The sequence below is a fragment of the Manis javanica genome, chromosome 10 (assembly GCF_040802235.1).
Source record: "Manis javanica isolate MJ-LG chromosome 10, MJ_LKY, whole genome shotgun sequence".
Lineage (NCBI taxonomy): Eukaryota > Metazoa > Chordata > Mammalia > Pholidota > Manidae > Manis > Manis javanica.
Window position 1 is genome coordinate 37,736,431 of NC_133165.1, and position 72,089 is coordinate 37,808,519.

Genomic DNA, 72,089 nt, shown 5'->3' on the forward strand with positions numbered 1-72,089 from the left:
AAGATGTTTAACCCTATTAATAGTAAAATAGATATAATTTGAAACAAACAAACAAAAATTATCACATGAAATAGTTTGTCTGACGCTTGAACTAAGTAGCAAGGCTCCTTCATGTCCCTTCTTTTCTGGAGCTGGCCAGAAACCTTCCTGTCCTCTTTCCTGCTTCCCAGTCGACACCTCCAGTGGAATGATGTGTCAAAGAAAAAGGATGTTTACATGGATGCTCCCTGTTGTTCAGACTTTTGGTAGAGACCACAGACTGAGCATAAGTGCCAAATACACAAACAGCCTTAATTAAGGTCCCAGACCATGTGCAGGACATGCAAAGAGATGGCGAAATGGTTTCAGCCAGCAGGAGTCCCGCAACCCAGACGGCCTATGCAGGGGTTGATTAAGGAAGATATGGAGGATTTCTCTGGAGAGAGTTGTCAGTGTGTCCCACCTCCCCTCCCCATGGGGGCCTGAGATCAGGAGAAGGGGCTGGAACAAAACTACCTGGGGACATTCCCTGTGGCTCTAGATTTGGGGATATAGCAAACCAGGTGAAGAGCCACCTGTGCTCAAGGAGCTGTAGGGAGGGCCTTGAACCCTCACTGCCTGGCTTCAAAGCAAAGACAAGACTGTACTGGAATGACTTGGATGTTCCAAATGGGCAGGACAAAGTCTGAGGAGGTCTCTGGGTGCCATGTACACACCTGCTCAGGGGATCCTTCCCAACAAGGGCAAGGTGACCCCAATGGTGGGCTGCAGACCAGTAGTGTGGGGTGTGGGGTGGGGGGTGGGGGGCAGGCATTGCCCACGTAAGGGCAGGATTCCCAGACCACGGGGATTCCTGATGATGCAGAAGGGGTCTCCAAAGAACAATCACAAATCCTCCATGAAAAAGAGAACTGCCACAATGTCCGGTGACAAGCACAAGGCATTAGCCAAGTAAGGACTTTCCTGCCTTGCCTCTTCTCCCTAATTCTTCCCAAGCCTAGAGGGACCCATTGTGTACCCAGGGCCACTTGACCTCACTGGTCAAGTGAGGGCTGACTTGGGGGAAGGAAGAAATTTTAAGTGAATGACAGTTTAGAATTAGGACATGATTGTGGACTGGATTTAAAAAAAAATAGGTAGAAAATGACACACTCTATTATATATATATATATATATATATATACTCTTTTGCCTGAAAATAATTAAGGTGTGTTTTGTTACCCTAGTCTGACCTGAAAAGCTGAAGAATCTAACTGAAATTTCGTGTAGACAGTGGGGACAGGGGACAAGAGGGAGCATCTAAATTTGAAGTTCAGTGGCAGATAAAATAATGTTGCTTTCTGTCTACACCCAAGTTCAGTTTAATTATTAAACCTATTGCATAGAGTCCTCCTACAAGGTAGGAGACTTGAGAATAAAAAATAAATAAATAAGTGCATCAACAGTCAAAATGCTATATTAATCATATAATTGCAACAGTAGGCATGCAGTTTTTATATATGTGAAAAATTGTTACCATAGGCTCATCCCTCCCTCCCTCCTGCTTCCTGAGTCATCATGTAGATGAAGTATTCTAAGTGAACATTTAGGCCACCCCAGTGAGCATCTAACAATGTCCCTATTCTACTCTTCTAATGCTAAATACAACTGGAAAAGTTCGGGTCCCGGTCGGGTGTTACATTCCATACCCTGTCATTCACGTCTCCAAGAAATATAAGGTTTTATGTGGAACAGAGCTTATCAAAACATTGGTGTGTGTGAAAACATACAACAGACATATTTTTTCTCTTTGTAGCCTAGAATTTCTAGAGAAATTTAGTCTTTCTATTTCATAAGAAATGCAGAATTCACCCCATTTGGTTGAAATAAGCCACTTTTTCATGTCAAGAGATTTTATGCTTCTTTGAGGTCATGGCACAAATGACAGAGAGTTGCTCCTGTAGCTTACCTACCAAACCCTTCCTTGCAATAGATGATATGTGCCTCACCTTGTCTTCTCTTGCCTATAGAGTTGGCCATTGACAACTTGTAATATCTCCATCTGGCACGTGTCTCCCCTATTTGGCCAGCTGCAACCTATACCTTTCCTAGTGTGTGGTGACTTTAGACCATGTTTCAAATGTGTTGACACGCCACCCATCAAGTTTAATTCCCTTTCACTGAATATGAGCTGGTCTCAGTGATTCACTTTCACAAAGTGAAATGCTGCAGACGTAAAGCTGTGTGACACCCAGGGTCAGGTCATAAAAAGCAATATGCCTGGATTCTGTCTTGGGACACTTGCTCTTGGAATCCAGCCACCATGCTGGATCTCAGGACACAAAGAAAAACCTCTTGTAGGTGTTCTAGCCAATAGCACGGCTGAGGCCCCAGCTTACCACCAGCTTCAACCACCAGGCATGTGAATGAGGAAGTCTGCAATCTGACTGCAGCCCCAGCCATGGTCTGACTGCCACCACGTGAGAGACCCTGAGTGAAAACCACCCAACTAACTACAGCACCACTGATAGAAAATAATATCTGAGTGCTGTTGTTTTGTGCCACCAAGTGTAGAGTAGTTTGTGCACAGCTATTGATAATCACACTATCAAAATGCATTTTCAAGCAAACCTTTAAAAATGTTTTTACCCTTTGAAAACACTGTTGCCATTCTAGGAATATACCTTGTGATTTAGAATTAAAAACATGGCAGTAACTTTTATGCAGAGTGATTTTTTCAATTTTATTTTAGAATCTAAAGCCATCAAAGGTGTCACAATAGATATTTAACATTTTATCTAATTGAAATAATAAATATGTTATGATGAAAATTCTATTACTCCTAGATTACAATGTTTTTCTTTTTTTTCACATTTCTAAAAGCTGAACCCCAACTGGTAATAGTTAATATATATCAACATAGAAGGATGTTTCAGAATTATTGACTATATTTCCCTGTGATGTACTTTCATCCCATGACTAATTTGTGTTATGACTGAGATTTTGTGCCTCTTTATCCCCTTTGCCTGTTTTACCACCCACCCCAACCCCTCCCCCAAGGCAATCACCAGTCACCTCTCAGTGTCTATGAGTCTAGTGCTGCGTTGTTTCTTTGTTTTGTTTTTAGATTCCACATATAAGTGAAATCATACAGTATTTGTCCTTTTCTGTTGGCTTATTTCACAGCTAAATACCCTCTAGATCCATCTATGTTGTCACAAATGGCAGGATTTCTTTATTTTCTATGTCTGAATAATAATAGTCCATTGTGTAAATCTACCACATTTTCTTTACTCATTCATCTATTGATGGGCACATTGGTTGCTTCCGTATCTTGGTTATTGTAAATAATGATGCAATAAGCATAGGAGTGTATATCTTTTTGAATAAGAGATTTTGTTTTCTTTGGGTAAATTCCTAGAAGTAGAGTTACTGGATTGTATGGTATTTCTACTTTTAGTTTTGTGAGAAACCTCCATACTGCTTTCATAGTGGCTGCACCAATTTACATTCCCACTAACAGTGCAGGAGGGTTCTCTTTTCTCCACTTTGCCAACACTTGTTATTTTTTGCCTTTTGGATAGGGGCCATTCTGATTGGTGTGAGTTGATACCTCATAGGTTTTTTTTGATAGAAAAATCCTTTAATCAAAACAAGTTTACATGTTGATACTTATGTTAACTAGAAAAAATCTGTCCAAATTTAAATTGTATTCAGGACCATATATAATGTAATAGCAAGAGTTCCCTCAAAACAGTGGGTGTTAGTTCCATTCTATGACTTCTCAAAAGTGAAACTATTATTGAAATAATTCACACTTTTCTTCTATAGATGAAAACAATTGTCTGAGAGGTCAACATTTCATTGTTTTGATTCGCATTTTCCCAATGATTAGTGATTCTCTTTTCATGTGCCTGTTGGCCGTCTGTATGTCTTCTTTGGAAAAGTGTCTATTCAGGTCCTCTGCCCATTTTTTAAATTGGGTTATTTGGTATTTTTGGTGCTGAGTTGTTTGAGTTCTTTATATCTTTTGGATGTTAGCCCCTTATCAGGTACCTCATTTGACAAATATATTCTTGTATACTGTAGGTTGCCTTCATTTTGTTGATGGTTTCCTTTGCTGTAACAAAAGCTTAATAGTCCCACTTGTTTGTTTTTGCTTTTGTTTTCCTTTCCCAGGATGATGTATGGAGAAAAAAAACTCATATTTATGTTCAAGAGATTCTTGCTTAAGTTTTCTTCTATGAGTTCTATGATTTCATGTCCTATATTTGTTCCTTTACTCCATTTCAAGTTTACCTTTGTGTATGGAATTGGGCAGTAATCCAGTTTCATTCTATTGCATGTAGCTATTCAGTTTTCCCAACACCATTTATTGAAAAGATTGTCTTTTCTCCACTGTATATTCTTTTCTCCTTTGTCATACATTAATTGACATATATGTGTGTTTTCTTTTGGGCTCTCTGTTCTGTTCCATTGATCTAGTGTCTGTTCTTATGCTGGTACCATACTGTTTTAATCACTGTAGCTTTGTAGTATAGCCTGAAATCAGGTAATGTAATACTCCCAGGTTTGTTCTTCTTTCTCAAGATTGCTTTGGCTATTCAGGGTGTTTTTTTTTAATTATATGGAATTTTAAAAAATTCCATATAAATTTTAGGTTTCTTTGCTCTACTTCATTAAAAATTGCCATTGGTATTTTGATGGAGATTGCGCTGAATCTGTAAATTGTTGTGGGCAGGATAGCTATTTTGACAATATTAAATCTTCCTATACATGTATATGGGATAGATTTCCATTTTTTGTGTATTTTTCTATTTCTTTCATCAATGTCTTGTAGTTTTCAGAGTACAGGTCTTTCACCCCCTTAGGTATTTTTTCCCTAGGTATTTTTTTCTTTTTGATGCAATTGTCAATGGAATTATTTTCTTGATTTTTCTTTCTGCTAGTTCATTGTTGGTATACAAGAATGCAATAGATTTCTGTATACAGATTTTGTATCCTGTGACTCTGCTGCACCCAATTATTAGTTCTAATACTATTTTGTGGAGTCTTTAGGGTTTCCCATATTTAGTATCATGTCATCTGCAAGTAGTGGCAATTTTGATTCTTCCTTACCAGTTTGGATGTCTTTTAGTTCTTTTTCTTGTCTGAATTGTTGTGGTAGAATTTCCAGTACTATGTTGAAAAAAAGTGGTGAGGGTGAACATTCTTCTTTTGTTCCTGATCTTAGAGGAAAATTTTTCATATTTTTGCCATTGAGCATTATGTTGGCTGTGGGTTTGTCATGCATGGCTTTTATTATGTTGAGGTATGTTTCCTCTATACCCACTTTGTTTAGAGTGTTTTTCATGATTGGATTTTGAATTTTGTCAAATGCTTTTCTGGCATCTATTGAGCTGATCATTGTTTTTTATCCTTTTTGATAATGTGCTATTTCCCATTGATTGATTTATGAATGTTGTATTATCTTTGCATCTCTGAAATAAATCCCACTTGGTCGAGATGGATAATCCTTTTGAGGTATTTTTGAACCAAGTTTACTTATATTTCATTGAGGATTTTTGCATCTATGTTCAACAGGGATGTTGGTCCATAATTTCTCTTTTTTTGTATTGTCGTTATCTGGTTTGGTATTAAACTGATGCTGGCCTCATAGAATGAGTTTGGAAGTATTCCCTCCTCTTCTATTTTTGTGACTTTTTAATACTAAAAAGTTCCCTATTCTCAAATACTTGGCTATGAAACTACTTCAAAGCCATACAATTAAATATTTTGAAGCCATTAAAATGTATATTTATGGTTTAGAATTTCCAGTATGGACAAGTGACATACTCCTAGCTCCTTGTTCTTCCCTGACAAATATAAATAAAAACCCTGAAAGTAATGTAAGAGTCAACCACAGGAAAACTATGAACTTTAATAAGAAGAAGGCATACTGATTTGGGACCTCAGCACTAGAGGAACAACCAGTAACAAGGTATCTTATGTCCTCCATCCAACAGAGGGCAACACAGGGCTGCTTATCTCAATTGTCAATCTAGCAACTAGCACCAGATGGCAGCCCATGTAGGCTCATTCTTTCCTAGATCAAAAGAGAGTCCTACCTATTACACCAGAAGAAAGTGGTAGAACGGTGCAATGGAAATGAATGAGTGGCCAAGGGAAGCACCCTTGTTTCCCGTGGGCCAGAGATTCCCTTCTGCTACTGAAAGATACTGGGGCAGAGAGGTGGCAGTGGTAACAGGGATCCACCACAACAAATAGTTCTGTCTAGGAAACTTCTTTGTCTTGTAGCCCTAAGATTCTGTTTGTCACCAGAGATACTAGGAGGATCACAGCACCAATTGGAGGATTCCATCACAAATGCCTCTGGTCCAGGAAGTACTTTTGGATCCCATGAGAAGGGAGGATCCTACCACAAATGCTAGGCCAGGGAGGTATCTTCATGCCCAAGGTCTGAAACTCTTATACCCATCAAGAGATAATGGATAACCTCCCTGGAGGAAAACCCTTTCCACCTTTTTAGATAGCAATAGCAGATACAAGTGGGAGCCCAAGCAGTACCCAATCAACAAGGCTGAGTTAAATACCTCAAAGGATATAAAAACCAAACTTTCATGGGAAACAGAGTCCATAAGGTAGATAGGACCCATGTCTAAACCTGAGCAGGATGTAGCCTATTAAAATAAAAGGTTGAAATTGGACCCAGGGTCTCCTAATATAATAGACAAACTGGGCTAGAATATGATAAAAACTCACCAGCCACATCAAGAACCATGAAATACACAACTTGAATGAGAAAAGACAATCAATTAACATGAACACTGATGTGAATCAGATGTTGGAATTTTTTGACAAGAATTTTAAAGCAGCTGTCATAAAAAGGCTTCAACAACCAATGAAAAATTCTCCTGAGGCAAATGTAGAAATAGGAAATCTCAGGAAAGAAATAGTAGTAATGAAAAATAATCAAATGGAAATTATAGAACTGAAAAACCCAACAGAAATGTTTTAAAAAAATTAGGAACTTTGCTCCATGGGCTTAATAGTAGAGTTGATAGAGCATAAAATCAGTGTATTTGAGGACAGGTCAATGAAATTTGCCCAGTTGAATAACAGAAAGAAAATAGATTAAAAAATTTAACAGAGCCTCAGGGACTTGTGGAACACTAACAAAAGATCCTTTATTCATATCATCAGGGTCCTGGAAGAAGAGGAGAAACAATGAGTCTAAAAAGCATTTTGAAGACATAATGGATGAAAGCTTACAAAATTTAACAAAAAGAAAAACTTATAGATTCAAGGAACTGAGCAAAACACCAAGATAAACATATTAGAAAATCTATTCCAAAAGCAATCATAACTAACTTTCTGAAAACTAAAGATAAAGAAAAAATCTTGAAAGAAGCCAGATAGAAACCGCACATTGCCTATAGGAAAACACCAATTACCATGCCAGTGGTTTCTCATCTGAAACCATGGAAACCAGAAGGAAGTAGCAGAATATTTTTTAAGAGCTGAAAGAAAAGAATTGCCAACCATAATTCCTATATCCAGCAAAACTATCCTTTAGGAATGTGGGGAAAATAACATTATCTTACAAAAGAAAACTATTAGAATTTGTAACAGCAGGCATATCCTTAAATATTGGCTAAAGGAAGTTCTTCAAACAAAAGGAGATGATAAAAGAAGGAATCTTGGAGAATTCAGATGGAAGAAGGAAAAATGGGAAGAGCAAAAATATGGTAACACAAATCAGGCTATTCATTTCCTTATGAGCTTTATAAACTATATTTGATGATTGAAATAAAAATTATAATGCCATCTAGTACTAAAGAAGGTAGAGAAGATAAAGGCTTTAAAGGGGAATAATATTCCTGTATTTCACTCAAAGTAGTGAAATACTGATACTATTAGACTGTGATAAGTACACAGAGCAGCTACTAAAACTCCACACAAAAAAATACTCAAAAACACTATAAATAAATCAAGACAGACTCCTTAAAATGTTCAAGAAGTCCACAGGAAGCCAAGATAAGAGAAATAGAAGAAACGAATGAAAAAATAAAGTCAGGCTTAGTGCTGGTATATCAATAATTAGATCAATTGCAAGTTGTCTTAATACACCAATGAAAAGACAGATATTGGAAGAGTAGATAAAAACAATGACATGACTATGCTGATTATAAATACTTCACTTCAAATTCAATGACACATGTAGGTCTTAAGTACTGGATAAACTATTCCAAGAACACATTCATTAAAAATATAAGAGTGGCTCTATGTCTGTTAAAGTAGACTTTATAGCAAAGACTATTACTGTAAAGAGGGACATTATATATAATAAACTGATCAATCCACCAGGGAGAAATGACCCCAAATATATAGAGACCAAACAACAGAGGCTCAAATACATGAAACTAAAGTTATAGAGCTGAAAGGAGAACTAGACAAATCCAAAATTACAGTTCAAGACTTCAACACTCCCCTCTAACAATTGAATTACTACACAGAAATCTGTAAGGATATAGAAGATCTGAAACATACAATCAACCAACAGGTTGTAATTGACATATATGTAACACTCCAAACAACAGAAGAATATGCATATTTTTTTCAAGTACTGTGGAACATTTGCTGAGATAGACCATATTCTGGGCCATAAAACAAACCTCAACAAATTTAAAATAATTTAAATCATACAAAGCATGTTCTCTGAGTGTGGATTCAAACTATAAATCAATAAAAGAGAGACAACAGAAAAATCTCTAAAAAGGAGAAATTAAACAGCACATTCCTAAATAATCCATAGGTCAAATAGGAAGTCTCAAAAAAAGATGCATACAAGTAAATAAAAAGAAAATAAAACTTATCAGAATATGTGGAATGAACCAAGTGGTGCTGAGGGGCAAATTTACAGCACAAAATGCTTACATTAGAAAAGAGGAAAGATCTCAGAATAATTTAAGTCCTTATCTCAGGAAACTAGAAAATAAAGATAAAAATAAACCCAAAGGGAGCAAAAGGAAGGAAATAATGAACATTAGAAGAGAAATCATTTAAATTAAGAAAAGCAAACAATAGAGAAAATAGATATAACAAAAAACTGGTTTTTCAAAATAATAAATTTGATACATTTCTAGCAAGACTGGCAAAAATGGAAAAAGAGAAGGCACAAATCACCAATATCAAGAATGTAATACATTATGTATATCACTACAGATTCTGGTATATCACTACAGATTCTTTAGCCATTAAAAACATATAGGTGAAGGGGATAAAGTAGCACAAAATCCCAATCATAATATAAATTAATCACAGGCATGAAAGTGCAGCAGAGAAAATATACAGTCAATAGTTTTTAACACTTTTTTATGTTGACAGATAGTAACTACACTAGTTGGGGTAAGCATTTAATAATATAGATAACTGTCAAATCACTATGCTGTATACTTGAAAACAACATAATATTGTACATCAACTATACTTCAGCTAGAAAAAAATGTTATAAGGGGATACTACAAATGACTTCACACTCATAAATTTAATAACTTAGAATGGATCAATTCCTTGGAAACTCCATACTACCAAACTCAAATCAAGATGAAGCAGGTCATCTCAATAGCCCTACAACCATTAAAACAGTTGAATTTGCATTAAAAAGCTACTTCAAAATAGCCACTATAAGATATCAGTACACATCCATCAGAATGAGCAAAATAAAAAATAATGACAATGCTAAATAAATGGTGGTGAGGATGTGGAGAAACTGGGTTACTGAGTCAGTGCTGGTGGTAATTTAAAATGATACAGCCACTCTGGAAAATAGCTTGGTAGTTTCTTATAAAGTTAAACACACAAGTACTACACTATCCAGCAGTTGCACTCTTGGAAATTTATCTTAGAGAAATGAAAACATTTATGCCCACAAAAATTCCTGTACATAGCAGCTTTATTAATAATAACTCCAAACTGGAAGCAGCTCAGATGTTCTACCACAGGTAAATAATTAAATAAGCTGCAGTGTGTGTGTGTGTGTGTATATATATATACACATATATATATATAATATAAATATATATACATTTATATATACATACACATATATACATACCATAAAATGGAAAAAATTTTCTTATTCATTTTATAGCTGAATGTTCATAGCTTTTTAACCAACCTCTCCCTATTTCCCCCATCCACAATCCCCTGGTAACCACTTTTCTATTCTGTGTGTCTGTGAGTTTGCCTTTTAAAAAAATTCCACATATAATGATGCCATGCATATTTGTCTTTCCCTGTCCGGCTTATTTCACTTAGCATAATGCCTTCAAGTTCCATGCATGATGTTGCAAATGGCAGGATTTCCTTCTTTCTCATGGCTGAATAATATCCCACTGTGTGTGTGTGTGTGTGTGTGTGTATAAATATGCTACATCTTCTTTATCCATTCACCCACTGATGAACACTTAGATTGTCTCTATAACTTGGCTGTTGTGAATAATGTTGCTATGAACATGGGAATGCAGATATCTCAATGGAATTGATGGATCATATGACCATTCTGTTTTTAATTTCTTGAGGAACCTCCACACTGTTTTCCATAGGAACGAATTATTGATACATGCAAAAACTTAAATGAATCTCCAGGAAAAATGTCAGCCTCAAAATGTTACATACTACGTGATTCCATTTATATAATATTGTTGGAATGACAGTTTTAGAAATGGAGAACAGTTTCAGGAATGCTAGTAGTTAGGGACTGGGATAGGGGAGGGAGGAAGGTTGTGGTTATTAAATAGCCATATGGGGGATTCTTGTGATGATGGAAATGCTTAGTATATTGATTTTGATGGGTAGAGCAATCTACATATCTGGTAAAATTGTATAAAACTGAATGCACATACACACACAAATGAGTTCTAAGTAAAACTGGGGAAATCCGAATAAGATGAGTGGACTATGTCAATTTTAATATCCTGGTGGTGATACTATACTCTAGTTTTACAAGATGCTACCATTGGGGGAAACTGGATAAAGAGTACTCTGTATTTTTTTCTTACAACTGTATGTGAATCTATAATGTTCTCAAAAAAACTTTTAATTAAAAAGTATGTTTATGAAAAGGTTATGATAGTATGGGATAAGGTTTTAACATAACCACAGACTATAAAAGAGTTAAAATATTCATACAGTTTATATATGGCATGATTCTCTCAAACAGATTCAAAGAAAGCAAAAATAAAAAGCACATAAAAGTTAAAATTACTGAACCATTTTAGGCAGAGGAGAGCCACGATCTAAAAGACATTTTTAAAAGGGTGTTCTGGCTGTTACATGAAGAGTTTAACAGAGGGGCAACCATGCAGTGAGTAAACCGGTTAAGAAGCTGTTTGTTGCAGGCAAGTAAGAGATGTTGCTATCTTGGACTAAGGTGGTGGCAGCAGAAATAGATTGGGTGGGATTGGAGATACATGTAGGAGGTAGACACTTGCAGGGCTTGCTGATGGATGGAGATGAGAATGAGGAAAAGAGCAATCAGGATCTCAGGCACGGCTTGAGATTGAACTTCTTCTGACTTGAGCATTTAGATGGGTGAAGGGGTGTCTTTTACTGAGATGCAGGTGGCCTTTTTAGAAAAAAGAAGGGAGCCATGTTGCCTGACAAAATAGGACTCCGTGGGGCAGGAGTGATTTAGGAAGCTGGGTTATTGGCTGTGCCGTCATAGGATTGGGAAATGTCAGAAGTATAAAACAGTTCACAGAATTTGGGAAGGCAAGCTACTGAAGCATGTGAAGGTCACCAGCCAGTGCTGGGAGCTCCTCTGAGCTTTGTGACCATTAATCAACTTAGGTGGAACCAGTCGATTGAGCTGTTAAGCTTGGTTGTATTTCCCTCAGGCAGATTCTGTTCTTTGTTTCCTTTTTTTCTGTTTTCTGGCTTCTAGTTATCTATTTCCATAACTTGGAAATGAATCAACATTTTTATTTTTCATTGAATATAATCCTGTTTTATTACCTTTGTAAATATAGTAAATGTTATAGTAAATTTGGTGATAAAATGAGTTGTGTATTACTGAATTGAACTGAATTTTGGATTTCTCTAAAATATCCCCCAAACTAAATTTTCACTACATGGTCTGCAAATTAATTGTCTGCTTAATAGAAAAGTAATTTTCCTTCCTCTAAACTAACTTTACACCCAGTGCCTGTTTTCCTTTTTTCTCCCTTGCCCATTTCTTCTTAGCATTTACTAGGGCTGGAAGAGCTAATCTTTACTTGTCAAGGGATGACGGGGAGAAGACCTTTTTACTTTGAAAGATGGTTGTCTGCCTTTCAAAAATTTAATGGAAACAAACCAAATGTCCGTTAATAGTTGAATGAATAAATTGCAGTGTAGACTACATTGCTAGATAGTAACTGCACCTGTGGGGATGAGGATTTAATGATATGGGTAACTGTTGAACCACTCTGTTATATTTGAAACCAATATAAAATTGTGCATCAATAATCCTTGAATTAAAAAAATATTGTGGTGTAGTCATACACTGAAATACTATATAGCTGTCAAAATAAAGTTATGTCCCACAAAAAAAGTTAAAATTAAAGAATGAATAATAAAGCCAAAGAAAAACAAAAAAATACTTGTCAAATTTTTTCCCTGAATTTTCTATAATGAACACTTCATGATATTTGTATAATAGAAGAAATGAAGTTTATTAAACTAGACAATCTTATCGATACTTAGATTTTTATTATCTACTGATGTAATTTGAGGCCTAGGTTCTCAATCAACACTAGAGGAAACTCAACATGGATGGCACATTTGTATTTTGATGGGAGAAGCAGAAGTCTTCAAACGCTGAGTTTTAATTTTAAATAGTTTCAGGCACCACTAAGTGAGTTCAAGACAGATGACAATGGGGATGATGAGGCATATTACTACTCCTTTCTGGGTCCTGGGAACTCGTGGCACATCAGGACCACCCATTTCGCTCTCGCTGAAGGCTACTTAGATGCCTTCTGGTGGATCCTGGCTTATTCCACTGCTAATGTACTTCAGACTTGACTTGAAATTATTCAATTGTGAAGATGCAGAATATCAAATTGGACTGCCTGTTTCAGGATGTAAAAATTCCTCCTCAGCAGGAGATCTCTCCTGAGAAATTTGAAAGCAGGTAGAGATGCTGAAGGAATTTGGAGAAGATGGTTTTCTGCATGGACAGTTCTGAATGCAGTTAAGCTATGCCCCAAAATTAGATAGTCTCGAAAATATTTTGGGGGTAATATGGTGCTCTCCCCAACACAAAGGCTAGGATTTCATTACTGAATGTAGGAAAACCATCACTAAGTTACAAAATCATTAGAAACAGAAGGCATCTGAAGACCAGCTACCATGCTGAACATAAGGGGGCCCATTCACATTTAGCCTACACACATGGTGGCCCTGGGAGTTGTGCAGTGCACAACTTGAATGACTGCAATTAACTGACTCTGCTAAATCCTGTCCTTACCACCACTGCCCTCTTCCCCACTGAGATACAGTCTTTTAGAGAGGAGGAAAGTGAAGCCCAGTGAAGGGGAAGAAAGTTGTCCAGAATCACCAGCTAACCGCAGAACACACAGTCTTGAATTTTGCAGCAGTATTCTTTTTTTTCTTTATTATGCTGCATGAAAGAAATGTTTTTACTCAAAAAAGCTTCATTCTTGGGAGTATTTATTTCAAATCTACATGGCTATAACCGAAGGCAGGACTATTTTCATAATGTTGTAATGAAACAAGAGACAAATTGAGTGCAAACTCTAAGTACAGTTTTCTCACCTATGAAATGGAGATAATAATAGTACTTACCTTTCAAGGTTGTTTTCAGGATAAATGAGTTAATATTTGTAGAACACTGGGACATGCCAATCATAAGAGAATACTAAAAAGTGTTAGCTATCATTAATATTGTTAGTAACACAAATTAATATAATTAATAGTAATCTTATTATTACCACATACTGGTAATAATAAATGAAATGTGGACCCTTCAGAGAACATGTACTTTTCATCTATATTTCCACAGGACTGGCATGACTTTGAGTAAGTACTCTATTAATATTGGTTGATGATGGATGGATAGGTATATGGAAGGATGGAAAGAGTGAGGGACGGATATATGGATGTATGGATAAATAGGCAGATAAATTTAAGTTCATATGATTCAACAACCTGTTAACTCCAGAGAATGAGTCTTTCTCAATGGATACTTTTTCCATGGAGAATGAAGAGATGGAGCTAGGCACAGGTGATGTTAGAGTTTTGGTATCAGTGAATTCTAGAACTGTTATGGTCTTTGACAACTCTTGTTACCCAGGTTTTGAACCAAGGCAGAAAATCGCATGATCAATTCCAAATATGCAGCTCTAATTTGAAAGCTGAGGGAAAGAGAGAGCTCATTTCCTAAAAGGCAGACAGTTCTGTGGCTATACCTTGTAATTATCAATTTCTTCTGAAGTCCATCTTATGATGTCTACTTACCTGGACCTTATGGTGACACCAAGACTGAGTCTAATTTCTCTACCACAAAGTTCTTTTGTTCACTCATTTGACAAATATTTAGTGAACATCAATGATTAAAAAATAAATATGGTTCCTCCTCTCCTGGAGATTACTTTGTCATGGAAGAGACAGAAGATGAAATTATTAGCTAAACATATAAGGACACACCGTGAAAAGTGCTGTGGAGGAAAGGTACAGGGGAAGCTGTTTTGACTGTGACACCTCTGAGTCTACCCTGAGATGCATGAGAGAGAAGCCTCTGGAAGAGGCTGCTGCTCTTCGGTGCTGCAGAGTCTGCTCATAGTGCAGACAGAGAAATTGTCAGGGCCACACATTAATTCAATGATAGCTTAATGCTCAGCTTGGTGAGATGAGGAAGACAGTGTCTGCCAGACTTCCGCTCACAGATGCTGAGATATTCTGTAAAGAAGTGCTGAAAAAATTAAACAGGCAGATGGACCATATTACAGAACAGCCAAGTTGGAAAGGCTTTTAGAGATCATCTGGGCCACTCCTCTCCTAGCACACACCCACACACCAAAACTGAGGTTCAACAAGAGAAAGGGAGTACACTTCAGGAATCTAGCTCTTGGATTTGAAGACAACACTATCTGTTGGTTCTCCTCCTATCTACCTGCCTTAGAGGGTGATCTTTTTTAGCCTCCTTTGCTAGATCCTTCTTATTTTCCTGATTTCAGAACATTGCAGTGCTCAGGGCTCAATCCTTACCTTCCTTCTCTCCTCACTCCCTCTCCAGGTGATCTCATAAGCCTTAAGCCTTTAAATGCTATGTACACATTGATAGATTCTAGATTTATGACTTCAACCCAACCCCTCCTCTAAACTCCAAGTGTTTACTCAGTATTACCAGATACACTAATGGTGTCTTATGCCAGAAATGCATTCTGGATTTTTCTTCCCAAACTTAACTCCTGCCCCAGTCTACTCCATCTCAGACAATGCCACATCCAGCCTCATAGTTGTTCAGACCAACAGCTTCACAGTCCCTGATTCCTCTATCCCACTCTGTGTAACTAATATATTAGTAAATATTGCCTATTATTTATGCAAAATATATTTAGACTCCAACCTCAACCATCCTAGACCAAGCCATCAGCATCCCACTTAATTGGCCTTCTTGCTTTAACTCTTGCCTTCCTATCATCTATCCACTTATAGCATGATTTGGCTGCAGCTGCTCTACTTTATAATCTTCTGCTAGTGCAACTGAGATAGGGAAATCAATGGGTTAGATAATGCTGGGGCTCTCTTTCTTTAGACATCAGGAGGATGACTGTGGAAGGTATCTCTAGTGGGGACTCTTCCATCATGAGATTGAGGGCTACATCACAAACAGTTCAAGTGCCTGATTTCTGTGGGCATAGAATATTATGGAAGGCTGTTTGGTCATGAAGAGCTCTGAGATGCAGTCCCTAAGGGTTGTGTGAATTTACCAGTGTGGGGAAGTTGGGGTTCCTGTGGCCAGGATCCTCACTGAACTTAAACCACCTGATGATGTAACTGGCCTGTTGCTAGGCAACCGCTTCCACACCTTTATGCAATAAGCTATTATTGTGCTATATAGAGAGCTTGGCCCAGTGCTCTGGGTGGAAGTGGAGATGCTAACACTAGTGCTTAACCTACCACTGGGAGAACAAACAGGGTAATAACCTCTTTCACCCCAAAGAACATTTTGCTGTCAATTTCTTTGGTCACATTGAATCCATAGAGAACTTGCCCGGGGCTGAAACCCATTGGCAAGACAATTGGCGAATGTCGGCAGGGTTCATTGTTGACCAAGGAAAAAGACAGGCTGCCCTTATGGGAGGGGTGCTTCAGCGGACTGCCCCTGTGAATGGGGAGACAGTGGGTCATCCCCCAATGGGTATGTGGTCTGAGGTGGCTTGCCTCCTAGAGGACTGGGCCCCATCCCAGGACTGGAGGCAAGTGGAGGGAGGTGACACCTGAGGCAGTAGGGGTGGCCCTTGGTATAGTAAGTAGGTCTTTTGAGAAACAGAGTGCTCGTGAGGCAGCAGAGACTGTGGGTTGGCTGCTTCTCACAGTCTTAAAAAGGTCTACAGAGGAGACCCAAGAAATGGCAGCATGAGAACGTGAGCTGCAGACTTCTGTGGATTCCCTGAGGAGGGAAATGATATTGATGCTGGAGGAGGCGAAACGAGAATAAGAGCTGCAAACGTCTGTGGATTCCCTGAGGAAGAAGATGGCCTTGATGTGGGAGGAGGCAGCACAAGAGCACCTGCAGCAAGGTGCCATTGGAGGTGAGACGGCAGTGCTGCCAGGTGTTCTGAAGGAGGAAGAGGCCATCAAGGAAAAGGGCGAACTCCTGCGGGAAGCACAGGTGGAGGTGGCACAAGAACATCAGTTGCGAAGCATTGAGGTGAAGGTAAGAGACCTTCTGAAGACTGAGCTAGCATTGCTGCAAGGCACTGTAGAAAAGGTAAAGGTTGTAGCAGAGGAGGCACTCGGTGGAGGGGAGAGAAAGGTGCCATCAGCCCCAGAAATGGAGGAGCTGGGGAAGGATGAAGGGGTGGTGCCCGAGGCACTGGCCCCTCCTGTATTGAAAGCACGCCCAGTGGTTGTAAAGAAAATAAGACCCAGCAGCTGGAAGTTCCCCAAAGAGAGGAGCAGCCACCTCCCCAGGTCATGGAGCACTCTATGGTCTGCCCCATCCTCAGGCTGAGCTGGTGGATTTGGGCTCCTGGTTTAGGCAGAAGCCTGCAGAGTCAATATCAGCTTGGCTACTGCATCTGTGGGACTTAGGGGTGGATAGAATTGTTCTGTCGGGATCAGAGATGGGAAAGCTGCCTTCCCTGACAGTGCAGCCTACCTTGAGGCAGTGATTACAAAATGCACATCACATCCCAGGGAGTCATTCTCTCCTCGATTGGCTAATGGTAGCACTTTGTGCTGTGTGGCCCAATTCGGGTGATCTACCATCCTCTCCTGTTAGATGGCAGACATATGCTGCACTCCAACAGGTGTTATGAGAGCTAGGCATAAGAAATGCCATCTGTAGTCCAGAGAATTATGGCCAGTGCATGCACCTCCAGTAGCACTATATATATAGACCCTTCAGTAACCCCCACAGGGAAAGGAGTAGAAGTATGGTATACTAGACCTCGAAGGGACCCCCTTCCTGCTACAGTCCTATCACAGGACCACTCTCTTGCATGCATCCTACATGACGGACAAGATTTGCCTATGTTGGTGTCATTAAAACATGTGTCTTATCACCCCTAAAGTCTTTGAGGATTGAGAACTTCCTTTGCTTTAGGATTACTATGAATTTTGTTACCTGTATCAGGATAACAACAACTTAGAGATAGTAAAAATGCTATTGTGAAATCTGGTTACAGTGCTCCAGCTTTGTGGCACAGGGACCATTGGGGAAGATTTAAAGTGTGTAGATTTTACGGTGAGAATCCTGGATGGGTGGAGTGTCAGGAATTTGGGGTTCTGATCACCAGGATCCTCACTGAACTTAAACCACCTGATCAGGTAACTGGCCTGTTGCTAGGCTACCACTTCCACACCTTTAGGCAATAAGCTAGCATTGCGCTATATAGAGAGCTCGGCCCAGTGGTCTGGGCAGAGGCAGAGATGCTAGTGCTCAACCTACTGCCCAGAGAACAAGCTGGGTAATAAACCCTTTCACCTGAAAGAATGTTTTGCTGTCAATTTCTTTGGTCACATTGAATCCATAGCAAACTTGCCTGGGGCTGAAACCCATTGGCAAGAAAACCAGACATTTTTATTTTCTGTGTTTTAGTTGCTTCTATCACCTGAGCTCTGAAACCCAATCTGGAGAGTCACTTCTTATGTTTATTCATTGTTATCATTATTTGTGAACAAACTTTATTTCGTATTTTGGATTGTGAGTATCTCAAAGCTGGACTTCGCAGCTTTAGAATCTCTTCTATTTATACCATTAAACATGACATGGGAAAGGTTCATGTTCATAGTTACCATTTATGGAGCACTTATTACGTGCTAATGTATAGGTTGTTTGCAAAAATGGCTGCACTAATTTCCCTCCTGGATGCATCACCCTTTCCAGGGTGAATTTGCAGCTCTTCCATCAAGAGACAGGGGAATTTTCCCCAACCATTGAATCTGGGCTGACCTTGTGGCTTACTTTGACCCGTAGAATGTAGCAGAAGTGACAGACATTTTTCCAGGGGCATGCCTAAGCCTTGATAGGCTTTGTAGATTTCTGCTGGGTCTCTTGGAGCCCTGCTACAACCCCAGGCTAGCCTGTTGGAGGAGGAGACCACATGGAGCAGCTGAGGCCATACTAGACCAACCAGCCCCAGCTGGCCTGGCAGCTGAATGCAGGTACATGAGTAAGCCTAGCCAAGGCCAGGAAAACTACACAACAGATCTTCATCCAAATTGTCAACCCATTGAATTGTGAGGCCAATAAATGCTTGTTGTTTTAAGCCAGGAGTTGGCAAACTATGGCCCACTGGCTAACTCTGGTCTGTCTCCTGTTTTTCTAAGTACAGTTTTATTGGAAGACAGATTGTTTATGTATTGTCTATAGCTACCTTCACATTGCAACAGCAGAATGGTGCAGTTGCACCAGTGCTTAAAATACTGTCTCTTGGTGGGTGGAGCAAGATGGTGGCATGAGTAGAGCAGTGGAAATCTCCTCCCAAAACAACATATATTTTTGAAAATACAACAAAGAAAACTCTTCCTAAAAGAGAGACCAGAAGACACAGGACAACAGCCAGACCAAATCCACACCTGCGAGAACCCAGCATCTCACGAATGGGGTAAGACACAAGCCCCGGCCCGGAAGGACCCAAGCACCCCAAACCCCAGCTCTGGGTGGGAGGAGAGGAGTCGGAGTGGGGAGGGAGAGGGAGCCCAGGACTGCTAAATAGCCAGCCCTAGCCATCCGTACCAGAGTGCAGACACAGTGCATGCGTGAGGTGCTGGAAACTAGGGAAACAGGACAGTAAGACCTGTGAGCAGGTCCCTGCAGACAGTGCACCCAGGACAAAGAAAAGTGAGTGCTTTTTGGAAGTCTTAAAAGGACAGGGACCCCACCGCTGGACGGAAGCATCCTGGGACACTTAGTCCAGCAGCAGAGAATCTGGAGAACTCTGGGCACTCTAACCTCCTGGGCAGCAGGGAGCATGGAGGCCCATCACAGAGATAAATAGCCTCCCAGCTGTTACCCCTCCAACGTGGCTCCACCATTTCGGAGCAGCAGCCCGAGGTAGGCCATGCCCACAGCAACAGTGGAGATAAACTCCATAGCAGCTGGGCAAGAATCAGAAGCCCTTTCTGCATGCAGCTGCCCAGCAGAAGCCACTAGAGGTTGCTGTTCGCCCAGGAGAGGAAGGCCACAAACCAACAAGAAGGGAAATTCTTCCAGCCATCACTCGTGCCAGTGCAGCAAACTATCTCTATCACCATGAAAAGGCAAAATTACAGGCAGACCAAGATAACAGAGACAACACCAAAGGAGACAGATCTAACCAGTCCTCCTGAAAAAGTATTGCAAATAAAAATCATAAACATGCTGATGGAGATGCAGAGAAATATACAAGAGCTAAGGGATGAAGTCCAGAGGGAGATCATAGATGCCAGGAAGGAGATTACAGAAGTGAAACAAACTCTGGAAGGATTTATAAGCAGAATGGATAAGATGCAAGAGGCCATTGATGGGATAGAAACCAGAGAACAGGAACACATAGAAGCTGACACAGAGAGAGATAAAAGGATCTCCAGGAATGAAACAATATTAAGAGAACTATGTGACTAATCCAAAAGGAACAATATCCATATTATAGGGGTACAAGAAGTAGAAGAGAGAGAAAAAGGGATAGAAAGTGTCTTTGAAGAAATAATTGCTGAAAACTTCCCCAAACTGGGGGAGGAAATAATCAAACAGACCACGGAAATACACAGAACTTCCAACAGAAAGGACCCAAGGGAACAACACTAAGACACATAATAATTAAAATGGCAAAGATCAAGGACAAGGAAAGAGTTTTAAAGGCAGCTAGAGAGAAAAAGTTACCTATAAAGGAAAACCCATCAGGCTATCATCAGACTTCTCAACAGAAACCTTACAGGCCAGAAGAGAATGACATGATATATTTAATGCAATGAAACAGAATGGCCTTGAACCAAGGATACTGTATCCAGCATGATTATCATTTAAATATGAAGGAGGGATTAAACAATTCCCAGACAAGCAAAAGTTGAGGGAATTTGCTTCCCACAAACCACCTCTACAGGGTATTTTAGAGGGACTGTTCTAGATGGGAGCACTCCTAAGATTAAACAGATGTCACCAGAGAAAATAAAATCACAGCAAAGAAGGCAGACCAACCAAATACTAACTAAAGGCAAAAAATAAAATCAATTACTCACTAACAGCAGTTAAAGGAAACACAAAAGAGCACAGAATAAAACAACCAACATATAAAGAATGGAGGAGGAGAAATAAGAAGGGAGAGAAGAAAAGAATCTCCAGACAGTGTATATAACAGTTCAATAAGCAAGCTAAGTTAGGCAGTAAGATACTAAAGAAGCTAACCTTGAACATTTGGTAACCAAGAATCTAAAGCCTGCAATGGCGATAAGTACATACCTTTCAATAGTCACCCTAAATGTAAATGGACTGAATGCACCAATCAAAAGACACAGAGTAATAGAATGGATAAAAAAGCAAGACCCATCTATATGCTGCTTACAAGAAACTCACCTCAAACCCAAAGACATGCACAGACTAAAAGTCAAGGGATGGAAAAACATATTTCAGGCAAAGAAGAGGGAGAAAAAATGCAGTACTAGTATCAGACAAAATAGACTACAAAACAAAGAAAGTAATAAGAGATAAAGAAGGATATTACATAATGATAAAGGGCTCAGTCCAACAAGAGGATATAACCATTCTAAATATATATGCACCCAACATAGGAGCACCAGCATATGTGAAGCAAATACTAACAGAACTAAAGGAGGAAATAGAATGCAATGCATTCATTTTAGGAGACTTCAACATGCCACTCACCCCAAAGGATAGATCTACTGGGCAGAAAATAAGTAAAGACACGGAGGCACTGAACAACACACTAGAAGAGATGGACCTAATAGACATTTATAGAACTCTACATCCAAAAGAAACAGGATACACATTCTTCTCAAGTGCACATGGAACATTCTCCAGAATAGACCACATACTAGGCCACAAAAAGAGCCTCAGTAAATTGCAAAATATTGAAATTCTACCAACCAACTTTTCAGACCACAAAGGTATAAAACTAGAAATAAATTCTGCAAAGAAAACAAAAGGCTCACAAACACATGGAGCTTAACAACATGCTCCTAAATAATCAATGGATCAACAAACAAATTAAAATAGAGATCAAGGAATACATGGGAACAAATAACAACAACACAAAGCCCCAACTTCTGTGGGACGCAGCGAAAGCAGTCTTAAGAGGAAAGTATATAGCGATCCAGGCACACTAACAGAAGGAAGAACAATCCCAAAGGAATAGTCTAACATCACAATTATCGAAACTGGAAAAAGAAGAACAAATGAGGCCTAAAGTAAGAAGAAGGAGGGACAGAATAAAGATTAGAGAAGAAATAAACAAAATTGAGAAGAACAAAATAATAGCAAAAATCAATCAAACCAAGAGCTGGTTCTTTGAAAAAATAAACAAAATAGATAAGCCTCTAGCCAAACTTATTAAGAGAAAAAGAGAATCAACGCACATCAACAGAATCAGAAATGAGAATGGAAAAATCATGACAGACTCCATGGAAATACAAAGAATTATTAAAGACTACTATGAAAACCTATATGCTAACAAGCTGGAAAACCTAGAAGAAATGGACAACTTCCTAGAAAAATACAACCTTGCAAGACTGACCAAGGAAGAAACACAAAAGGTAAACAAACCAATTACGAGCAAAGAAATTGAAACGCTAATCAAAAAACTGCACAAGAACAAAACCCCCAGGCCAGACGGATTTACCTCAGAATTTTATCATACATACAGAGAAGACATAATACCTATTCTCCTTAAAGTTTTCCAAAAAATGGAAGAGGAGGGAATACTTCCAAACTCATTCTATGAAGCCAACATCACCCTAATACCAAAACCAGGCGAAGACCCCACCAAAAAAGAAAATTACAGACCAATATCCCTGATGAACATAAATGCAATAATACTCAACAAAATATTTGCAAACCAAATTCAAAAATATATCAAAAGGATCATACACCATGACCAAGTGGGATTCATCCCAGGGATGCAAGGATGGTATAGCATTCGAAAATCCATCAACATCATCCACCACATCAACAAAAAGAAGGACAAAAACCACATGATCATCTCCGTAGATGGTGAAAAAGCATTCGACAAAATTCAACATCCATTCATGATAAAAACTCTCAGGAACATGGGTATAGAGGGCAAGTAGCTCAACATAATAAAGGCCATATATGAAAAACCCACAGCCAACATCATACTGAACAGCAAGAAGCTGAAAGCTTTTCCTCTGAGATGGGGAACAAGATGGGAATGCCCACTCTCCCAACTGTTATTTAACAAAGTACTGGAGGTCCTAGCCACAGAAATTAGACAAAACAAAGAAATACAAGGAATCCAGACTGGTAAATAAGAAGTTAAACTGTCACTATTTGCAGGTGACATGATATTGTACATAAAAAACCCTAAAGACTCCACCCCAAAACTACTAGAACTGATATCGGAATACAACAATGTTGCAGGATACAAAATTAACACACAGAAATCTGTGGCTTTCCTATACACTAACAATGAACCAATAGAAAGAGAAATAAGGAAAACAACTCCATTCACAACTGCATCAAAAAGAATAAAATACCTAGGAATAAACCTAACCAAAGAAGTGAAAGACCTATACCCTGAAAACTACAAGACACTCTTAAGAGAAATTAAAGGGGACACTAACAAATGGAAACTCATCCCATGCTCTTGGCTAGGAAGAATTAATATCATCAAAATGGCCATCCTGCCCAAAGCAATATACAGATTTGATGCAATCCCTATCAAATTACCAGCAACATTCTTCAATGAACTGGAACAAATAGTTCAAAAATTCATATGGAAACACCAAAGACCCCAAATAGCCAAAGCAATCCTGAGAAAGAAGAATAAAGTGGGGGAGATCTCACTCCCCAACTTCAAGCTCTACTACAAAGCCATATTAATCAAGACAATTTGGTACTGGCACAAGAACAGAGCCACAGACCAGTGGAACAGATTAGAGACTCCAGACATTAACCCAAACATATATGGTCAATTAATATTTGATAAAGGAGCCATGGGCATGCAATGGGGAAATGACAGTCTCTTCAACAGATGGTGCTGGCAAAACTGGACTGCTGCATGTATGAGAATGAAACTGGACCACTGTCTGACCCCATACACAAAAGTAAATTCGAAATGGATCAAAGACCTGAATGTAAGTCATGAAACCATAAAACTCTTAGAAATAAACATAGGCAAAAATCTCTTAGACATAAACATGAGTGACCTCTTCTTGAACGTATCTCCCCGGGCAAGGAAAACAACAGCAAAAATGAACAAGTGGGACTATATTAAGCTGAAAAGGTTCTATACAGCAAAAGACACCATCAATAGAACAAAAAGGAACTCTACAGTATGGGAGAATATATTTGTAAATGACAGATCCGATAAAGGCTTGACATCCAAAATATATAAAGAGCTCACCCACCTCAACAAACAAAAAACAAATAATCCAATAAAAAAATGGGAAGAGGAACTGCACAGACAGTTCTCCAAAAAAGAAATTCAGATGGCCAACAGACACATGAAAAGATGCTCCACATCGCTAATTATCAGAGAAATGCAAATTAAAACCACAATGAGATATCACCTCACACTAGTAAGGATGGTACCATCCAAGACAAACAACAGCAAATCTTGGCGAGGTTGTGGAGAAAGGGGAACCCTCCTACACTGTTGGTGGGAATGTACACTAGTTCAACCATTGTGGAAAGCAGTAAGGAGGTTCCTCAAAATGCTCAGAATAGACTTACTATTTGACCCAGGAATTCCACTCCTAGGAATTTACCCTAAGAATGCAGCAATTCAGTTGAAAAAGACTGATGTGCCCCTATGTTTATTTACAATAGCCAAGAATTGGAAGCAACCTACTTGTCCATCAGTAGATGAATGGATAAAGAAGATGTGGTACATATACACAATGGAAAATTATTCAGCCATAAGAAGAAAACAAATCCTACCATTTGCAACAACATGGATGGAGCTAGAGGTATTATGCTCAGAGAAATAAGCCAAGCGGAGAAAGAGAAATACAAAATGATTTCACTCATATGTGGAGTATAAGAACAAAGGAAAAACTGAAGGAACAAAACAGCAGCAGAATCACAGAACCCAAAAATGTCCTAACAGGTACCAAAGGGAAAGGAACTGGAGAAGATGGGTGGGTATGGCAGGATAAGGGCGAGGAAGAAGAAAGGGGGTATTCTGATTAGCATGCATAATGTGGGGAGTGGGAGAAAGGGGACGGCTGTGCAACACAGAGAAGACAAATAGCGATTCTACAACATTTTTCTATGCTGATGGACAGTGACTGTGAAGGGGTTTGTGGGAAGGACCTGGTATAGAGGAGAGCCTAGTAAACATAATATCTTCATGTAATTGTAGATCAATGATAACAAGAAAAAAAGAGAAAGAATAGGTGGATTACTTCCTGATAGGATAAAACTAACTGCAAATCAATGATTAATGCATGCTTTACATATCCTTAATTTTGATCTTTTAAAGGGTGTCAGATGATCAGGTATGGAAGTACATTTTTCTAATAATATTCCTTTCTCTTAAAAAAAATAAGCAGTTCCTGTGTGGTGATCTCCAATAGGTTCTTCACAATGGTATAAAGGTCATATCGAAGTGTGGGCAAAGGGTTTGTTTGTGTTTTTACAGAGGATCAAAGCCTAATTTAGCTACACAGAAAACGAATTAAGATACAATATGAAGAAGAACTTCCAACATCAACATCCTCTGGAAGAGTCATTCCAGAAGATGAACATCAAAAAACTTCAGCAAAGATCCTGGCTCTGCTGCAGTTATAGCTGCAGTCATCCCACTGGTTCCTGGACTTGCCATTGGAATGAAGAAGGAGATATCTAAGCTGGCCTGTACATACAGTAAAACAACAAATTTGACTGGATCTATACTGTCGGAACTCAACCAAGAATTAGGAGAAGTGCAAGTTGCAGGGCTCCAAAATTGTGTGACTATAGACTATCTACTGTTAAAAGAACATATGGGATGTGAACAGTTCCCAGGAATGCGTTGTTTTAATTTGTCTGATTTTTCTTGAACTATTCAAATTCAGTTAGACAATATCCATCATATCATTGATAAGTTTTCACAAATGCCTAGTGTACCTAACTGGTTTTCTTGGTTTCACTGGATATGGCTGGTAATTGTAGGTCTGCTTTTGTTATGTAGCTGTATTCCTATTATGTTACTGTATGTGTGCAATTTAATTAGTAGTTTAAGACCTATATATGCCTATGTTATTCTACAAGAAGATATGTCAAAGAAATAATCTTCCCATGTTTTCTTCCATCTGCTACTTCTATAGCTTTTCTTCTTCCTTCCTAATTACAACCCTTTAGTAGAATTCATGCCTCATATAGAAAATTACTGAGTATCATAATTCTTCCAAGTGGTAAAGATACCTCAAGACAAATGCTGGGCATAGAAGCCACAGGGCATAAATCTGCAAAGAAGTAAAAAGCTAACCTTTTCAACCAATATTCCTTCTCTCTCACTTACCAACTCTACATTTCCCTGTATGGCCCCGGAAGATGACTGGTTAGCCAGAGATGGGTAAGACTCCTCAAGGGAGGAACAACCTAAGACAGGCACAGTCACAGGGGGGCCATCAGGAGAGAAATTGGGGACCAGTAGAAGGGAGTCTTAGAACCTCACCCCCCCGTTTTGAGAGAAATCTTCTGCATTCGTGGATGTTTTGTCACCTTTGTCTAGCTTGGATTAATACTTCATCTATAGGCACAGACCTGATCATCTACATTTGCCCTCTTACAGCACTAAATTATGTTTTCTACCTTTATCTTGCATCTACCTACCACTTCAGCATTTTATTAAAATAATAGTAATAATAATAAGGGAGAAATGTGGGATACACATATAAATCAAGTATAAAAATCAAACAAATAATTATACCTGATTGTTTATAGTCCATGATGCGTGATCAAAACCGAAAGTTTCTGTGATATGACTGCCCTTGCACTGTTCACCATGTAAGAACTTATTCACTATGTAAGAACTTGTTCACCATGTAAGAACTTATTTGTTATGCTTCAGAAGATTGGAGACTGTTGAGAAAGAGGCTTGGGGTTGATTAATGACTGTTCATTAAGTCCCCTATACAGAATTTTATTGTTGTTAACAACCATTTGATCAATAAATATGAGAGATGCCCTTTCAAAAAAAAATACTGTCTCTTTACAGAAAAAGTTTGCAAGCCCTGCTTTAAGTCACAAAGTTCAGGAGTAGTTTGTTATATCTAGTAACTAATTCAAGCACTTTAAATGATTATACTTTGGAATTTTCACTTTAACCCAGAGAGAGTTTATCCTGCCCATTTTACAGATGAGGAAACTGGGGTATAGTGAAGGAGAGTAATTTGTACAAGGTGGAGGCAGGAGAAAAGCAAACAGTTTGGCCTCACAGGTAGGACATTGACATACTGACTCGGTGTATCTACAGGTCAGAGGGGGATTTCAGCTCTAGGCAAGTTCACTCTGGATTTGATGAGACTGAATAATAATGGAAGGCTGAGAATAAAAGAGTTTATACCAAGCTTTATTCTCACTGGTGGGATGAGAATCGAGTGTTAGAATAATGTCTATATCCGGCAAGTCTGCAACCGGCAATTAGACTCAGCCTTTGCCTCCAGGCAGAGCACAAGGAGAGGTCTTTATATAGTAACACTGACAATAATGGCTCATTGCCAGCGGGTGTGGAAGCATTAGCCCAGCAGTAGGGCAATTACATCATCAAGCACATTAGTGTCAGGTGAGGATCCTGGTCATAGGAACTTCCATTTTCCCTACACTCAATAAATACCATTGAAGAGATAGATGCCTCTCTGAGCGAATATATAGCTGGATAAACAGTTCAGTTTCTTTGAGGAGGGAATGTAGTAATAATAACCTTTGTGTCAGTGGTGTAATACTTCCAGGCCAACTGAATTCCTGATACAAAGGGTTAGGAATGTCCAGGACTAGACCCCTAGAGTTTCTGACAAATCTTTGACAATCTGCCCTTGATGGATGGCTCAGAAGAATCACTGAAATACAGTGTTTGTGGGAGGAAGGAAGGAAGGAATTAGGAGAGAAGGACGAGATAAAGGTGAAGGAGAGGAAGATTTAGCAAAGGAAGGAAAAGCAGCCTAAATTTTACTGAGGATAAACAGTCTTCCATTTGTCCCTCATATCCTTCTGATACCTGTTTCTGATATCTGATCTCCAGTATTGAAGTTAAAATCAATTTATCATTGGGGAGATTTATCATTGGAGAGATTTAGAGGCTCAGCTGGGGTCATTTTTGAGCAAGATAAAGAGAACCTAACCTTAGATATAAGCTTTTGTTTTTCCTGGCACTTTGTGGGTGAGGGGGCCTTATTGATAGAGACCCTCACAGTACAATGGGGCAGCCCACCAGCAAACTCATTTCTCAAGAATAGGAGCACACATGGAAAGCACTGCTCTACATCCCAGACAGAGCAGAAGTCTCCCCTAGTTTTCTCAGCATCCCTTCCCCACCCCCAACCATGCTGATACCATTCAGTAATCCACATTGACTTTGGGAGGAGAAAAAATGTAATTGTTAAAGTGTAAATCCCTTTAAATGTGAAGATCAAAAGGAAAGTTTCCATCCAATGACACATAATTAAACTTGCAGCGGTGCCCAACTTTGATTCATGAATGCTTATGCACTTCTAAATTGTTGCCAGGGAGATCAGGGCCTGAGAAAATTAAAACCATTATGCCTCAAAAGGATACATGATTTTCACAGCTTTCTAACGTGATTTCCTGTTGTGCAGAACTCTGTGTTTTCTCATTTTCTCCTCCCTGTCTGTAGCAATGTTCAGGGCTGAATGGAAGCAACATTTGCAAACATCCTTAGGGTGAGAATTCCTGCTGGTCCAGCAGAATGTGAGCACAGAGCCGGGACACAGGGCCCACCACTTCCCTATTGCTTTATGTTCAACCAGAGAGCAATTTCCCACTTTAGGCTAGGTCTCCTGGGGATGGTCTCAGAAGCTTGGGTGATAGGATGGCAACATGGTAAGTAAAGCCCTTGAACATATGGCAGGGTTCTCTAGAGAAACAAAACCAGTAGGATCTATGTCTGTGTATCTGTATCTGTACAGTCATTATTAGAGGAATTGATTCATGTGATTATGGAGGCTGACAAATTCCAGGATCTGCTGTATGCAAGCTAGAGGCCCAGGAAAATCAGTGGCACAGTTCAGTCTGAATCCAAAGACCTGAGAACTGGGGAAGCAGGTGATATAGATGCTGCTCTGTGTCTGAAGGCCTCAGGACCAGGAGTACTGAAGGCAGGAGGAGATCCATGTCCCAGCTCCAGCCCCTTCCTTCAGGCAGGAAGGGCCAAATCCTTCCTTTCTCCACCTTTTTGTTCTATTCAGGCCCTCAAAGGATGCCTGTCCACATGGAGGAGGACTAACGTTTTTACTGAGTCCACCAATTCAAGGGCTAATTTCATCCAGAAGTACTCTCACAGACTCATTCAGAAATAATGTTAGCCAAAGATCTGGGCACCCTATGACCCAGTTAAGTTGACCCATAAAATTAATCACCATATAGGGTGTCTCAGTTTACAGCAGGTTGACCTGGACAATTAAATTATCTATATTTCAATGTCTTCTGTTGGGTTCCCCCAAAAGTAGACACTGAGAGACAAGTATTTGAGAGAGAAAAAAGTGCAGGAAACATGAGCGGAGGATTGGAAAATCTGAACAGGGGATGGAAAATAGCTGTAGCAAAGGTGTGCCGTCAAGCCAGTTACCACTGTGGACATCACCAGGGAAGTCCAGGGAACAGTGGAGAATGCATGTGCTTCAGAGCTTTTTCTATCCAAGAAGCAAGAGAACTGGCTGTTTTTACAACTCTTGTTGGGCATTGGCTGAGGCTGTTTCCAAGAGATGGTGATACCTCTCTGTCTTTAAGGCAGGTAGGGAGAGCCTTCCAGGCATCAAAAATCCTTTAGGAAAAGAGATGCACTTAACAGCAGTTGAAAGTCAGCCAGAGCACTTCCAAGTGGTAAAAGCTGAGGGGTGTGGCCTGTACCCATAGTCTCTGCTACACTTAGCTTCTTAATCTCTAAAATGGAAATAATGCCATTATCTACCTCATGGTAGATTAACTGAGGCAGGGACTGCTTGAGTCACTACATATAAAAGCATCTATGTGTAAAATTGCATTGTCTTATTATCATCATTATTTCTATTCCTACTGTTATTCATGACCTCTCTGAAATGAAAGTTCTCTATCAGTGAGAAGTGTAATAGAAAAGGGATTAAGCTAGGCATAGGCCTCTAGTTCACTGGCCTCAGTTACTTCATTTGTGGTAATAGGTTAACAATGTCTAGCCAGCAGGAGTGTTTTAAAGACTGAATATGTACAAGGAAAGGTTGACTGAATAGGTCTTCCTCAAAGAGTTACTGACCCTCAAAGCCAGATGGTCACCTGTCTAGTGCTCCCACCCATGCTGGGTCCTGCACACAGCCTCTGGCTGCTATCTGCCTTGGTGCTCTCGGGCACTCTCATTCCTATCTTGACCCTCTTCTCTGTAACATCCACACTGTGGCTCTGGGTAGGTTCCCTGGAGCCATAACCCCTTCCTTGAGACAGGATACTGATTGCCATTCTAAAGATGAGAACACTGAGACTGAATCAGTTCAAGTAGTGTGTTTAAGATCAAGCTTCTCACCAGCTGGAAACAATATAAATGTCCATTTTTAGAGTAATGACTTAATAAATCAGGATAGAGCCATAGAACAGAATACCATGTAGTAGTGAGGAAGAATCAGGTATGCTGTTTCCTAGGGAAAGAACTCTAAACATAGTGTTGAGTGAGAAAAGCAAGTTGCATGATATAATAGTATTTAAATAACACACAAAAATACAGTAATTTTCTTTGTATATGAGTGTATATGCATTCCATATTATCATGATTGATTTAGATGTTAATTTGGCTAAGGCACATTTCCCAGATATTTGGTTGAATACTATTGCTAGATGTTTGTGTGAAGGTATTTTTTAGATGAGATTAACATTTAAATTCATATATTTTGAATAAAATAGATTGTTCTCCTTAATATGGGTGGGCCTCATCTAATCAGTTGAAGATATTAGGAGGAAAAACACTGATCTTTTCCAAGAAAGAAGGAATTCTGCCTTCATACTGCCTTCAGACTCCAGCTGCAACATCAACTCTTCCTTGGGCTTCAGTGGGCCAGCCCACCCTGTCCACTTACCCTTACCAGCCTCCACAATTCTATGGGCCAATTCCTTCATGTAAGTCAATCTCAGTCTCTGTCTCTGTATACATAAGTACATTATATAATGTTTACATTATATTTTATGTTATATCTAAATACATATCTGTACATACATTTTATATCTTACATCTTTATTTTACATCTTATATCTATGCACATATATGTGTGTTTATCTGTATATATATGTGCACACATAACTTATTGGCTCTATTTCTCTAGATAACTCTGACTAAAGTATATTTACATGGTAAAAAAATATATGTGCATACTATATACAGACCATATACATACATTATATATTGTATATATACATTATACATATTATATGTACATGACATACATTATGTATTATATATACAATATAGTATATATAATATATAAGGTATACATAGTATATGTGTTATATTCATAATATATAGATACATGTATATTTCCATGGCAAAAGCTCTGTAAAGATATACATAAAACTCAGAAGTAGTGAATTCTGAGCATGTTGGGAAGGGACTAGAACTGGGTGGGGGAAGGAAAGTAAGATCTAGGAACATTTTAGGCTTATCTGTAATGCTTTCATTTGTTAATAAAGAGGAGATATTCAAGTATACTTTATAATTAAAGCAAATTTAAGAATGTTGGTGTAGGCACTTGCCAACATCCCCAGAACTATGGCAGAGCGCTCTTTAGTCAGTTCCACTATTGCTTGTTCTCTCCTTTGCTAGTTTCCTGTTCCACCACTTTCGGGCTGTACACGGTTCCTCTTCAGCTAGCCCTTTGCATAGATAATTTGGTTCCTCTCCTGCTAGACCTTGGTTTCCATCTGGGACACAGAACCTAATCCCCCACAAACAGGCCTCCCTCCTCTCTGCCATGCCAAGCTAGCTCTGGACCGCCCATCTTCTTTCTTTAATGTAGGACAGTCAGGTGTGTTGGAGCCCTTTCAAAGATGGAGAGCTGAGCCAGGTGCTGAGTGCTGGATGGCCTGTCTGGGGATGAACAGGAGAAGAACCTGGAGGGCCTATCTGAAGAGGTGACATCTTCAGAAATTTTAAGAGCTGTCACAAGGAAGAATTAGACTCATTCCATATGGTGCAGGGAGTAGAACAGGATTGACTGGGTGAAAGTTCCCAGGAGGTAGATTTCAACTCTTAAGGAAGAACTTTCTGGCTTTGCAATCATGCCGTGGTGGAAGAGGATGACCGCAGAGGGAGCTTCCCGGTGCAGGAGGTGTTCAAACCGGATTGGAGGTATCATTCTGAAGCTTCTGCACTAAATGGAAACTGAAACTAGATCACCTCTAAAGGACATCCTGACACTATGATTCTCAGAAAACTCTAGTCCTATCCCTTAGATTATAGCAAGAGTTTGGTAAAATCAGGCAAAAGAAGGAAGCTGAGCTTGTGTTTGCCGGCCTGTGGGCCAGGGACCAAGACATCTGGTTTCTGCACCAGCACTTTTAGTCTCAGGGTGCTATGGAAAGTGTGTCTACCCCACACCAAAATAACTGATTATTGGATTAATTTTGGGGACATTCGGCAGACAAAGTAACTGTATATTTTCTCTTGATAGGAAAAGTGTAGATCCCAAATCATCCACGAAGAAAGAAGTGAGCTGATTTTGTAAATCTTTCAAGTGCCTTACTGATTTCCCAGGAAGACCCTTGAATTCTTGGAGCATGCGACTCATTGGAGCATCTGTGGAATTATCCTCTGCTTTGACATACATTTGTGTTGAGTTTAGAGATCTCGTATCCTGCTAGTATTAGCTTAGATCAGAGGCAAAAATAGAACTGACGGCCATAGCTGGCTGACATCAAGAAAGAGGGCTGGAATGCTCTGCGTACCCTCAGGATTGCCCACCCAACACTAATATTTTATGGATGCTGAGCTGTGTATCTGAATACAGGGACCTTGTCAACCTCATAGCTGCATCCCTCACATGTAGCCTGCTGTAGGGTAAGTGTGATCAATGCTTCTGTTTGAATGCTTCTGAGGAATATGTGATAGACAGGGTTTGGCAAGAGTTTCTCTTAGCTTATCATGCCTTTCAGTTAATTAAGTAGTGCCTAAAATGGAAAGCTTCCTGCTAATGGCAAAACACATTCTGACTCCCTGCCCATATTCTACATGAGTAGGAACCAATTCCTCTTGCCCTTCAGGGAAAGGCCCCAAACTATAGCCAGCTGTCTCATGTGATACCAAGGACTCGGCTATCTTGTCAGCCCACCTGGATGCTGCGATTACGTCTGTTTCAAGGAAAAAGTAAAATGGTGGGAAGCTGCCCCAGGGGAGAAAGGACCAGGCAGCATCAAAGTGTTCTTGGCTCACTCAGTGACTTCCAAATGTCCTTCAAGCAGGCAGCCACACTTCTCAGACAAAGCAGGGCAGAGAGGCATGGAAAACCCACTAGCTCTTACAGGAACCATGCCGGGACCCTGGGGGCTCGGGCTGGAGGAAGTCAGGACTAAGTGACCCACTTATTGCTTAGCTCTTATGTGGACAGCCAGCAGCTGCTCCAGGATCAACAAGGTCAACAAGCTCAGTTTCAGTTCAGGAAAGAATCCATGACCAGGAGAAAGACAATATTCAGGATCAGAAGGCAGCAGGATGATGATGTCACAGGTGGGCTGGGAGCAGAGTCCCCAGGAGATGAGATTAGACTGTGCACAACAGTCCTCACCAAGCAGATTGCAGTCCAGGGTGAGTGTACATCCCTGGCAGGTACCTGTAGGGCTGTGCAAGAAAGCTGAGCTCGAAGCCCAGAGGCATGTCTGGACTGGTGAGATCCAGTGAACACAGGCTGCCAGGGGCTCACACTCGTGCAACTGGGACCAGGTGACAGCAGCTTGCTTAACCTGCCTCCAGCTGCAGGGCTCAGGGATGCATTCCTCCTGCCTCACTTAGGATTGTCACAGGCACCAATCAAGGCTGAGGCTCTAGAGGAGGGACCAGGGGCTCTGGGTGGGAGGACTATGAGATACCATCCTCTCTATGGAAGTCTGGGAAAATCAGGTCATCTTCTAGCAGGGCACATCTCTGCCAAACACAGACAGCAAAGCCAACGGTGCTAATGAAATGTCATCTTAGGTGACTGCGGGCACTTCCTGTCCTGAGCCTGTGGGATAAAATATTAAATAAACACGCGGCCAAATAATGATTTTGTTTTAGCATTTTACTGATAACTAGAAAAGACTAGCTCACAGATGCTCTGTTCGATCTAGCAGACTGCCCAAATCCCCACTTCCCACAGGTAATTACCTGCTCCTAATTGGGTCTGAGAACAGCAGGTTTGTATTTAAAGGTAAGAGTACACTTTGTATTTTTCCAGAGACCACATGGATGAGAGTTTAGTGCTCAGTTCCTGTGACTTAAGGAGCCAGATGATATCTCCGCAAAATCCAGGTTCTTTGCTTAAGCTCTGCGTCCTTGGGCAAAATATATCACTTCTCAGAGGCTATGTCTCTTCATTTGTAAATGGAAAGGAGTTTTTTAAATTAGACTGGGGACACAAAAGCTGCTAGTCCTGTGCCTGACACACATGAGGTGCTCAGGCAGAGCAAATTGAATCTGAATCTTTCAATGTGGAAATAAATGGTTCTAAATCTCCACCTCTTGTTGCTTTGTTGTATGTTGCAAATATTCTCATCATTATTACTATATTTACAGCTAACACTGAATAGTTTATTATTTTTACTGAATGCATTTGATTGCCGATATAGCTCTCTCTGGTCATCAAGACAAGTGAAATTATATCTCAGTTTACAGATGGGCAAATTGAGGTTAGCAGAGGGGAAGTGACCTTTCAAGGTCATGTCCCTTAACTAGATGATGATGTCAGGGTTTGTCAGCTGAGACCAAAAGGACATTGAGCCTCAGGGACGGGGAATTTGGAGCATAACTGGCATGGATGTTGAGGAGGAATCATAGGCACAGTTCTCAGCCATTTCTTGAAGAGGCCAGGGGGAGCAGGAGCATGCTGTGGATCCCAGGGTAAGGGGTGAAGGGCACCCTGGCTGGCCAGGATACAGCACAGGGCTCCTCTTCCCAAGGGCTTGGTACTCTGGGGAAACCCAGCAAACTCAGAGACCCAACTAGAAATGGGGGCAGGTAAACTGGCCACCAGCTAACTTTAGCTTGGGTACCCTGGATGCAGTGATGAACTTCAGAGAAAGGGCTGAATCTGCCGGCATACTGCTCCAGGCTCACTGAGACAGCAGAGAAGGTTGGAGCAACAGCTCACATGAGGGCTGACCTATTTGAGTCCCTCATTCACCTGGTGCATCGTTGGGAGTTTGCTCGAGGGTGGTGGAACAAAGAGGCTGCTGCAGTGTCTGCCCTGACCCAGGGAATTCTGCCAGGCTGTCTCCTGTCTTCCTCCCTAATGTCCCTGTTCTCCTGTCCCACTTTGGTGCTATATCCTAAATCTGCCTCTCTGATGAAGTCTTACATAACACTGGGGATGGATTAAGAATAAGCGTGGCTCTGGTCCTGACCTCAGAATGGAGATGTGCTTGTTGACAATGCTTCACTTTCCAGATGAAGCTTCACTTCAGGAGCCCTGTCTTTCTCATCTTTGAATGAGATGCACCTGTAACATGGTAGTTACTTGGTGAATGAATGAATGGATAAATGGATGATTCTGACATCTTTCATGTCAGTGGAATTTAAGCTTCACAAGGACAAGGAATCACAGGTCAGGTATGTTGCTCATAGGTGAGTTCCATGGTACGTGAGGGGCATTCAATAAATATTGTTGAATAAACAAAAGATTCATCTCTGTCTTAGCCACCTTGACCTTCTCCCTTTCTACTGATTCCTATGATGTTTGAGCTGGGAGGGACTTTAGAGATGAATTGGCCCAGGTTCATTCTTTTAGAGACAGGAAGATGTGACCCAGTGGTGAGAATGAGCTTGCTCCCACACACACTGCTGTGTTGGGACCAGAATGCACAGATTCTGGCTCCCCATCCAGGGCTCCGATTCACTGCCCGTCCCTTCTTCATGAAGCGTATCACCTGGAAAGCAGATCAGACATCCAGAGTCAAATCGGCTCAGAGCCCCACCCAGCTCCGGTCAGTGAAAGTGAGTGCTCAGAGGGAGTCTGAGAACCAAACTCAGGGGGAGCCGCTCCTCTGCCAGTGGGCCACAGGCTCTGCAGCAGACGCAGAGCTGGCCACAGCGTGAGCAGGGGGTTGGCTCAGCGGCCTTTCTGTCTGAGCAGTTCTACCCTGGCAGCTGATCGCTCACACTGGAGCCTCTGGTCCCCAGGGGGCCCTGGTTCACCTGTTCTGCCCCTCAGGGGTTTTTCTGGCCTGCCCGGGCACACATCCTTCACCCTTCCCACAGGCAGCTGCTGAAGAAGCAAACACACATATATCACTTGGCTGCCTCCCGGAAGATGGGAATGTGACTCGGCAGCGTGGCCCCAGACTAACTGGCTCTTCCACTACCTAGCAATGAAGCCATGGGCAGGATATTAATCTTCTCTAGGCCTCAGTTTCTCATCTATAAAAAGGTTTAGGAGAATAAAGAGCATAAAACATGCAAAAGCACAAAGCACAGTCAGTGTCTGGAATGTGGTAAGCATCTAATAAATAAATGTCAGGTGATACTCAGATGGACAGGTGACTCAGTACAGCGCTTAGAGCCTCTGCTGTCAGACTTCCTGGGCTCAAGTCACAGCTTGGCTCCTTATCAGCTGTGCGCCTGGTGCCAGAAATGCAACCTCTCTGTGTCTCAATACCCTTACAGATAAGATGAAGGTGATAATGAGGTTATTTCATTGGGATGATGTCAGATTCAAATGAGATGATTCACAGAGAGCACTTAGGACAGATTCTGGCACACGGGAAATGCAAAATAAACATCAGCAGCCCCTCTCCTCATTTTATCTCATTTTAAAAGTGAATTTCACAGAATCCAATTCTCTGTCCTCAAAGCCTTGAGTTGGAAACATTAATGCAGGCGGTGAGACATTGATGCCAACAGTGCGCTTACTGGCTGGCGAGCTCATTTGTTTCTGCTTGCTGTTCTCAGGCGCAGCCCACAGCTAGCAGAGCCCGGCACTCGTATGGCTTGTGAGCTGGGCTTGCTGAGCAGCGACTTCTCCACTTTATGCTGTAAATGGCTGCCAGCAGAGAAATTACATTTGTATTGATCTGGAGAACATTTTACTGATCAAACACAAGGAAAGAAACCTTTGAAACATAAACCCATTATTTTAACAATTTGTGGCCAGGAATGGGCAAAGGCTGCTTTTATTTTCCATTTTTGGTGAGTTGGCCTTCCCAGGGCAGCTTCCAGTGTGTGCTGACAGTCTGGACACCTACCCCCATGAGCAGCTTATCACCAACCAGTACTTCAGCTCCCTGGTCCCCTTCTTCCCTCTCCATGTCTCTGTCCCTTGGAGCCTTTCTATGTTCAGCCCTTCTGCTGCCAAAGACCTTTTTCCTCCCTCTCGTTTGCACAGCAACTAAAATTCCCCTCCCTCCTTTATCTCACTGGCTGAACGAGAAGGTCTATTCTCAGTGTCCCTGGGCCATTCTGAAGGGTTGTGGGTGATGGTGAGGGCGCCAGATTGCCAGCACCTCCCCACACAGGGCTCACAGGCTGTCCCACCAGGTGCTGGCACAGCTCCATCTGAAGCCACTGTCCTGCACTCCCCCATGGCTGCTTCTGGATCCAACTTCAGTAAACTAAATCAACACTGGTGTGAGCTCTTCAGGAAACTTAGGACTCCAGGTAAAAAATATTTAGAACAGAGAAGTCACTGCAGTAATTTTCAGAATGAATCCATTAATTCAGAGTTTGAATAACCCTGTGCCCCACTTCATGAGGGAACCAAAGACTTGTCCTGAGATGGTGCTGTCAGTGGGCAGCTGATCCCCATATAGCCTTAGAGAGGAAAAACCCCTACAGAGAGGTGAATTTACTAGGAGCTGTAAGAGCGACACAAGAATTTAATGGGGAAAGAATAGTGTCTTCAACAAATGGTGCTAAGACAACAAGATATCCATATGCAAAAGAGTTGGATCCTTACTTCATATCATATACAAAAATTACTTCAAATGGATCAAATATCTAAGCGTAAGAGCTGAAACTATAAAACTCTTAGAAGAAAACATAGGGGTCAGTCTTCATGATCTTGGATTAGGCAATGGTTTCCTAGGACACCTAAAGCACAATGAACCAAAGGGAGCAAAAATGGACCTCATCGAAATGAAAAACTATTACTCCTCAGAGGATACCTACAGGATGGAAGAAAATGTACTCAAATCATATTTCTGCTAAGAGTCTAGCCTATGGAATATACAAAGGTACAAAGGACTCTTACAACTCAAAAATAAAAAGACAAATAACCCAGTTTAGAATAGATAAAGGACTTGAATAGACATTTCTTCAAAGAAGACATGTCAATGGCTAATGAACACATGAAAAGATGCTCAACACCATCAGTCATTAGGGAAATGCAAATCAAAACCACAATGAGAAATCATTTCCTACCCACTAGGATAGCTATAACCAAAAAAGCAGAAAGAACAAGTGTTGGTGAGAGAATGTGGAAAAATGAAAATCCTTATACATTGCTGATGGGAATTGTAAAATGGTGTGGTCACTTCGGAAAAAGTTGGGCAGTTTCTCCAAAAGTTAAACACAGAGTTGCCAGATAACATGGCAATTCCACTCTTAGATATATACCTGAGAGAACTGAAATACGTTCAAACAAGAACTTGCCACACAAATGTTCATATCAGCATTACTCAGTATACCCAAAAGGTGGGAAATACCCATTAACTGATGAATGGATAAATAAAATATGGTCTATTCATATAAGAGTATTACTTATTCACAAAAAGGAATGACATATTGATAACTTGCAATAACACAGATGAACCTTGAAAACATTATGCTAATGAAAGAAGCCAGACATAAAGGCTGCATATTATATGATCATTCATATGAAATGTCCAGAATATGCAAACCCACAGAGATAAGAAGAAGGTAAGTGGTTGTCAGCAGCTGGTGTCAGAGGGATGAGGGAGTGGCTGCTCAAGGGATACAGAGTTTCCTTTTGGGATGATGAATAAAAAAGTGAATTTTCAGTATGTGAATTATATCTCATTTTTTAAATTACTTCTCAATTATTTTTAAATGTGTGGCATAGACGCAGGGTGCTCTGGGTGATCAGGTGAAGGGAGTAGCAGTTAGGCCAGGACACAGCTAGAGAGAGTGGGCTCTGTTCCCATTCCCTGCGATTTCACCCTCAGGGCAGCAGACCCCAGGATGACCCTTGCCACTGAGGGCACAAGGAATCTGTCACTCTTGGCAAATAGGAGTCTCACTGCCCAGTTTTAAAGGGAACTTACCTTTTATTTTTGAGTTCCTATTCCTCTTGGAGAAGAGAGGCAGACACTGTTGACAAGTCTGGAAATTGGAAATGTAAATGAAAAAGGCAGTTCCCTGGGAGAGCCTGGATACGCAGCCTCCCCCACTCAATCACCTTGTGCCACACAGGCTCCCAGCTCAGGGACTCGGCAGCAAAACCAGCTGAAATGGTTTACCATCCATCTCTCAGACAAGGCAAGGGACCCTGGGTGTTATGCCAGAAGGAAGCAAAAGTGGCTGTCTCATAATGCACAACACCCAGCCGGTCAGTAAGTCTCTATTATGTCTATGGGAACAAAGCAGCAGTTTGACAATGTGTTTAAACCTGAATGGCAGGCTGTTATGGCTTAGGGTGGACACCCACTCAGGAATCAATGGGATGGGCTGCTCTGCCTATGGAGGAGTGGGGCAAACCCTGCACGTACTCTCCAGCGGCATGCAGGCTGGATGTGTCCCTGGAGACCCTGTGGGCAGGTGCCTTCATCTTACAGATGCTCAGAGAGGCTGCGTGACTTGGCTAAGGTGAGAAAGCCTGTTGCTAGCAGATCGAGGGCTGAAAGCCAGATTGTCTGTCCCTACATTTATTGTTTAAGTCCTTGGTCCACTCTTCCTCTCAAATGACAGATGCGATGATTCCATGACACCTGGTCTTTTGGCAATGGAGCTCCCTAAAATTCCTTCTCCTCCTCCACCCCTTCCTCTCCCTCCCTCCTTCCACCTCCTTCCTTCCTTTCTTCCTCTTCCCCTTTCCCTTTCCCACTGTCTCTCTGTCACTCTGTCTCTGTTTCTCTCTCTATTGCCCCATCTCTCCTCCTTTTTTTCTGACAGAACTGAGTAAAATCTGTCTGTACAGAGGCATCACATGAGGTCCCAGAAATAAAGAATGATTCTCAAACCTAAGGGAGCATGAGAATCACTTGGAGGGCTTGTTAAGACAGAGTGCAGGGCCCCCCCCTTCAGAGTTTCTGATTAATTTTTTTCCATTTTTTAATTGAAATATTGTTGGCATACAATATTATAATGGTTTCAGGTGTACAACATAGCGATTCAACAATTAAAGTCTTGCTAAATGCTCACCCAGGATAAGTGTAGTTACCATCTGTCACAAAGTTATTACAGTATTATTGGTGACTCAGTAGTTCTGGGGTGGAGCCTGAGAATTTGCATTTTTAACCAGCTGCCCTGTGAAGCTGATGCTGAGGCTCAAGGACCACACACTGAGAAACCTGCTCTGTAGTTTGAGAAGTCCACCTCCCAGCCTCTAAGGCAGGACTCTTTCTATATCATTTTATACAGATAAATGTCTCACTTGATTTCATAAATCTCCAGGAAAATTTATGGACAAATCCATATAGAATTTCTCCAGGGAGTTCCATAGACAAATCAATATTATTATGGTCATCATCTGGAATGTACCGAACATCTAAATGTCAGGTGAATAAATCCTACAGTCAGGATTCTTTTCTAATCCCCATCCCTGCATGCAGGTTAAACCTACCGATGGTTAAGAAACCACCACCATTGCTTCTCACCTGCTGGAGCAGGACTCAGGTATGTCAGGAGCTGGAGCTCTGGGTGATGGAAATGATGTCATGTGCCTTGCTGACCTCCTCAGCCACAGGCAGTTCTGGGAGCACTCTGTTACAGATTTTGGTTTATTAGTTTTCAAAGTATTCATAGAAACCCAGAATCATGGACTCACAGGTCTGAATAGGACTCTGGATATCAGCTAGTCATCTCCGTTCACTCTGGAACCTCTACCGTTTCTCTCGGTTTCCCACTACCATCCTGGCCTTTAGCCCCTCTAGCAGCCTGCAGCTGCAAAACAGCTTCATGATCTCCTCTAAGGGATCTTGGGTTCCCACTGCATGGCCCCCTTTTGGATATGTCTACAGAGAAGAAAGCAGGTAGACACCAGAGCTTGAAGGACTCTTACAGACTTAGTGAAACTGGAAATGTAAATGAAAAAGGCAGTTCCCTGGGAGAGCCTGGATACGCAGCCTCCCCCACTCAGTCACCTTGTGCCACATAGGCTCCCAGCTCAGGGACTCGGCAACAAAACCAGCTGAAATGGTTTACCATCCATCCTGCCTTCTTTGCCAAGGCTGGAAACTGAGGCCAGGAGGCAAAGTAGGATGTAAATTCAGAGACGAGAACCAGGCAGCCTTCTAAGAAGTACAGAGAGCAGCCGATACTGTTTTCAGTGAAACGAGGGCTCAGTAAAGGTCACTGAGCAGTGAGACTCCTGGCTGGAAGGGAGCCCAGGGAGGAGGGACTGGTGAGTGGCCAAGCCCGATTTGGGAAGGGCTGAACGAGTAGAGAGAAGGCAGCAGAAACTCACAACCCATCCATTTCCCAGCTGTGACCCCAAGCTGTCTCGGGACCAGGCTGGCTGTGAGCCCCAGGTCGGGTGAGTGAGGCAGGGTGGACAGGCTGTCTGCTTGGGCCCTGGGCTCTGCAGAGGGTTCTATACCTTTCCTCCCTCCTTAGCTGACTGGCCCTTGTGCAGGGGCCTGGGATCCCCTTGGACCTGGGTCTGTGCTGGCCCAGGACTTGTGCAAACTCTTTCTCCAAATTCTTTTCCTGACATTGGAGTTCTTAGCCTTCTCCCTTTTTAATGTCTTATGACAAATCAACCAAGGCAACAGAACATGGGCCATTCTGATCATGTAGCAAGACGCAAGAGTGCCCTGATCTCACCTCTGTCCTCCTACTCATCCTTTTCACACCTTGCTTTCTCTTTTGCAATTAGGCATCAAATGTTTCTCTAGTTCCCTTGCCCCTCAGGGGAGAGAATTCTGAGATACATGTTTGGTCCTTGTTTCCAGAATTTCTCAGCTAGGTGTGATAACTGCTTAATAATACAACCATAAGCGATGCTTTTTCTTCCCTTCGTCTAATCTTTCTCCTCCTTCTGGAGTTCATGTACCTCCCAAATAAACTTCTCACCCTCAAATCCTTGTTTCAGATTCTATTTGTAGAGTAAATCCAATCTCAGACGTAGACTAATGCTCTCATACTTAAAGTCTCTACTGAACTATCTCCTTCAAAGGCTCTTAGACGCAGTAAAGGGTTCTGTTCCCTATGTGCCAAGGGTACTGTCAGCATGCTCTATGAAGGCACATGTTATATTGTTTTCTAAATTTTTGTTTGTCTGAAAATCTCTCCCCACCATTCTTTACCTCTGGAAGGCAAGGACTATGTGCTACCCCTTCTTTCTGTGTACTTATCACCTGCCCACCTCCATAGAGTGGGTACTAAGTGATGGGTTGATTGTTGCCAAATAGTTTGTAGCATCGTGGTTCAGAGGAAAAAGCACTAGACATGGAGTCAAGACACTGGATTAGGGTCCCCGTCCTTCAAGACATTACTTGCATGACCAGGGACAAGCCACCTAACTTTACAGATCTGTATCTTTTGTGTGGGGAATGCTGGTTGGAGGCAATTCTGCTCTATTCCTAATAAAAGATAAAAAGAGTCTTCTGTTTGACATACCACCGAAGATATCACTAACTGAGGGCCGTATCTCCATCCGGAGGACTGACCAGTTGCTACCCATTTTGGAATCCTTTCTCCATGGTGCTGGAAAGAAGGAAGAACCTGAAATCCCAGGAGCTAGGGCCCGAAGGCTGGTGGCTCACAGCAGTGATGGCTTCATGCTCCAGTGAGCTCACAAAATGCACTGTAATTTTCCTTCCACTTAACCACCAGCAGCATGGAAGGAGAGCCACTCTCTCCCAGCCTCCTCCCCCTTCCTTAGTTAGTCATGACTCATTAATTGCCACTGGCGAATGAGCTTTATTCTAATTTTCATGATCCAATTCAGAGATGTTTTCAGCTAAAGATCAGGATATAGGTTTTTGGCTTAGCTAATGAAATATCTAAGAAATCTGCATTAGTGACAATTATAAAAAAGACACCTAGGAGGGAAGGGCCAATCACAGCTCTCTGCTGATGCCAGCTAATGGCTCCCTTGACGGGGAAAAGTGCAGTCTTTGTGCATCCCCCCTAACTGACAGTGCTGACTGGAGACTTGGGCCAGAGGAAGGGGAATGAAGAAGCAGCATTTGCCTCTCTTTTCTTTCCTTTTGTGCTATGGTTCTGCCTTCAAATCAACAGCATGAAGTGAAAGTGGGCTTTTCAAATGTAAAAATTATCTTCTCAAAATAGGATCAGTGTATAAACTGGCATGTATGCGAGTTTATCTTAAGATAAAAATAATTTTGCATTCTAGAGTAATTACTCACCAGGGAGGGCAGTTTCCTTCCCTAATCAGATGGGACAATAAGGCAAATGACACCACGGAGAGCCAGTCTCATACAGTCTCAGAATTCTCACCTGGCCCCCAGCAGAGGGATTTTGACATTCTCCTACCCTTGCCTTACAGAGTGAACACATCACTTGAAGGTAGCAAAACCTAGAAGAGAAAAGTTTTTATAGTCACCAAGCTTAATCATTTAGTGTTGACAGTTTTTATCATCTCAGATCCAAAGCAGAGTCTAAAGCAGCAGATTTAAGCAAGTGAAGGTGTAGACTTCAGGATCAGGAAAGGCAGGATCCAAATCAACTGAATGCCCACCAGAACCCCTGCTACCTGGTTGCTCCTGGCTCCTCCTGTTATCCCAAAAATTGTGGCGTAGAAGGGGCATCCTCCATAGCCCCCAAGTTAAATGCACTCACCAGGTCTGGATATAGGAGTTGGGTTTTGATTTATTTTCCCTTCTCTCTTATTCCTTCCCTTCCACCTAATTTACCTTGACTTGGATGTCAGATCATCTCCAATAACCTCCTTGGGTCTCTTTCTGACTTCGTTACTGGGCATTCTTCCACATTGGAAGGTGGAAAATGCTTCCTTTAATCTCCTGTGTGTCTCTCAATCATTGTCTTTTGGACTGTCTGGTTTGGGCCAGTTCTTTTCAGGAGTTTGACAGCTTTATGTATGAGCTAATGTTTCTCATGTAACCTCAGGCACTTTTTCATGGTCAGTGGGAAGCTCTCTTGAATTTAAGAGGTCAAGAGGGATCTGACACAAGGAATGAAAATAAAAATTATTACTCCTTTGGGAAGACATTGTATATTTTTCAGGCCCTGGTGAGCATGGTAGTAAGGAGGTACTGGCCATGTCTTACACATTTATACTGCTTCAGCTCTTAGTATAGCACTTAGTGCACACTGGGCCAGAAATGTGTGTAAAATCAATACATGATGAATGAATGAATTTTAGACTATCTTCTTGATGGTAAGAAATCTGGAGGAAGACCATCATCAAAATTGAGATCTCAGTTCCCAAGGGAAAACAGAATTACAGTCTGTGATAGAAAGATCAAATTTGTGATTGATATTGTGATTGATTTGTGATTGATATGAAGCCACTCTGTGCAGGGATTTGATTGCCAGTGCAAAAACCCTTCTGTTTGCCCTAATAACAGTGTATGCAATGCACTGGGGTGGAGAAGAGGCTGGTGTTGTCTTGAGCACAGAGATGGCCTGTGTGGCCCCAGCACAGTGAGTGAGCAGGAAAGATGACTGGGGCAGGTGGGAGGGAGTGATGTGGTTTATATTTGTGGAAGGTCACTCTAAATAGTAAGGTTATGTATATACAATAGCACATGTCATATGTTTGATCCACATTTTTTATAGAGATATATAGAAATGTTTATAAGGTACTTAGCAGTGTTTGGCATGTGTGTTATAAAAGGTTTTCATAAAGTATGTAATATGTGTTTAACTACTTCCTAGAAATAGAAATCCAAAGGTAATTGTGGAGAAAATGGATATTTCTCACCTGGACTCCCATTAATAGCACCCATTGTCCATATATGTGAGCCTGTTTGCACATCTGTGGGATGTTTACTGGGGCAGAGGCAGAGAGGCTGATCAGTCACAGGATTGCTGGCCCAGGGTAGGGGTGGAGTGGACACACCCATTCTTTCCTCTCTGCTCCTGCTTGAGCTGTAAGAATAAACTCCTTTAGTTCCCAACTTCTTGCCCTTGCTTTTATTTGATCTCAGTGAATTCATGAAGAACTTGCCCCTGACAGGGAAACCCTCCTTCCAGAGCTACAATAATAAAGATAGAGACCTGCTTCAGCAGTTAATAAAGGACACACTGACAGATCATTATAAAACACAGAGGTAAGTGCTAGAACAGACATGTGTGCGCTGGGTAACATTCGGTGACTCAAGCTAAATGTTGGAGTAAGGTGGGAAGGAGCTAACCAGAGTGCAAAGGAGAGAGGTACTTCAGCTGGAAGGGCAACAGCATGGATATGCCGTTGTGTGGTGCTTTGCATAAGTTCAGAGTGAAAGGTGGTACCAAGGGAGGCTGGAACCCAGGTGGGGCCCACCCAGTGGGGCATTTGTTAGTCCGGAGAAAGAGTAGAACTGTTTCCTGTGGGTGAAGGGGATTAACTGGAAAGTTCTTGACAAGCAGGTACCTTGCTAAGGACTATTGTTTTGGAAGATCCCTTGGTTTTGGAGGGTGATGTGAAGAAGGCAGGACAGAGGCAAAATGAACTGCAAGTCAGGAGGTCCTTCCCATGTCCTCATGCTGGAGAGGAAGTGAGCGCTGGACCAGGGTGGAGGGAAAGTGAGGAAAAAGCAGGAAAAAAGCAGGGTTTAATAATTATTTTGGAGGAGAAACATTAGCAGCACTTGATGCAAAATAAACACTCAATAAAATTGTTTTAATTAAATTGATTAGAAGGATAGAGAGCAGCTAAAATCCTCTAGTGGGGCAATTGTATGAAAGCTAAGCAAACACTCAGAGAATGTCCATTAGTGTCATAATTATATCAAATTCGTAGTCACAGCCTATCAAGGGAAATCTCTTTATGGAGACAAGGAAGACAAGAAAATAGAGTTGGGTGTTACCCACAGCTCCATTCCCATTCTATAGATGGGAATTGAGCTCAAAGACATTTAAATAATGTATCTAACATCTCTCTCAATGCTTCTTAGCACTGACCATTATACTTGCAGCCTAGTTACAGGCCAGTGGTGAAAATATAGAAATGATGGAGCTTTCTAAACACTGATGATTCGTTGCCTGATCACTGAGGACACTCTGGTCTCCTAAGCCTGGAAGTTGAGATCTGATCCCCAGGGCTCTAAGGTTGCACGAATTAGAGTCTATGTGCAGGATGCCTGTGGACATGTAAATGAACAGTCTACACAGCTGTACACAGTAGCCATTTATTTTCTCAAATGATTTGAGGTTGAACCCTACATTTGTATGTACAGTCAAACCAGTGGATTGAAGTTACACATCTATCTCCATGTCTTCCAACCCCAGCTAAAAAAAATGTCAATAAAGAAATGTTTTGAAGGTTATAAACCCACAGGGACAACTAGAAGAGGAGAGGAAGCAGTAGTTACCAAGAGACAACAATATTTTTTTGAAGATGAACATCTACAGGGGTAATAACAGATTTAATAAGACAGAAAAGCTGAACTACAAGTGCCTATAAATGGTATTGCAAACAGGAAACCAGTCAGTTTGCACACACACACACACACACACACACACACACAAATGGCCAGAAATTGGGGGCACCAGATGGGAAGAACGAAGGAGGCACATAACATCAAAAGTAGTTGACAGACTAATTAAGGAGTATTTGCTTCCCAAATATGCATAAAGCACCTAAACATAGACCAACTTGACCCTTGAGACTCGGGAGAGCAAATCATTGTGAGTACATTGCCCAACCATTACAATATATACGACTCTCCCAGCCCAACCAAAGATGGTCTCAGGATGTGGGTCCCCGGGTCTGAAGTGGACAGGCTGTCTGGCTCTCTGCAGCTGAGAGGCAGCCCTCAAGGGGAGGTCTCTGTGATCCAGGTGAAGCCTGTTCATACACTGATCAGAAAGATGGAGACACAGCTACCATTTTGTACAGTGAATTGAATTTCTCTGCAGTTGGGAACAAAATCCTTGAAAGCACCTGGCAGAACCCAGTTCTTCCTCCAGCTCAAGGATCCCGTAGATACGCTGCTAAGCACTGAGCAATGATCTTTCAGGTACCTTCTCCCAACGGACCTTCTGAGGGCTTCCATCAGGCAGCAACGATGTCAGTAGACTATGTACTTTTCAAAGATTGAAGCCTTGAGGGAACTGGTCCCCAGAGGTGAATGCAATGCCTCTTTGTCTCTGAGCCCTGGATACGGTTTAGCATTGGTTCACTCCCTCCCTCCCTCCTATACAACATTATTTTCTAATCTATAGACCTTATTCAAAATTTCCCAATTGTTCTTTTTCTAGTTCAGGATCCAATATAGGAACAAACATTCTATTTTGTGGTCGTCTTATTCTCGTTTTATCTTTTAAGCTCTTTTGTTACTAGTGTTATTTTTATTTATCACCATTCTAATATAGTTATTATCTCCTGAAATCTTTAGTCTGCTTTATTATCAGGTAAACTAGATTGTTTTGAAATTTTTCCTTCAAGCTTTTATATGCTATGAATTGAATTCTTCTTGCTGTTTGTGTAAGTGGTCATTATGCAGTATTTTGCTAGCAAACTAGGAATATTTGTAATACCCTAATCTGAGCTTCTGGGAGTTAAGCTTCTGATAAAATCTCCTGTACCTTCTAGAACACTTGGATCTAAATGCAGTTAAGTATTGTGTACATACACCCAGAGTTATGTAAAAATGATAATATGGGAATGAGCATGTCACCTGAGCTGGCTGGACTCTTGCTGAGCACATGAGCCCCAGATGTAACTAGATTAGTGGGTGCTTTCGAGGGTTTGCATCTGCACAAGTAGAGTGGGGGAAGCAACCAGAAAGGGGAGAGGGTGATGAAATCTAGCTGGGGTCTGCTCACCACCCTCACTTCCTGGCTCTAGGCTTTATCTGCCCACAAAGGGTATCTTTGTCTAATCAGCACGAAGGTGCTAGTGCCAGTCCTGCTCAGCCTGGTGACTCATTGCAGACTAACATATCAGAAAACCAGTCATTTTAATAGCAGGATTCAGAGGAACAGTGTGGGTGATTCAGAGGAAATGCGCCACCCACAGAGAAGGCATCTCTAAGCATGGAGGCAGATGGGAATGTCACCTAGAATGCCATTATTTAATAGGAAGGCGGCAAAGATGGAATTGGTGACATCACAAATGCAGCTATTCTGCTAGGAGACAGGTAAGGGGCAGATTCCCCCTCCTACCTACCCCACTCCAAGCCCCTAGCCACCTGTTGACCATTCTCACTGCGGCAAAAACTTTATTTAGTGCCTTTACTTGGCTGATGATCATTTTTCACCATAAAAGCAATAACTTCTCATTAGAGAAAGCTTGTGAAAATAAGAAAAGTAAGAATTAAAGCAAAAATAAATTACTACTGCATCTACCATGGACAAGCACTATTAATATTTGTTTGTGTTTTGTGTTCAGCTTTTTAATGGAGCTGTTCTATATCAGGGACATTTTTCTTGACATTGCTATAATTATATGCTATCATGCCTTTTAACTTCCTGTTAAATCATAGATGTTTTGATGTTATTACATCAAACAATGTATTTCATCAATTTTACATTATTTTTTCAATTTTCATATCTGTGTAATGTTTTACTGGATGATTACACTATGGGTTATGTCATATAGTTGGGCATTCATGTAGTGTTTAACTTTGACCATTAAAAATTGCACTTAGCCCTTTATTTAGGATTATTTTGAGACTCCTGAGAATTACACTTTAGCTTTTTGCTGTTCAGATTGCTTCATTTATTCATAAATTCATTCTTTTTTAGAACTATCTATTTGGTTACCACTGTGCTGTGCTGGGAACTGGGTGTTCATTATGAGAAGAAAAGGTCACAATCCCTATGTTTATGAACATTGTACCTTTAGCAAAAGAAAAACTTTAGTCAAGTAATCAAACGAATATATATATAGTTTAAAATGGTAATAAATGCTAGGAATAAAAATACATGATACTCTACAAAAGTATGGCAGAAGAGTCTAATTGAGATGAGAAGTACACCAGGGCAGGATTCTCTAAGGATATGCTGCTTTACCTAAAACCCAGTGGTGAAGTAGGAGTTAGATAAACTAAGAATGAAACAAAGCATTGTACATGTAGAAGACATAGAACATGCAAAGGCCCTCTACACAAACAGAGTTTGGTACGTCAGGACCTAAAAGGTGACCATCGTTCCCAGAAGGAAATGAGCAAGAAGGGAAGGCGAGGCATAGGCTGGACAGGCACATTTGGAAAAACAATGTAAGGATGTGCAGTTTTACCATAAGATCAATGGGATGGAGAGAAGCCGTTGAAAGAGCTTCGGCAGGGAAATAACGTAATGGGATCTGTGTGTTCTGCAAGGGCTGGGGGACAGGTTGGTGGGGTTGGGGGTGATGGCTAAATGGTATGTGATTTCCTTTCAGAGGAATGAAAAAAAATGTCCTGAAATGGATGTGGTGATGGATGCACAACTCTGAAGTTAAGAAAAACCATTGAATTGTACACCTTAATGAGGTGAATTGTATGGTAATGTGAACTCTGCCTCACAAAAGCTCTTTTTAAAGCATGGAGCTGGCTTCAGTGTGGAGAACATGTCACAGGCAGCAAGAGTGGAGTGGGTACAGTAGTTTCAATAGTCAAGTCAGGGTATGAATGATGGATTGTGCTGGGGGTGGCCATTGGGAAGGAAGCAGTGGACAGATTCCAGATATGTTTTTATGTTTACATTTATTTCTCAGATAGAGTGTAAGCTCTCAAATGCAGAGCTTTCCATTCTTTTGATGAATACACTTCCCACCCCCAGATTTATGGTGGTGTAATTGATAAATAAAATTGTAATATATTTAAAGTGTACAACATGATAATTTAATACACATATACATTGTGAAAGGATTCCCATGAGGAGGCTAATAACAACTCTATCACCTCAAATAATTATCCTTTTTTTGTGTGTGTGAAAACATTTAAGATCTATCTACTCTCTTAACAAATTTTTAAAAATATTTTGAAGTGTAATCGATATACAATATTATATTGGTTTCAGGTGTACAACATAATGATTTGACAATTGCATACATTACTAAATTCTCAACATAATAAGTGTAGTTACCATTTTGTCACATACAAAATTATTATAATATTATTGACTATATTCCCTATGCTGTACTTTATACAAGGAATATTACTCAGTCATAAAAAAGAATGAAATCTTGCCATTTGCAACAACATGGATCAACCTAGCGGGTATTATGCTAAGTAAAATAAGCCATACAGAAAAAGATAAGTGCCATATGCTTTCACTTACATGTGGAATCTATTTTTAAAAATGAAGAAAACACAAAGAGACTCATAAGCACAGAGAAAAGACTGTTGCCATAGGGGAGGAAGGCGATGGGTGGGTGAAATAGTCGAAGGGGATAAAGAGGTATAAACTTTCAATTATAAAATAAATTAATCTTGGCCTATTTCGATTATACAATACAATATTAACTATAGACATCATTTTGTACATTAGATCCTCAGAACTTACTCATCTTATGACTCAAACTTTATGACTTTTACCAAACTCTCCCCATTGCTCCCCACTGTCTCAGCCCCTGACAACCACCATTCTACTCTGTTTCTACAAGTTCAACTTTTATTTTTTTTGTTTTTGGATTCCACTTATAAGTGATACCATACAGCACCGGTCTTTCTTTGTCTGGCTTATTTCACTTAGAATGATGCCCTCCAGCTTCATCCATGTTGTCTTAAATGGCTGTATTTTTTATTTTTTAAGGTTGAATAGTATCCCATTTGTATATTTACACCACATTTTCTTTTCTTTATCTATTCATCTGTTGATGGACACCAAGGCTGTCTCCATATCTTGGTTATTGTGAATAATGCAGCAATAAACATGAAAGTAGAGATAGCTCTCCGAGATAGTGATTTCATTTGCTTCAGGTACATATCTAGAAGTGCAATTCCTGGATCATATGGTATTTCTATTTTTAATTTCATGAGAAACCTCCATACTGTCTTCTGTAGTGCTTGTGCCAATTTTCTTGCCCACCAACAATGCACAAGGGTTCTCTTTCCCCACATCCTCACCAGTGTTTGTGATCTCCTATCCTTTTGATACCAGGGTGATGCCATCCCAAGAAGTGAAAGGTGTTATCTCACTGTGGTTTTGATTGGCATCTCCATGATGATTAAGGATTTTGTATATCTTTCCATCTACCTGTTTTCCATTTGTATATCTTTTTTGGAACAATGGCTATGCAGGCTCTCTGCCTATTTTTTAATTGGGTTATTTAAACAAACACTTCTCAGGGTTAATTAATAGGACTAGGATTGAAAATCTGATAAAACAATAAGGGGACAAAGGAGAGACCAAGAATGTACTTTGGAGGATCAGGGGATTCCTTCTCAGAGGAAAAGACATTTTATTTAAAACTGAAGGATGAATAAGACTGACCAAAAGGAGAGGAATCTGGAGATGGTGAGTAGGGTAGGAGAGAGTTGGATGGTGGAGAGGGATGGAAAGCAGGGAAAGCATTCTGAAAAGCTGAAGTTCCACACTGGTAAAGCTACAAGCAAAACATTTAGAAAAGTACCATTTGGCTTTGATACAGGCAGCCATCCACAAAGGTGACTGCCTTCCCAAGTCCCCTAGGTTGTTTATTAAAATACCAATTGTACCAGAAATGGAACTGTCTTCACCAAGCCATGTCACATTCTTCTGGGACACTCAGAAACACTGTATTTTCTAGCTTCTGTTAGTGGATTGATTGTGGGAACAGCCCTATTCATTCATATCTTCCTCTGTCCATGTCCTATGGTATACATGCCTTTCTAACTCCAGGCTTGGCCAGGTTTCTATCAGTTTCTCCATAGCTCCTATAACAAGTCACCACACACTTAGTATCTTAAAGCAACATAAATTTGTTATCCTACAGTTCTGGAGGCCAGAAGTCCAAAGTGGGTTTCACTGGGATAAATCAAGTTGTTGGCAAAGTGTATTCCTTTCCTGGGGAGCTCTAAGAGATAGACTATTTCCTTGCCTTTTCCTGTTTCTAGATGCTGTCTAAATTCCTTGGTTCATGTTCCCTTCCATCTACAAAGCTCCTAATAGCAGGTGAAGTTTTCCTCATGATGTCATTTCTTTATTTCTAATTCTTCTGCCTCCATCTGTCTCATTTAAAAACAATTATGATTACAGTGGACCTACCTGGATACTCCATGATAATCTCTCTATGTTTCAGTCAGCTGATTAGCAAACTTAATTCCCCCTTGCCATGTAACATTTTAATACATTTCAGAAATTAATTAAGGCATAGACATCTTTAGGGAGCCGTTATTCTGTCTGCTTCAGTCCACCCTCCAGCCTCCTAATGTTCAACTCCCACATCTAAAATACATTCACCCTATCTCAAGGTCTCCAAGGTCTTCACCCATTACACTTGCTTTGGCCAATGAGCCAGTAGCAAGCAACACAGCAGAGATTTGAAAAAAACATTTTGTACATTGTAACTTTTCCTCTTGCTCTTCTTAGAAGCCAGAGTTGCTACAGGAACAAGCCTGGTGGATGATGAGAGTTTCATGACCAAGTCCTCCCTGTTGTTCCAGCCAAACACCAGAAGCAGAATCTAACCAAATGTTGTATGACTCAGCCCAGTCAAGTCCAGCATAAATTGCTAACCCACAGAATTGTGATATGAAGGCATGAGCTAAGCTTTGGAAGGGTTTGCCGCATACCAACACGTGACTGATACAACCCCTCACATCTAGGGGGGCTCATTGATCAGTTATGACCAATAGAATGCAGACAAAGTGATGTAAGCCACTGCCAGGCCTGCCCTCTAAAATCTTCTGCAGGACCATCCATTTGCTGTCTCTTGGCCAGAGACCCAAGAGAACAGAAGGCTGTAGGAAGACTCTAGGAGAGAGTGTGCAATTCAAATGAAAGGATGTGAGTCAGTGTACCTACTCAGAAGACAGCTGTCCAGAGAGCCACCTGACCAGGAGTATTCTTACTGGACTTTGAGTGAACAGATCAAGGGCTCAGGTGAGTTTTGATACTGAGTCACTCAGGTTTTTTTTTTCTTTTGTCATAACAAGTAGCATTAATGAATCTAATGTTTAGTATTGCTACAAAGAATACTTGGTACTAGGTAAATTAATATGTACCATACTTATCCTGATATATATCAAATCCATAGGCTAAAGAGTGGAGAAGGATAAATGCTGAGAAATGGGTAAATTTGGGACAGAACAGGAACAAACAAATGCCTGCCAAAACATTTATTCATTTTGTTTTAAGCAATAAGGGTCCAATAACCATTTTTCAGCAGGAAAGTGATGAGATGAACTGACTATTAAATGCTTTTTTGTTCTCTCTCTCTCTTCCCACACTTTGCTACCTAACATCATGCTGTGATCACTGTTGGTGTTTGGTAAATAACTGTCTAAAGCAAGGCAGGAAGGAGCCATGTGGAATGGTGTTATCAGTATTTTCATGGTTCTGCTATTCTTATCAGTTTCAGGACTTTTTTCTTGATCAGTTACATCCATTGCTTTGGGTTATGGTGTCAGAAATTCTTACCTGAATTTTGTTTAATGTCTGTAGCTTTGCTTTGCTCTCTTTTAACTCTCTTCAAGGGATGTAGCAGCTCTCGCTCTTTTTGGAAGGACTCCCTGAAATAGCTCCAGACTGTGAAATGCAGCTCTATTGAATTCTGTAGAGTTCAATCAGCAGAAATTCAGCTTAGACCTAATGTGAAGTTTCCATGTCTCACCCTCCTTCCATAATCAGAGACACAGCATCTTTTAAAGATAACTTACTAAAATTTAAGACTCAGAGAAGGTTTATGAAGTGCCCAAAATCATTGCGTTCTCTTTCTTCTTTGTTTTACTGTAAATTCCTGTGCCTAATTCATCACATTCCATGACAAATCAGCTGTGCTACTCCCCCATCTACTCATCTTCTCTGTACCTAACTTTCCTTGCCCTGTCTTCATGGTTATTGTCTTGCTGAAACAGTAAGCTCCAGGCCATTTAAAATGTTCCTATCATATCAAGGTAAGCATTTTTATTTTACACGGTCTGCCCATGTTGTCTGTGACCAAGAAATTAGTAGATGGACCCTTCATTGACACTTTAACTCTCATGTTAATGTCTTGTCCATTTAACTAACCAATGGTTGTTGCTAACTTTATTAAAGGATTCTAATGAATAAAAAATATCAGAACACCATAACTAACCTTGAGTATAAACATATTAACCATGAGCAATCAATTATTCTCCCTGGCTTAGTAAACACTTAACATGTATTAACTGTCCCTAAAGGAGTAATTAAAGAACTTAGTTGTTCTGTTTCAAACACAAGTAACAAAGGGTCAAACACAATATGCAAATCTAGGGATCACGGATGAGAATTAGCCAAATGGTTGACATTAGATCTTGTATTCAGAGCTTGATGCTCTGATTGGTGGATTTCCAAGCATACATGTCTAATAGACAAATCAGGGAATAACACCACTTGTCACAAACTTCCTGATTGGATTAATTCTCTTAGATTTCATTCGTACTGTAACAAAAATAATAGTAACAACTTAGAATGTATCTTGCAGAGTTGTTTTGTTTTCCATGCAGGTGATAAATATGTGCACTGTTATCAGAAGTGTATGATTATTGGATTAAAGATGGCAGTGTGAGAGGAGAGACAGAGGCTTCCTCCTAAAACTGGATACAATTAGAAAATATAGTTGGCGCAACTAATCCTGAGAGAGCAACAGGAAAGAGGACCGCGTCAGACTGCATACACCTGGAGAAAAGAGCAGACCTCACCGAATGGGGTAACATACCAGAGCTGTGGCTCCGCGGGACCCAAGCCCTTCCCCCACCCCAGCTCACTGGTGGGAGGAAGAGAAACTGAGCAGTGAGGGAGTGGAAAGCTTGGGACTGCTGAATACCTGGCTCCGGAGATCTTCTCTGGGAGCACAAACCTGCGTTTCATGGTGCTTTCATGAGACTTGCATGACTATCAGGCTGGAAAGTTAATACAGGCAGAATTCCTGGGGAGACTGGGATTCTGGCCGCTTGTGGAAAGCAGGGATCCATATCCGGCTGCTCTGGGACAAAAACTTATACCTGTGTGCTCCGCCCACTGTTCAGGCAGTGGAGGCAGGCACAGCAGCCGGGAAGCGGGGAACAGCTCTTTCCTCCCCCCAGGCACCAATACCACTCCCCTGCGGCCCCTGACATTGCTTCAGGGGATGAGAAACTCCAGAGACTACAGCTTAATGACACTAGAGGGCGTCATATACAAATATGAAACACCAAAGGAACCTCGCTCAGAGTAAAATTATTAATGCAACTCCCGAGAAAGATTTAAATGATATGGACCTCGTGACTCTTCCTAAAAGGGAGTTCAAAACAAGAATCATCAACATTCTAATGGAGGTACGGAAAGACATCCAAGAACTCAGGAACAAATTCAGGTCGGAGATCCAATCATTGAAGAGCACGATGGAGGGTTTTAAAAGCAGGCTGGATACAGTGGAGGAGATAAAAAATGAAATAGAAACTAGAGAAGAGGAATACAAAGAAGCTGAGGCACAGAGAGAAAAAAGAATCTCTAAGAATGAAAGAATATTGAGAGAACTGTGTGAGCAATCCAAGCAGAACAATATTTGCATTATAGGGATACCAGAAGAAGAAGAGACAGAGAAAGGGATAGAAAGTGTCTTTGAGGAGATAGTTGCTGAAAACTTCCCCAATCTGGGGAAGGACATATTCTCTCTGGCCATGGAGATCCACAGATCCCCCTACACAAGGAACCCAAGGAGGAAAACACCAAGAAACATAGTAATTAAAATGGGAAAGATCAAGGATAAGGACAAACTGCTAAAAGCACCCAGAGAGAGAAATAAGATCACATACAAAGAAAAGCCCATCAGGCTAAGATCAGACTTCTCAGCAGAAACCTTACACACCAGAAGGGAGTGGCATGATGTATTTAATGCCATGAAGCAGAAGGGCCTGGAACCAAGATTACTTTATCCGGCAAGATTATCATTTAAATTTGAAGGAGGGATTAAACAATTTCCACATAAGCAAAAGCTGAGAGAATTTACCTCCCACAAACCATCTCTACAGTCTATTTTGGAGGGACTGCTGTAGATGCAAGTGTTCCTCAGGTTGAATAGCTGTCACCAGAGGTAATAAAACCACAGTAAAGAAAGTAGAACAGCTAATTATGAAGCAAAAGCAAAATTAAATTAACTATCCCCAAATTCAATCAGGGGATAGCCAAAAGTACAGAATTTGATACCTAATATATGAAGGGTAAAAGAGGAAGAAAAAGGAAGGGAAATGGAAAATAACCTTTAGATTGTGTTTGTAACAGCATACCAAGTGAGTTAAGTTAGACTCTTAGATAGTAAGGAAAGTAGTAACATGGAATCTTTGGTAACCATGAATTTAAAGCCTGAAATGGCAATAAGTACATACCTATTGATAATCACCCTAAATGTAAATGGACTGAATGCACCAATCAAAAGACATAGAGTAACAGAATGGATAAAAAAGCAAGACCCATCTATATGCTGCTTACAAGAGACTCACCTTAAACTCAAAGACATGCACAGACTAAAAGTCAAGGGATGGAAAAAGATATTTCATGCAAACAATAGGGAGAAAAAAGCAGGTGTTGCAGTACTAGTATCAGACAAAATAGACTTCAAAACAAAGAAAGTAACAAGAGATAAAGAAGGACATTACCTAATGATAAAGGGCTCAGTCCAACAAGAGGATATAACCATTATAAATATATATGCACTCAACACAGGAGCACCAGCATATGTGAAACAAATACTAACAGAACTAAAGGAGGAAAGAGAATGCAATGCATTCATTTGGAAACTTCAACACACCATTCACTCCAAAGGACAGATCCACCAGACAGAAAATAAGTAAGGACACAGAGGCACTGAACAACACACTAGAACAGATGGACCTAATAGACATCTATAGAACTCTATACCCAGAAGCAACAGGATACACATTCTTCTCAAGTGCACATGGAACATTCTCCAGAATAGACCACATACTAGGCCACAAAAAGAGCCTCAGTAAATTCAAAAACATTGAAATTCTACCAACCAACTTCTCAGACCACAAAGGTATAAAACTAGAAATAAATTGTACAAAGAAAGCAAAAAGGCTCACAAACACATGGAGGCTTAACAACATGCTCCTAAACAGTCAATGGATCAATGACCAAATTAAAATGGAGATCCAGCAATATATGGAAATAAATGACAACAACAACACAAAACCTTAAGATGCAGCGAAAGCAGTCTTAAGAAGAAAGTACATAGCAATCCAGGTATATTTAAAGAAAGAAGAACAAACCCAAATGAATAGTCTAATGTCACAATTATCAAAATTGGTAAAAGAAGAACAAATGGGGCCTGAAGTCAGCAGAAGGAGGGACATAATAAAAATCAGAGAGGAAATAAATAAAATTGAGAAGAATAAAACAATAGCAAAAGTCAATGAAACCAAGAGCTGGTTCTTTGAGAAAATAAACAAAATAGATAGGCCTCAAGCCAGACTTATTAAGAGAAAAAGAGAATCAACACACATCAATAGAATCAGAAATGAGAAAGGAAACATCATGACAGACCCCACAGAAATACAAAGAATTATTAGAATATACTATGAAAACCTATATGCTAAGAAGCTGGAAAACCTAGAAGAAATGGACAACTTCCTAGAAAAATACAACCTTCCAAGACTGACAAAGGAAGTAACACAAAATCTAAACAAACCAATTACCAGCAAAGAAATTGAAGCGGTAATCAAAAAACTACCCAAGAAAAAAAGCCTGGGCCAGATGGATTTACCTCGGAATTTTATCAGACATAAGGAGAAGATATAATTCCCATTCTCCTTAAAGTTTTCCAAAAAAAGTTTGGAGGGAATACTTCCAAACTTGTTTTATGAAGCCAACATCACCCTAATACCAAAACCAGGCAAAGACCCCACCAAAAAAGAAAATTACAGACCAATATCGCTGATGAATGTAGATGCAAAAATACTCAACAAAATATTAGAAAACTGAATTCAAAAATACATCAAAAGCATCATACACCATGACCAAGTGGGATTCATCCCAGGGCTGCAAGGATGGTACAACATCTGAAAACCCATCAAAATCATCCACCACATCAACAAAAAGAAGGACAAAAACCACATGATCATCTCCATAGATGCTGAAAAATCATTCGACAAAATTCAACATCCATCAATGATAAAAACTCTCAACAAAATGGGTATAGAGGGCAGGTCCCTCAACATAATAAAGGCCATATAGGATAAACCCACAGCCAACATCATACTGAACAGAGAAAAGCCTAAAGCTTTTCCTCTGAGGTCAGGAACAAGACAGGGATGCCCACTCTCCCCACTGTTATTTAACATAGTACCGGAGGTCTTAGCCAAGGCAATTAGACAAAACAAAGAAATACAAGAAATCCAAATTGGTAAAGAAGAAGTCAAATAGTCACTATTTGCAGATGACATGGTACATAAAAAACCCTAAAGACTCCACTCCCAAACTACTAGAACTGATATCGGAATACAGCAAATTTGCAGGACACAAAATTAACACACAGGAATCTGTGGCTTTACTATACACTAAAAATGAACTAATAGAAAGAGAAATCAGGAAAACAATCCCATTAACAACTGCATCCAAAAGAATAAAATACTTAGGAATAAACCTTACCAAGGAAATGAAAGACCTATACCCTAAAAACTGTAAAACACTCTTAAGAGAAATTAAAGGGGACACTAACAAATGGAAACTCATCCCATGCTCTTGGCTAGGAAGAATTAATATGGTCAAAATGGCCCTCCTGCCCAAAGCAATATACAGATTTGATGCAATCCCTACCAAATTACCAACAAAATTCTTCAATGAACTAGAACAAATACTTTGAAAATTCATATGAAAACACCAAAGACCCCGAATAGCCGAAGCAAACCTGAGAAGGAAGAATAAAGTTGGGGGGATCTCACTCCCCAACTTCAAGCTCTAGTACAAAGCCACAGTAATCAAGACAATTTGGTACTGGCACAAGAACAGAGCCACAGACCAGTGGAACAGAATAAAGTCTCCAGATATTAACCCAAACATATGTGGTCAATTAATATACAATAAAGGAGCCATGGACATACAATGGGGAAATGACAGCCTCTTCAACAGCTGGTGTTGGCAAAACTGGACAGCTATATGTAAGAGAATGAAACTGGATCATTGTCTAACCCCACACACAAAAGTAAATTCAAAATGGATCAACAACCTGAATGTAAGTCATGAAACCATAAAACTCTTAGAAAAAAATCATAGGCAAAAATCTCTTGGACATAAACATGAGTGACTTCTTCATGAACATATCTCCCCAGGCAAGGGAAACAAAGGCAAAAATGAACAAGTGGTACTATATCAAGCTAAAAAGCTTCTGTACAGAAAAGGACACCATCAATAGAACAAAAAGGTACCCTACAGTATGGGAGAATATATTCATAAATGACAGATCTGATAAAGGCTTGACATCCAAAATGTATAAAGAGCTCACCCACCTCAACAAACAAAAAACAAATAATCCAATTAAAAAATGGGCAGAGAAACTGAACAGACAGTTCTCCAAAAAAGAAGTACAGATGGCCAATAGACACATGAAAAGGTGCTCCACATCGCTTGTCATCAGAGAAATGCAAATTAAAACCACAGTGAGATATCACCTCACACCAGGAAGGATTGCCACCATCCAAGAGACAAACAACAACAAATGTTTGCGAGGTTGCGAAGAAAGGGAAAACCCACCTACACTGCTGGTGGGAATGCAAATTAGTTCAACCATTGTGGAAAGCAGTTATGGAGGTTCCTCAAAAAGCTCAAAATAGAAATACCATTTGACCCAGAAATTCCACTTCTAGGAATTTACCCTAAGAATGCAGTACTCCAGTTTGAAAAAGGCAGGTGCACCCCTATGTTTATCGCAGCACTATTTACACTATTTACAATAGCCAAGAAATAGAAGCAACCTAAATGTCCATCAGTAGATGAATGGATAAAGAAGATGTGGCACATATACACAATGGAATATTATTCAGCCATAAGAAGGAAACAAATCCTACCATTTGCAACAACATGGATAGAGCTAGAGGGTATTATGCTCAGTGAAATAAGCCAGGTGGAGAAAGACAAGTACCAAATGATTTCACTCATATGTGGAGTGTAAGAACAAAGAAAAACTGAAGGAACAAAACAGCAGCAAAATCACAGAACCCAAGAATTGACTAGCAGATACCAAAGGGAAAGGGACTGGGCAGGAAGGGTGGGAAGGGAGGGATAAAGGCGGGAAAAAAAGAAAGGGAGCATTATGATTAGCATGTATAGTGTGGGGGGGCACGGGGAGGGGTGTGCAACACAGAAAAGACAAGTAGTGAGTCTACAGCATCTTACTACACTGATGAACAGTGACTGTAATGGGGTTTGTGGGGGAGGGACTTGGTGAAGGGGGGAATCTAGTAACCATAATGTTCTTCATATAATTGTAGATTAATGATAATAAAATGAATAAAAAAAAGAAGTGTATGATTACATAGATTTTATTCCACACTGCTCAGTATTGTACAGCATCACATTTTTAACAACTACATTGAGGAAGAATTGACGTGTAATAAACTGCACACAATTTGTTAAGTTTTGACATGTGTACATACCCATGAAACCATTACCACAATCAAGATAGCAAACCTCTCCATCACCCCTAAATTTTTCTGTACCTTGGTGTAATTCCTAATTCCCAATCTCCAGACCCCTCCAGGTAACCACTGATAGATTATATTATAAGTGAGTCTGAAATTTTTAGAATTTTAAATGAATGAAAACATGTAGTGGAATTCTCTCATTATTTTGAGATTGTTGCAACTTATAGAGGTACCAATAGTTCATTGTCTTTTATTGTTTTGTAGTTTCGTTGTGTGGATAAATCTCAGCTTGTTTATCCATTCGCCTATTTTTGGACATTTGGCTTGAATCAAGTTTTTGGTTGTTACAAATAAAGTTATTTTGAACATTGGCATACCAATCTTTGTATGGCAATATGATTTTATTTCCCTTGGTTAAATAGGTATGGGTAATATGGCATGAAGACTTGTAATTTTTTAAGAAACTGCCAAACTGCTCTCCAAAGTAGTTCTACCATTTTACATCCTAAGCAGAAGTTTATGAGATTCAGAAGCTCTTGAAATTGAATTTAAACTATTATGTTTATTTACAAGTACTCATTTCTCTTGGGAAAGTATCTGTAGCCTAAATATTTGCAGCCAACGTATTTCTAATATGATGTTTTCATTTAATTTATTTTCTATTTATCTTTTGCTATTGCTTAGTAAGTATACATTTGGCTATAATTTAAGGAGAAAAGCAGTTATTTATTTCTAATTTTTCCAATGTTTGAAATAAATCTATTTCATGGGAAAGAGTTCCCTTCCATATTCATATCTTTTATCCTCAATTGTCATGATGTAGATTTCTTCCAAAAGAAAGAATGTTCTCTTTCTGTGTGCTTATTATATAGCTTAACTTTTATGTTTGTTGTCCTAGGGTTTTTCAGGCTACTGTGAAAACCTACCTCCACTATATGGACTGATTATAGATCTGGGCATGCTTCTCTCATGCCAGAAAAAAGTCTAATGGAGGGATAACTCCAAATTCCTGAGTTTTTGAACTGGGCAGTTGAATACATTCCTCCCTGCCAGAAAAAGTGAAATGAAGGAGTTAGCCGCTAAATTGACTGAACAGAAAGAGTCCTCTTCTGGGTTTGGGGTAGGTATTAATCTTTGCTAGCTGCCACTAAATATTTGTTGTTGTTTCCTAACATTGGATGGGGATGGAGAATTGGAGAGGGGTGTTTAGTAGTGTTCTGTGGGACTTTATCAGCATTTTCTCATAATGAGAAAATGAGGATGACCTAGCCTGACAATAATAAAATAGATAAAAATATCTATGGTCAGTGATTGTACTATTTGGTGTGTGTGTGTATATTTGGTATAATAATAATATATTATATAATATGTATACAGTGGTGTATTATTGTTATTATTTGCTATACTATTATTATTTGGTATACTTGATTATATTATTGAATATATATTTGGTATGTGTGTGTGTGTGTGTGTGTGTGTGTGTGTGTGTGTTCTGTATTCTGATCTAGCAGCATTATCACTCTTTGAATGTGTGTGCATCTAACACTTTGATAGGGCTGCTCAAATAAATAGGATGGTGTGCATTAGGTCAGGAAAGTTCTTCCTAAAGATTTGAGAGAGTCCTGAGACCTTTTTCCAAGAACTGTCTGTGGAAGAATCATTGAGATCAGTAATTCCATACTCCTACTATTTTATCATTTTATAAAGAAGTTGGGTACATTATCTGCCAGTCCTGAATACATTCAACCCTATGAACCAGCTTCTAGATAACAAGCACACACGTGCATATGAGCATGTGCAAACATGTGCAATGTTCAAAAGAAATGTGTTTGCATTCATCAAAAGATGTATATAAGAATGTTGATAGTTGCATTTTGAGTTCTAGCCCCAAACTGTAAGCAAACTTCAACATTAGAATGAATAGCCCATTATGGATTATTCATATGATGGAATTCCTCACATCAATGACATATATGTAACAACATGATTGAATCTCACAAACATTGTGTTGGGAAAAATAAGCCAAATGCAAAAAATACATGGTAATGACTCTATTCACATAAAGTTCAAGGAATAGGCAAACTGATCCGTTATGTTTGAGTATGCATGCTTAAGTGGTAAAGCAATGAAGAAAAGCAAGAAAGTTATTAGGGTGCTGGATATCCTACACAGGTTATTGATTACTTTCTGGGAGGAAGGAGAGGATAATGACTGGACAAGGGCACAAGGGGGGTTTCTGGGGTGCTGGGTGCTGGATCATACTCATGAGGGTTATACATTTTTGACAAATGATTGTTACACCGTTTGTTTTGTGCAGTTTTCCATATAAAATCTACATTTAACAAATTCATTAAAAGAAAGGTTGAAAAATAAGTGCTCCAGCCAGTGTCCATGGCAGTTAGTCTGGAAAGACCATACACTGGCCACGCATCCATTCCTCTCTCTTGCTTGCTCCTGCCCATGCTGACACCCCCTGGCCCGATCACCTTTGACTCTCCTGAAGACTTTACTTAATTCTGAGTGCTCCCAAATCTCCATCTCAGATTTCCTTTTTAGAAGATGTGTTGACATCCCGCGCATCTTCACCTCATTCTTAGTTTACTCCTTCTCATACTGGTGCCAATGGCTTCCAGAAGTTGTGGCTTCTGCAGCTGGAGGTAGGGCCACTTGGCTGGGAGGGGGGCCATCTACAGAAATCCCTGGAGCCATCCCTCCCCAACTCCTTATTCCCAGAGACTGGACACTGAGTTATCATTCACTGGCCTAATATTCCCCCATTCCACCCCTCGGAGCCACCCTGAGGAAGTGTGCACATCCTTTTATCCCAAATATCCCTTTCTCTGTTTTGTCAACTTTATTTTATTCCAGGCTTCATAGATGGCTTCTTTAGATGCCTTAGGGGCAAGACTTTGGAGAGGCAACGGTAGAGGGAAAAAGTTCACACTACACTGATAAATTGGTTTTAAATAAAAAATAGCAAACCGTACTATCCTTAAAGTGAACTAGGTATGTCCTATTTTTGACAAAAAAAAAAAAAAAAAGGATTTGTCCATTTCCTCAAAGGACACACTAATTTAAAGTGACTTGAGATAAGACGGAAACAAATACTTACTGATTTCCTACTGTGTGCCAGACATTGCGCTGAACTCTTGTGTAATCCCAGTTCATGGTACATGTTGTTATGTACTCCAGTTTATAAGTGAGAAAACAGGCCCGGAGAGGTCATTGCGCGCCCTTGCTCACTCAGGTAGGGATTGACACAGCAGGGCTAGAGACTCTGCGGGGCTTGGCTTCACAGCAAAGACTCTTTCCATGCCATCATGGTGTAGAGCTTCTGGACAGGAAGATGCACAGGGCAGACCTGGCAAAATGAATACGTTACACTGTAAACATCAGACAAGTCAGATATTTGTCAAAGCAAATGAATAGGGCAGGAGAATCTTCCTGCCTCTTACCTCCACATTACCCTTGAGTGAACAAAGTAATTATTGGTCGAGGCAAAATCCTGGTGTCTGGATAACTCATTAGCTCTTATTTGTTTAAAGTCTGATGGTGTATGACGAAAGAATTTGTTCCAGATGTCAAGGCAGCACAATAGAGTTTACAGCTTGTGCCTCAGCAAAGCTCGGCCACAGGAAATCACAGGAGGTCACTGAGGCAGAGAGAGGCTGGTCAGAGCTGCATTCGCATCACAAAATGTCCCCTGTCTCCTCCAGGAAAGTCACCACCTTTCTGTCTCACAGAAATACTTTGCCCATAACTCTGAATGTTAATGCGTTTTCCATTCTCTGAACCTCAGGTATTTGAAAGGATTATTGAGATAAATTCTTTCTGGGGTTTGATGCTGGAAAAACATTTATCTGAAAATAAATTCATATTAATGTAATATATATGTTAATTATTATTTTAATAATATTAATATTATATATGGTAACATAATCTTAATTCAACATTCTTTGCTGTTTTCCTTGCTTATCAGGAAGTTCAGAGCTCAATTTCCTATTCAAGTTCTGCTTAGCCTAACTTCCTCATTAAAGGTAATGCCCATTCCATTGCATGTCTTGTTTTATCACCATTTAAATGGTCCTCCATTATCTGTATGAATCTTTATCCACTTTACTCTGGTTTCTCTTCTTTTTCCTTAGGAATGATTACCATCTGGCATATCACTTATTTATAAATTAGTTTATTATCTGTCTCCTAACAGGAGGAATATCAACTCCATGACAGCACAGACATTATCTACTCTGTTCACTGTTGTCTCCTTGGAGTCTGGAATGGTGCCTTCAAGACTGTTGGTTCTCAATATTTGGGGACTTGAATAATAAGAATTCCCATTAAAAGTATGTGAAGTGGAAAATGACCATCAACCTTGAGAAAGGAAAAGTCAAGACTTACATACTACTGGAGCAATTGTGATCTTTGCTTTTTCAACAGCCTTCTTTGGGAGATTAGAAAATCAGCCTGTCCATCATTACAGCATTTCAACCTACCCACAAACTCTGTCTGTGGTCATAGAGTGGAGGGCAATCTAGCTCTTCTTTTTGCCATTGCCCAGGGTCCTGATTTGATCTTCCCACCCTAACCTCCCCACCCACTCCAGCTGGTTCCCTCCTTCCTTACAATTTGACCCATTCTTTCTTTCCCCTGTCTGTCCTCTGGACTTTGCATCCTTTCAGCCTGTTGATTTGGGTTCCTTACACAACACACTAGTCTCTAAGAAGACATAGGGAATGAATTGCCTATTTGACCATGCCTGCTCTAGAGTACAACTTGTAAACCCCTAGACTTCCAGCTTCTGATAAGGGAGGGTTAGCGTTTATACAACAATCACCACCCCTTGGACATGGAGCTCCATCCACAAATCTTTGGGTGCCCAAACTCCCAAGGTAGCTACATTTTTCTGACTGGGTCCAGGGTGGCTGGAGAAAACTGTTCGTAAAGTTTTCTTGTTGCTCCTGACAGTGTCACTTGTCCCTCACCAGCTTGATAGTACAACTTTTGTCTTTTAATTCTCTTGCTTTCTCTATCATTTCTCTTATTTTGCCAAACTGGGGGTGGATATTCTATTAATTATGCTCTTAACTGATCAATGAGTCCCAAGGGAAGACTGACTTTTGTGTGGATAGTTACCTATGCTAAAGCAATTGGCACAAGTCCCCGAGATTGGACTGAGCAACCACCATGTCACCTACCCTGATTTATTGTTTTCTGTCACTGACATGGATAAGAACCTGAACCCTCCTGTACTGTGGAGCAGGTACATGGTTCAGCCATCATTTCCAAACTCTTCACTGTTATTTATCTGAGAAGATTCTCTTCCAAATAGCAGTGAAAATGACCTTCTCTAACCCTGCACAGTTTTGAGGTGAGACTGATCAGTAGAATCTGTCACTAATAATGAACACAAAACATTGCCCCTATTGTGTGACACACACAAGCATTACTCCTTTATTCTTATGCTCTCTTTCTCTCTCTTCTGTGAGTGCTGTCTTCCTGACAAGAATGTGAGATTCTCAAAGACTGAAAATATTTCTTTTTCGTCTTTCTGTTTCACAAAGAACCTCAAACAGTACCTCACACACAGAATGTGATCAGTAAGTATTTGTGGTTGGAAATAGATATTCGCTTTTAGATGCATTAATTAGCTTTTTGGAGCTGGCACTAACAGAGAAACGGGCAAATGTAATTTTAGGATAGGGTGGAATCCCTGTGAGTGGTCACCCCAACATACTGAAGGACCCTCTTTGGAGCTGCCTGTATTATATGTCTACCAGCCTACGCACTCACTGGCAGAAGACACATTGCTCTTCAGCTAGGGTTGTTCAATATTGTCCAAACCTGAAGAGGTGTGTGTCATTGACTTCCCACCCATCTCCATCAGCTCACATGCTTACAGGTGGTTCCCACCCCTTTAACATACTTACCTTCTGCTCATCTCCAATTCTCAAATCCCTGTTCTCTGAACAGGACTGTTTTAAAGGTTTTATTCTGTGTCCTGGGGTCTCTGTTCTGTCTCCATCACTCTGAACATCCTCGGTCCAAGGCTGACCCTTCCGAATCTCCATCCCCTCCCCTCAGTTGTTTTCCTTCAGCCCCTGCCCTTGCCTAACGAGGCATTGCTCAGCCAGGTCAGGCTAAGTGCCACAGCAGACATGTCCCACAGCTCAGTGGCTTACACCGCAAAGGTTATTCCTCACTCAGTCTGCAGTCCAACATGGGTGGGTGGAGTCATTCTAAGACCCAGACTCTACCATCCCTGAGGGCCCCAGAGCTCCCCACTGGATAGTCTTCAGCTGGTCAAACATGAGGGGAAGAAAGAGGCATGGAACATCATGAAGAGTGTATCACTCTATCCATATTCTGTTTTCTGTTACTCAGCCACGTACTCCTCCATGTGTGCCCAGGAGGAAAAGGAGAAGAAGAGTGGACAGAGAGACTCTCTACCATCTGATGTCACAGGACACATTGAACAGTAGCTTATCTTTCATAGCTAGAGGAAAGAATGGAGTCTGTTTAATATTTGTGAGTCAATGATCCCATTGTGGTTTAATTAGCAGAGATTAACTAAAAGATCCCAAGTCTTTTGACAATAATCATAGTTTACACTTACTGTGTGATAAGCATTGTTTTAGACACTTTACATTTTTTTGTTTGCTTTTATTATTATTTTTTATTGAAGCACAGTTGATATACAATTTTATATTGGTTTCAAGTATACAACACAATGGTTCAGCAGTTATTAAATCCTCACCCCAACTAGTGCAGTTACTATCTGTCCACATAGGAAGATGTTATAGAGCCATCGACCAAATTTTCCATGCTGTATTACTATCCCCATGCCAAACATATGACTGAGAATTTTGTGCCCCTTTATCCACCTCCCCCACCCACCCATCTACCACAACCCCTCTCCCATGGTAACCACCAGTTACTTCTCAGAGTCTGTGAGTCTGCTATTGTTTTGTTCATTTTGTTTTGTTTTGTTTTTAGATTTCACATATAAGTGAAGTCATATGATAGTTGTATTTGCTCTTCACAACATTTCTATGTGATAGGTACTACTATTGTCCCCATTTCATAGATGAATGAACCAAGGAAGAGAGAGGTTAGGTAATTTTACTAACATCATACAACTAATAAATGGCCAAGCTGGGATTGGAACTCAGGCAGTCTGGTTCTAGGCTTTATGACATTCTGCCCCCAAATGGGACAGGGTCAGTTAAGACAGTCTTTGATATTAAAGGGTGTGTGGAGAAATGTGAGGGTCCCACCTTTTCCTAGTCCACAAGCCTGGAGGTGTGGTAAACCTTTACAGCCCATATGCACATGGAGCCCATCTTCCTATTTCTTAGTGCTTTTCTTACATAAATGGCTACAAATGACACAAACTGTTTAGCAATGTTCCTTCTAAATTGAATCTCAGGACGCCACTGGCTATAGAGGAGAAATGAGAGTAATTCATCTTCCACTCTTTTTTCTCTTCCTCCTCCCCAGCTTTTCAACAATGAAAGACATTTAATGAGCACCTATGATGTGTCAGACACTTCTTTAAGTACCAAAGTTTGGAGTGGACAGGACAACTAAATGCAATGCATGTTCCTAACAGCATCCTGATCATGAAGGAAGAAGTGCAGTAGAATAAGCCCAGCAGAGCAAGGGGTAGGTATCTAACTATGTAGTATGGTGCCAGCTGGTGCTGAGCACCTCAAAGAAAACGGGCAACAGTGGTCAGGGACATCCTCTCCTGAGGACACTTGGAAAGAGACATGAATGACCCAAAGGAATCCATCATGTTAAAATGTGGAGTGAGAGCATTTCAGGAAGAAGAAATAACATGTCCCAAAACTCAGAACAACATGTTGTCTTTCCATAATACCATTTTTACATTTTCAGAGTTTGTAACATTTCTATTCTCCTTTAAAAAAATAATTTATTTTGAAATAATTACAAACTTACAGAAGAGTTACAAGTACAGTTGAAGAACTTCCGATCACCTTCACCTATATTCCCCAGCTGTTAACATTTGATTGCATTGCTCCATATCTTCTCTTTCCCTCCCTCCCTTCCTTTCAATCTGTCTCTGTCTCTGTCTCTGTCACACACACACACACACACACACACACACACACACACACACACACACACACACACACACACACACACACACACACACACACACACACACACACACACACACATTTTCTCCTTTACCATTTAAAAGCAAGCTGCAGACACGATATACCTTCAAAGATGCTATCATCCTGTGTAACCACTCTACAAGCCTCCAGTTAGGAAGTCAACATTTTTATAACTCTGCCATCCAATCCATAGACAACATTCAAATTTTGCCTACTGTCTCAACTATGTCTCTTTTTTCTATGGTCCAGGAAGCCATCCAGGGATGTGCACTGTACTCTGTTTTCACATGTGCTGGTCTGCTCCCACCTGGACCCGCTCCTTTTCTTTCCTGTCTCTCATGTCCTCAGCAATTTTAAGGAGTATAGGCTTCAGTATACTGTCAGATGACCTTCAATGTGGGTCTGATGTATTTTGGCATTTCCCATACCAGATCGTGCATTCCTGGTATGGGAATTGCAGAAATGATACTGTGTTCTTCTCAAAATATTGCATTAGGGATACATTATGTCAACCTATTCTACCTACAACTGGTGATGTTAACCTTGATCATGTTGGCATATGGCAGGTTTCTCCACCATATGGACATAATTTTCCCCTTGGCAACTGGTTATTATTTTGTGGGGGCATATTCCAAGGTTATGCCAATATTATGTACATCAACTGCCACCCACCTACCTTAGCATGCCTGAATCAACACCTGCCTGAATCAATGACCATAAGTCTACTATAGCCAACAACTACAATGACAGCAGCCAAATATAAATTTCTATTTTCATCATTCCTTTTACTTATTAGTTTGGTTTTACTATAAGATAGAATTTTGCCTTCTCCATTGGTTTATTTACATGAGTATGGACCCAGACAATCCTATTTTATTCATCATATTATAATCTGTAATACTTACACATTGTCTTGAAATCATAATTTTTTTTGGCTTAGTCCAACATTGCTTCAATGTTTATAACCGGTCTGTTTTACCATTGTGTTACTGTTTTTTTCTGGCTGGCTGAAGTTTATCATCTAATATTTCCTTAACAAGACCCTATGGTATTTATGTCTACATTCTTACATGCTGTAGACTGTTTTTCTTTTTTTTCCCTGTAACAGCTTATTGAGTAATTTATATACCACAAAATTCACTCATTTAAGTTGTACAGTTCAATAATTTTTTGTACATCCACGGAGTTATGCAACCATCACCACAATCAATTTCAGAACATTTTTGTCACCCCAAAAGGAGTCAGCAGTCCATTAGCACTCTCCATTCTTCCATCTTCTCTTCTGGCTCTACCCAACAACTCATTTATCATCTGTCTCTATAGATTTGACTCTTCTGGACATTTCACATAAATGAAATAGTACAATATGTGGTCCTTTGTGTCTGGCTTTTCTCAGTTAGTGTAAAGTTTTCAAGGTTCATCTATGTTGTAGCACGTATCAATGTTGCATTCCTTTTTACGGTGAATAATATTCCACTATATGGATATACCACATGTTAAAAAATCCATTCATCAGTTGATGGATGTTAACAGTTTTGTTTTTTATGAAAAATGCTGCTATGAACAATCATGTACATATTTTTGTGTCAACATGTATTTTCATTTATCTTGGGTATATATCTAGGAGTGGAATTGCTGGGTCATACAGTAATTCTATGTTTAACATTTCAGGGAACTACCAAACCATTTTCCACAGTAACTGTATCAATTTACATTCCCACCAGCAATTCACAAGAGTTCCAGTTTCTCCACATCCTCACCAACTTATTATCTGTCTTTTTATACTGCCACCCTAGTGGCTATGAGGTGTTATCTCTTTGTGGTTTTGATTTGTATTACCCTGATGGCTAATGATGTTGAGTATCTTTTTCTGTGCTCATTATCCATTCATATGTCATCTTTGGATAAAGTCTATTCATATCCTTCTCCTATTTTTAAACTGGATTATTCATCTTTTTATTATCATGTTAGAGTTCTTTACATATTTTAGAAATAATTCCCTTGTTAGATACATGATATACAAATATTTTCTCCTACTTGTGGGTTGTCTTTTCACTTTCTTTATGTCATCCTTTGAAGCACAAACATTTTTAATTTAGAGGAAGTCCAATTTATCGATATTCCTTTTGTTGCTTGTGCTTTTGTTGTCAGATATAAGAAATTATTCCCTAACCCAAGGTCACAAAGATTTATCTTTATGTTTTCTTCTGAGAGTTTTATAATTTCAGTTGTTGCATTTAAATTTTGATCTACTTTGAGTTAATTTTTTGGTTTATTTTGTTTTATTTTATATTGAGGTACATGCAATAAAATGTACAGATCTTAGGGTACAGCTCAATGTCTTCTGGCATGTGTGTAGACTCGTGTAGTCATTGCCCAGATCAAGATATCAAACATTCTCATTAATTCTTACTTCTTCACCTATTTCAACCATATCCCCAACCAACTTCCCAGTGGTAGCCACAAATCCATTTTCTGTATTTGTGAATCTGTTAAAATTTTGTTTATTTGTTCTGTTTTTTAGATTCCATATATAGTTGTGTTTATCTGGCTGACTTATTTCATTTAGCATAATACCTTCCAGGTCCATCCATGTTGTTGAAGTGGCATGATTTCATTCTTTTTAATGGCTGACTAATATTCCATTATACATATGTATCACATCTTTTTTATCCATTCATCTA